Source organism: Mustela putorius, unplaced genomic scaffold, assembly GCF_011764305.1.
Source record: "Mustela putorius furo isolate JIRA1106 unplaced genomic scaffold, ASM1176430v1.1 tig00000585_pilon_pilon_pilon, whole genome shotgun sequence".
NCBI classification, from domain to species: Eukaryota; Metazoa; Chordata; class Mammalia; order Carnivora; family Mustelidae; genus Mustela; species Mustela putorius.
Genome location: NW_025421424.1, coordinates 138,037 through 203,395, shown reverse-complemented (window position 1 = coordinate 203,395; position 65,359 = coordinate 138,037). Strand labels below are relative to the sequence as shown.

At 55.0% G+C, this 65,359-nt stretch overlaps 7 protein-coding genes and 1 long non-coding RNA gene across 14 annotated transcripts; all 8 read right to left on the bottom strand.

The window, feature by feature from the left end:
• Positions 1–421: 421 nt before the first annotated feature.
• LOC123392543 (ral guanine nucleotide dissociation stimulator-like) lies at positions 422–7,078 on the bottom strand. The gene is made up of 9 exons (XM_045081983.1): positions 6,717–7,078; positions 5,734–5,842; positions 5,179–5,286; positions 3,543–3,727; positions 2,009–2,202; positions 1,597–1,836; positions 947–1,059; positions 505–720; positions 422–427 (listed from the first exon to the last, which is right to left on the bottom strand). The coding sequence occupies exons 1-9, from the start codon at positions 6,875–6,877 to the stop codon at positions 422–424; spliced, it is 1,332 nt and encodes a 443-aa protein (XP_044937918.1). The 5' UTR covers positions 6,878–7,078.
• An 8,285-nt stretch (positions 7,079–15,363) lies between these two features.
• On the bottom strand, positions 15,364–16,028 carry LOC123392523. Its single transcript, XR_006607243.1, has 2 exons — positions 15,811–16,028; positions 15,364–15,632 (listed from the first exon to the last, which is right to left on the bottom strand). It is a non-coding gene; the product is annotated as an uncharacterized LOC123392523 (long non-coding RNA).
• An 11-nt stretch (positions 16,029–16,039) lies between these two features.
• Positions 16,040–19,743, bottom strand: LOC123392542 (ral guanine nucleotide dissociation stimulator-like). Its single transcript, XM_045081982.1, is given in 8 exon segments — positions 16,040–16,345; positions 16,985–17,059; positions 17,516–17,587; positions 18,201–18,270; positions 18,781–18,824; positions 18,826–18,885; positions 19,248–19,463; positions 19,690–19,743. Coding segments are annotated over 8 exon segments (819 nt in total). The 3' UTR covers positions 16,040–16,117.
• Positions 19,744–19,751: 8 nt separating this feature from the next.
• LOC123392514 (ral-GDS-related protein-like) lies at positions 19,752–22,446 on the bottom strand. Of its 2 annotated transcripts, none has more exons than XM_045081793.1 (3): positions 22,281–22,446; positions 20,749–20,942; positions 19,752–20,575 (listed from the first exon to the last, which is right to left on the bottom strand). In XM_045081793.1, the coding sequence occupies exons 1-3, from the start codon at positions 22,430–22,432 to the stop codon at positions 20,136–20,138; spliced, it is 786 nt and encodes a 261-aa protein (XP_044937728.1). In that variant the 5' UTR covers positions 22,433–22,446; the 3' UTR covers positions 19,752–20,135. The 2 variants fall into 2 exon arrangements, with proteins under 2 accessions (XP_044937728.1, XP_044937729.1); XM_045081794.1 differs by having other exon boundaries at positions 19,752–20,572.
• Positions 22,447–34,122: 11,676 nt separating this feature from the next.
• Positions 34,123–38,913, bottom strand: LOC123392516 (ral guanine nucleotide dissociation stimulator-like). Of its 3 annotated transcripts, none has more exons than XR_006607235.1 (8): positions 38,019–38,907; positions 37,550–37,653; positions 36,969–37,038; positions 36,282–36,353; positions 35,753–35,827; positions 35,074–35,129; positions 34,571–34,692; positions 34,123–34,391 (listed from the first exon to the last, which is right to left on the bottom strand). XR_006607235.1 is itself a non-coding variant. In XM_045081803.1 (8 exons), the coding sequence occupies exons 1-8, from the start codon at positions 38,070–38,072 to the stop codon at positions 34,355–34,357; spliced, it is 567 nt and encodes a 188-aa protein (XP_044937738.1). In that variant the 5' UTR covers positions 38,073–38,898; the 3' UTR covers positions 34,123–34,354. The 3 variants fall into 3 exon arrangements, 2 of the variants coding, with proteins under 2 accessions (XP_044937738.1, XP_044937737.1); XM_045081803.1 differs by having other exon boundaries at positions 35,074–35,106; positions 38,019–38,898; XM_045081802.1 differs by lacking the exon at positions 34,123–34,391 and having other exon boundaries at positions 34,583–35,106; positions 38,019–38,913.
• Positions 38,914–38,924: 11 nt separating this feature from the next.
• On the bottom strand, positions 38,925–44,305 carry LOC123392541. The gene is made up of 5 exons (XM_045081980.1): positions 43,300–44,305; positions 42,702–42,809; positions 41,056–41,240; positions 39,520–39,713; positions 38,925–39,346 (listed from the first exon to the last, which is right to left on the bottom strand). The coding sequence occupies exons 1-5, from the start codon at positions 43,435–43,437 to the stop codon at positions 38,925–38,927; spliced, it is 1,047 nt and encodes a 348-aa protein (XP_044937915.1). The 5' UTR covers positions 43,438–44,305.
• Positions 44,306–52,951: 8,646 nt separating this feature from the next.
• Positions 52,952–55,807, bottom strand: LOC123392517 (ral guanine nucleotide dissociation stimulator-like). Of its 4 annotated transcripts, XR_006607236.1 has the most exons (6): positions 55,769–55,807; positions 55,085–55,156; positions 54,556–54,630; positions 53,883–53,915; positions 53,380–53,501; positions 52,952–53,201 (listed from the first exon to the last, which is right to left on the bottom strand). XR_006607236.1 is itself a non-coding variant. In XM_045081804.1 (4 exons), the coding sequence occupies exons 1-4, from the start codon at positions 54,803–54,805 to the stop codon at positions 53,165–53,167; spliced, it is 465 nt and encodes a 154-aa protein (XP_044937739.1). In that variant the 5' UTR covers positions 54,806–55,318; the 3' UTR covers positions 52,952–53,164. The 4 variants fall into 4 exon arrangements, 2 of the variants coding, with proteins under 2 accessions (XP_044937739.1, XP_044937740.1); XR_006607237.1 differs by having other exon boundaries at positions 53,380–53,938; XM_045081804.1 differs by lacking the exon at positions 55,769–55,807 and having other exon boundaries at positions 53,883–53,938; positions 54,556–55,318.
• LOC123392540 (ral guanine nucleotide dissociation stimulator-like) lies at positions 53,165–63,768 on the bottom strand. The gene is made up of 14 exons (XM_045081979.1): positions 63,080–63,768; positions 62,093–62,201; positions 61,502–61,609; positions 59,858–60,042; positions 58,319–58,512; positions 57,795–58,144; positions 56,816–57,032; positions 56,350–56,453; positions 55,769–55,840; positions 55,085–55,156; positions 54,556–54,630; positions 53,883–53,915; positions 53,380–53,501; positions 53,165–53,201 (listed from the first exon to the last, which is right to left on the bottom strand). The coding sequence occupies exons 1-14, from the start codon at positions 63,238–63,240 to the stop codon at positions 53,165–53,167; spliced, it is 1,839 nt and encodes a 612-aa protein (XP_044937914.1). The 5' UTR covers positions 63,241–63,768.
• Between the last annotated feature and the right edge of the window lie 1,591 nt (positions 63,769–65,359).

The following is a 65,359-nucleotide window of genomic DNA, read 5'->3' as shown; positions in this document are numbered from 1 at the left end:
CCTGGTCCCTCCTGCCTGCAGAGAAGCCTCCTCACCTGGAAACGTTGTCCCATGTCCTCTGCAGGCGGTGGATGGAGGCACTCTGCAGAGCCGCCAGGATGGCACGCAGGGAGGAGTAGTAGTCCCTAGGATCTGACAGGCCTGGGGGAGGGAAGAGAAGGAGCTGTCAGTGGGAGAGCAGGAGCCCCAGATGCTCGAGAGCTTTAGTGCCCCCCTCTCGTTTAGGGCTCCCCCACGGGTGAAGCTGATGTCCAGGGAGCTGCAGAAGGGCACAGGTCAGCCCTAAAGAGGAACACTGCTGGCGAGAGGGAGGATTTTCCCTCACTGCAAAGGAGGAGTCACGTGGGAACTGAGCGTCCCAACGTTGGGCCATGCCCCCGGGAGGAAGAGCCTAGGGACCACAGGCCTTAGAGCAGGGCCTTCAGCCCTGAGAAGGGAGCAAGACAGAAGAGCAGTTCCCGAGGCTCAGGAGAGCCTCAGGGAGCTGGGCCTCCCACAGCATACCTTGGCCACCCGGATCCAGTGGCCCACCACCACGGCCCTGTCCCGGGCTGTCATGCTTGGGTCGCCAAGGCACGTGGTGACGATGCAGCTGGCCACAGCATTGAACTGGGCGATGGTGGCCCGGACTGTGGGTGCCAGGTGCTCGTTGCCAGGCCTGTTCCTCCGGGACCAGACGGAGCCCAGGCACTGATGGGGCACCACCTTCTTGAACAGCTCCTAGGGGACAGGGGGAGGTGTGTTGAGCCCCCACATGTTCGCCCATGCAAGGCTCATGTCCTCGGGAGGGGGTCCCAGGTCAGAGCTGGAGCTCAGGAGGCTGCGAATGTGGCCGGAGCCTGCTTAGAGAGCCTGGACTTCATGCCCCTCTTCTTCTCCGAGGGAAGCCAGTGCGGGATGCCCCAGGAGCCAAGAGAGGCAAGGGAAGGGAGGAAGGCGTGTGCACCCTGATCACTCCATGTCCAGGGGGCCGCTCCAGGTGGTGCTCCCAAGGGGGCATCTCCTCCTCCAAATGCTCCTCCCTGCGGTCCCTGTCTCCTTTCAGGTGCCCATTGTCACCTGGTGGCTGAAAGCATGGCTTTCCGTGTCTAGCCTGTCCTTCAGGACGCATCAGATGCCTAAGCCCGGTTGATGGTGCTCAGGCTCCCAGGCAGATGGGTGGGCGACCCGTGGACGGGATTGCACCCAGGGAGCTGCCCTCCTCCCCGCGGGGGACCAGAGCCTTCCCATTTACGGGCTCTCGCTTCTGACTCATTGCATCTGCGTGTGGTACTCTCTGCTCAGTCCTTCTCCGTGCCTGTCTCCACAGTCCGCAGCTGGACAGTGAAAGCTCAGGTCTAAAAACCCTGATGGGTTTCCCCGGTCGGTTAGGGCTGCAGCTGAGATCTGGCCCTATATCCTAGGAGTCCACATCAGGGAAAAAAGCCGGTATAGGGCAGCGGAGAGCAGAAGAAAAAGCCGGCCCTGCCCTCCTGCCCTGGGGGCCCAGCTGCTCACCGCATCCATGTAGGTGAGCTGCTCTGCCACCAGCTTGGGAGGGAAGTCCAGGAGGTCAGGCTCCTTCTCTTTGAGCCGCTTCTTGGGTTGGCAGGATGCCTCTGCGGCTGGAGTGGGGCTCAGTGGCAGCTGAGACAGCTGGCGTGCAAACTCCCAGGCAAGCCGATGGCCCAGCCGTCTGTGCCTCAGGACCCGGCGACCATCCGTAACCTAGGAGCCCCTGTTCCAGTTCTGGAGCAGCCGGTGGAGGGGAGGCTGGCTCGGACCCTGAAGGTGATGGCTGATGCAGAGCCAGGGTTGCCTCTCGCTCCATGGGAGGCTCTTTGGCCGGCTCAGCTGCTGGAACGCGTCGCATAGCGGACACGGGGGGGGAGTAAGGGGAACGATTCAGCCACATCACTGACACTCCATGTGCCTTTCCCTGAACAGGACGGACCCCGTGGCCTTTCAAGGAATACCCAGCCCATGAGCCCCATCCCAGATGGCCTTCCCAGCTTGCAATGCCCCTTACCCTCCGCCTCAGCCTCTGTGAGCTGCAGAAGTTGCCGCTGCCTCAGCGGAACGGGGGCATGGGTGTTCAGGTCCCGGTCATGCCACGTGACGTGCACATAGGCCCCCTTGACCTCCACATGGGCAGTGTGCAGGGACTGCCCGATATCCTGCCGTGTCTGCTCGGGCCAGGTTCCCAAGATGGGACACAGAGTGCTGGGGAAAGTCAAATGTGGGGCAGAGTCAGAGACCTGGCCTGCCCTTCCTTTTCCACGCTACTCCCACAGCACCATTCTTTCGGTGTGGGCCCCACAGAATGGCGCCAGCCCACGTGCAACCCCTCTGGAGCTGTCCTTGCTGACTGCTGACCACGTGGGATGAGGGAGGGACCTCCCATAGGTCTGTCCTTTGGCCCCTCAGTCATGCATCCTCCCTGCGGACCAGTGTCTGGGCTTTGGTTGGAGGCCGACGGCTGAGTGGTCCGGTCCCCACCCTTTTTCTGTCCTTGGCCCCACTGGCGGTGGTCGGCGGAGGTGGGTATGGATAGGGCAGGCGGAGCAAGAATGGACCATCCAAGGGATGGCTGTTGTAGGCACCAACTCAGCCCACAATGGGCTCTGCTTCCCAGAGTGCTTGGCATCCCGTCCACACCTCTCTCGGACTCTTTGGCTTCTTCAGAGGAAGCCGCCCCACTGAGCTCTCCCGTGGAAATCGAGAGTCCTGGGAGATCCATGGTTCTGAACATCCCTCGCCAGCAACATCCCCTGTCGCCTCCCACCCTGCTCTGTGGAGGCAGCAGGACCTCCTCTGGCACCCAAAGACCTATCCTGTTCTTCCTTGATCGTAGAGGTGCATCCTCGTGGTCCCAAGAGAGGTGGATCCATTCTTCCCTAGAGTAGGTCACAGAGATGCCCCATCTGATGAACGCTAGACATGCGTGCTTAGGATGTGGAGAGTGCCTATGTGACCCTGGGACGAGAATGGAGACCCAGACATTGTCTCTACGTTACCCATTCACTGCTCTTGGTGACTAGAGAGTGCCTGCATTCCTAGGTGCTTAAGAGCCATGATTGAATGAAATCATCCCAAACAAGACTTTGCAAATCCTGAGTGGCCCTTGGGCTGCTCTGCCTGCTCCCAGTGTCCCCTCGACCTGGGCACATAAAGGACCACAGTCAGGAGCAGCTAGATGGCATCTCAGAGGTCCTTTGCCAATAGGCAAGCTGCCAGCTTTCCGTTTCCTTTCTACAGACCCAGAAGGACCACAGGCCTGTGAGGGTTGAGCCTGAACGCGTCTTCCCTGGAGAGGGAAATGTTCAGCGCGAAGATGCCCAGCATGTCCAGCAGCCCTTTCTGCAGAGCCGGGCCCCAGAGAGGCGCGTGCCATGTTTCCTCCCCCATGACTCCCTGCAGTCGCCCTACGAGGTTCATCCTCTTAGCACCTCCACTTTTCCGGACAGGAGAGGGAAAGTCAGAGAGGTGCAGTGACATTCCCAAGACCTACAACTAGTAGACGGAAGGCTCCCCCTTGTGCTGGCTATGGGGTGGGCACTCACCTCGGGAACTGCTGATCCAGGACCTGCTGGGCTGACGTGAACATCTGATAGATGGAGCACATGGTGGTGACGTTTGAGAGGCTTCTATCCGGGAAGGATAGCAGCAGGGAATGTCCCCATCTCTGCACTGCGCCTTCTCTGAGCGCCAGCATCGTGCAGGCCTCGTCCGGGGACAGGGATGATGCCTTTTCCAGCAGGCAGACAAGGGGGCGGGGTGGGGCAACAACATAGTCAGCTTCAACGCCGTGAAGCCCCAGGAAGAGCAGGGTCTGGAGCTCAGACTGCATCCTCCCATCCCTTTGGGAACTTGGGCAAGACGACGAGGGACTTGTGTGCCCACCCAGAAAAAAGGTTCTTGGCTGAAAACCTAAAAGCAACCTCCAAAGGACCCATCTAGGCTTAAATGTACTGGTGCCTTCAACATGTGTGGTTAGCTGGACAGCAATAGCCTGTCTGTCTCTTCCCAGCCTGTATGAAGATCTGTATGTGTATGCCATGGAGTCCTGAGGAAGGAGCCCTGCTGTCGAGAGGACAAAAGAGAGGTTGAGAATCTCCAAGCCTGCTCAAGATCATCCGCGTTGGGTCTGAGATCTGTCCAAAGCATGGGCTGCATGGCATTTCGCCTATGCTGATGCGGTTTGGCCTGTTGCTGTCAGGGGCAGAAAGGTTCAGGGGGAAACCACCTTCCTTGGCAGGCCCCAGGGCAGCCAGTTGTGTCTAGTCTGGGTTGTGGCCTGGCCCCGGTCATCTCTGGGTCCTGAGACTGGCCATGAACCTGGGCCCGTTCTCACCCCAGACCAGGACTGGATGTTGTTGGTGGCCTGAGGTCCCTGCTGCTTGTCAAGGGAGGTGGAGTAGCTGAAGCCTTGCAGCAGCTCATGCCAGAGCCAGCTACCTGGGCCAGGAGGCATCGGAGGCCTTCCACCCAATCTTTGGGTCTACGGTCTGGCAGATGGAGTGACCCAAATCATCTGTGAGGACCCTTGAGGTGCCCGTTCCTTGCAGCATTGCTGCAATGGGCAAGCAATTTGAGTCACGTCAAGTTCCAGCAGCAATGCTAGACCGAGTCACTGTGGCAGACCACGTCCTTTAGGGGGGACTGTGAGGACCTAGAGGGAAAGAGCCTGTGAGCTGGTGGACCTCCTAGGATTCGATGTGTTCTGAGAGATGATACATTCCAGAAAGACCTGTAGAATGGCTTGATCCCACCGGCCCTTTGGTTGGTTCAATCACCCTATCTGGTATGAGGATTTAGAAGGGCGTGGGCCAGTTCTCCAGAACCCAGCTGGGTTCTCCACAGCTTAGCTGGCATGAGTAGGGAAAATCGTAAAACCCGTGGGAAAAGGCCCAGATACTCATGGCTTCGTGAAAAGCAACACAAGGCCAAAGGAAAGAAAACAAACAACTTCCCCACATGCCACGGAAAGCATTCACTCTATTGTCTACCAGTCCCACGTAGGTGAAGAGTGTCTTCCTCCCTTACTTACTCATAGGTGTGGCATATGTGCGGAGGTGTGGGTTACTCTGGGGTGGGGCCGGTGGAATAGTCAAGTGGAAACACTCTGGGAAGGCCCCAGGTTTGTCCCCATCGTTGCATGGGGGCCCTGGGTGTGGAGGAGCTTCTTCCTATTCTCACCTCAGAGCAGCACTGATCCTGGGTGGCCTGGGACACCTGACCCTTGTCCAGCGAGTTGGAGTCGTTGAAGTCCCCAGCCAGCTCATTCACAGTCTCTGGGGTGCAGCTCTGAAAATGCAGTGCCCCATAGACACAGGGCCAAGAGCCATTAGCAGCCTCCCGGAACATTGCCACCAGGGGACACCCCCACTAGACATCGTGTTCTCCAGTTCAGGCTAAGAGGGATGGCTGAAAAGACATCGAGCAAGGAGGTAGCCAGAGGACACTCTAAGGCTCATGACTACCATGAGCCTTATCATTGTGTCAGCCCTCCCCTTTTCATCCAGCCTCCAACACCAGGCAGCTTGCTTCTGCCCAGGAAGGGCATATCCCTCATCCCCTGTCCCCACTTCTACAAACACACACACACACACACACACACACACACACACACACAGAGAGAGAGAGAGAGAGACGCGCTCCCACACAGTAAGGGACAGTGGTGTGTGCCCGCTGAGGTGGGACCACAGTTGTTGCCCGCTCTCCAGTGGGCTGCCCCGAGCTGCCTTGTGTTACCTGTTGGTGTCTCCGGCCCCATGACCAGAAGCTTCGGAAAAGAGGGCTGAAGCACTGTCTGCAACTGCAGTAATGTCTCTGGCTCTGGGCTCCCGTGGGCCCAGCACCCCTGGAAGAAGGAAGACAACAACTGAACATGGTGTTCTGTCGAAGGTCTCCACTCAAGTGTGCTGGAGAGCAGGTTGCCCTTTGAAAGTGGGTGCCTGGTTACCAGAGTTCTAAGTTCGGTTGGGGCCTATCATGAAGAATATGAGGTCACGCTTTCAGGATTCTAATACCTGGGGCCCTTCTTAAAGTCACCCCCTCTCTGCAGCCCCTTCACTTGACTCTTGACCTCTCTTCCCCGGGACTGTACACTATGAGCCAAAAGTGCCAGAGGCACCATGCTCTGGAATTGGCACTCAGGTCCTCCCTTTCAGGAGACAGAGCTGAAGTCAGACGTTTGTTCTCTGTCCTTTCCCACTCCTGTGTCCTCAGTCATTGTGTGTCTCCCCCCTAGTGCCCACATTCCCAACCTGCATAGTGGGGACCAGGGAGAATCTAGTTCCTTGGGACATCTTAGGGTGTATGTAGACCGTATTTGTGGTATGTGTGCGACGGTGTCACGGGAATCAGAGGCACACATAGAAGGCCAGATGAATTTCAGGAAGGGGTGGGACGTGGCCTGGAGGAACACTCCGAGGAGGCCTGGGTCCCGGCTTTGTGTCGTTTTGGAACCGTCCCTTTTTCTCTCTTGGCGTCATTATAATGGGGCACCATGATGGGGTGGAAATGCACGCAGATGCAGACTTGGTCATCCTCGGTAGTGAAACGGTTCAGTTGTTTCCCACATAGCTTTAGAATGAGACCTCTTTCCCTCGTTCTGGTATATGAGGGGAGCAGCCTTCACAGTGGCTCCCAGGGATCCTGACCTGTGGTGGAGGCATCACTCTCCAAGCTCTGGGTGGTTAGCGAGTGGCTTCTGAGCCACACGATGTACTTACTCAACGTGATGAAATAACATGCCTCGTGTTTCTCTAGATGTCAGGCAAGGAGTTTCGCACTTCCTAGTTTCTTTGCTCATGGTCCACTTCTCCCTTGTTCCCCTTTTCTTCTCGGACTCTGAAGCGAAAAGCATGCCCAGATGGTTGGGGCTGCCATCCATCGAGGCTCACAGTGCCAGGAACGGAGGCAGTGGCAAGGCCAACATGCGCCCAGAAACTCAGATTCTGAGTTGAATGGCTCCCCGAATGATGGGTGCTAAGTTGGGGAAAATCCTCTGCTAGTCCAGCCTCAGTCACAACCACGGGCTCACAAGTATGGTGATGTGGAGGAAGCATGCGAAATGGTGCCTCCATTCCTCTTCTGCAACAAACCGTGGGGGCATTCAGTCCGTGCATTTGAAGATGCAGGGTATTGGGGCAATGCCGTTGCAGAGGGACAAGAGATCGCTACCTGTCTCCCAGGCCTGAGGCCCTGTCCCTGCCTTCCTCACTACCCTCTGCTCTGCTCCCAGTTGCTCTCCAGCCACACTGGATGCCTCTTTCATGTCCTCTGGCCAACCCAGCTTCTGGTAGTGAGGCTCTAAGGCAGAGGTGCCTTCCCTCTTCATGACACAGGGCAGCCAGACTTGTGCGGGACTAGCTCCCTTGTTTTCATTCTGTCCTCAGCGCTGTCCCCCTCAGTGAGGCCTTTCGGGCCTTTTCTCTCCAATGACTCTGCAGCCTTCTTTCAGAGTATTCTTCGTTTGTCTCACGGAACGCTTGCTCTTTTTCTTTCGCATGGCACTGTTTGGTGCGTTGGTCCATCTCTAGACTGTGGGACCCTCCATACTGTGTTGCACAGTGACTTGTCCCAGTGTGCATTCCCACGGATGGTGTCCAAGGGTTCCCTGTTCTCCGTGTCCTCACCGGCATTTGTTAGCTCCTATGCTCCCAACCAACAAATCTACCGTACCGTAGGATCCCAGAGTTCCACGCCTGGGAACATACTCCTAGACAGCCAAGGAATATGTCCAAGAACTCCCTGCGCCCACCCCCATGGTCAAGAATCCTTGTGAACACCACTTATTCTGGTCATCCTTTTAGGGCCTAGGAAAATGAAGTCATTGTGTTGTGTAGCTGAGACGTGCACAGTGCTCGATGTCAGTTCTTTCAATCCAACTGGGGCCGAAAATATTTTACTATTCATAATGAGCCTCAGGAAAGTTGACTTGGTAAAGGAATGACACGTAAGCAAAACTGGAAACAGCAGAAGCTAAAGTCAGTAGATGACGACAGCATAGGAACACCCAAGCCCTTGCATCAACAATGGGTTCTGAGTGGGGGGGGGAAAAAATCAGGGAAGGAAAAATCAAGCAGACGAAGGAGAATGTTCAGTTTGGGTTCTGTTTCCAAACATGATCAAGGAATAACAGGCCTCAAGAAATTAACTCTGAAAAATACCTTCTCACATAAAGTTGTCCCGGGTGGGGCAATTCTGGTTTTCAACCTCGAAGTAGGCACAGAAGGACATTTTGTTGGCTCCATGTTGTCTCAAGGAAAATGGCAGAAGTCGAATGGCTGAGAGAGGACCTACCTGGAAAGGGTATAAAGGGCCAGATGAAGTGGTCCTGTGTTCATTTCTCCATCTTTGCAGCTTTTCAGTGCAATTTATTTTTAGGTCGTGAAGTCCATGAAGTTCACGGAGTACATTCTAAATGTCTTAAAAAGCATTAATGTCTTTGTCCAAGCTCCCTGGAACCCACCTTCCCATCTCCTTGGCATCTTGTCCATTGTCCATCTAAAGCTCTTTAGCGTGCGTCAGACTCTTCCCGCGAGCGCCTCCTTCCAGCCCTTGGCAAACACCATTCTACTTTCTGTCCTTCGGAATCCACTCTAGGTAGGTCCTCAGAGTGGAGTCAAAGTTGGTTATCTTCATGCATACTCCTCTCACTTAGCATACCCTCCTCAACGTTCGCCCACGGGGTGGCGCATGTCAATGTTTTTGTTTTTGTCCTCTTTAGCGAATGAATACTATCCCAACGTCTGTATATACAACATCTGTTCCTCCCTGGACAGATACTTGGATTGCGTTCATGGGTTAGCTTTTAGGAACCATGCTGCCATGAGAAGGTGTGCTCAGATAAGTCTCCAGGACCACACTATCCTGTTCATGAATGTGGGTACCTAGCACAGAAGGGCAAGTACTAAAACACACGGTAGTGCGAAAGTTGATTTTTTAAAAACAGTTTATTCATTCATTTGTCAGCATGAGAAAGAGGCATGCAGAAGCAGGAGAAGTGGCAGGCAGAGCAGGCAGGGGAGAAGCAGGCTCCCGGCTGAGCAAGAAGCCCGATGCGGGACTCCATCCCCGGATCCTGAGACCGTGACCTGAGCCGAAGGCAGGCACTCAACAGACTGAGCCACCCAGGTGTCCCACTAAAGTCGATTTTTGGGAAGAGCTGTCATACTGATTTCACAACCCTACCCTTAAACATTCCTACCACACCCAATCAGCAAGGTTCCTAATTCTCTCTATCTTTGCCATGGCTTGGTCTTTTCCTTTCTCCCGAGTGTTTTGTTTTGTTTTGCTTTGCTTTGTTGTGTTTTGTTTTGTTTTTTTTTTCTTTTTCCATGGGGAGCCAACCTCATGGATGCATAAAGGTATCTCATCGCTTGCAATTTCGTTCCTTGCGTATAGCTTTGAGGTTAGGTCTCTTGCCCATGTGTACATTCACACATCACATTTGACTTGTTTTTCTCTTGTTGTTGATGTTGTTGTTGAGTTCCTGGGATCTCTCGCTATTGTGGATATTGAGAACCTGCCAGATCCATGGTTTGCAAACATGCTCTCCCGACTTCTGGACTGTGCTTTCCCTTGGTTGATAACGTCATTCAAGTCACAAAGATTTTAAGTGTCCTGAATGTCCCGTGTGTGAGTTTCCTTTTCTTTTCCATCCTGTGCCTTGCAGGCCGTATCCATGAAATCATTGCGCAATCCTGTTTTGTGAAGGTGAGGAAGATGGATGCCGCGGCGCTCGGAATTCAGAGATGAAACAGGATCGCTGGTGGAGGCAGGCAGCAGCAGGAACTGGAGACGCACAGGCCTGATGCTGGGGTCCTGACCAGATGCGATGGCGCGATGATAGGAATAGGTACGGTGGGCGAGCAGGAGCCGTGTACTGGAAATGGTACCCTGCCCATTTGGGGCAGCACTGTGTGTGGTGATGGCAGCAGTGAGACATAGGACTGGACATGTCCCCAAGCTCAGCCCTTCTTCAAAGGGAGCCTTTTATTGCACCCTGCTCCAGTCCTGTTTGAAGGGTTTCTTAATCCGACGAGGGACATAGACTTCTTCCACGACAAAGGGTGATGATAGTGGTGTGGTGACACCTGTCTCCGAGGAACTTCTCATCCCTCTATCGTGAGCCACTGTGACAGGTGAGCCACTGTCTGGAGTCAGCCGCCAAGAAGGGGTTCGAATGCCTCAAGGACACTGGGAACAACCTCCAAGAGGGACCAGTCTGTCATTGCCATGCTGAGCTGAATTCAGGTAAGACCTTTGTACCGTTGTTGTGTGTTCCCAGTTCATGGTCACGTAGTTCTGCAGGTTCTTCTATGGGAGAGAGGGCAGGGCCGTGTCTGAAGGGGAGCTGGAGAGCTCTGGCACGTCCACGACTGAGATGGAGACCCTGCCCCTAGTCATCCCTCAAGTGAACAAAGGGATGGATGTCATGCAGCATCCACCTTCCAGCCACTACTATTCATGCCACCTTTCTGGAAAACTTGTAGTGAGGCCCTCGGAAAGGATGGAGGGGGCGCACCTGTAGTCGCTCCTGTGGCACGTAGGGATATTACCTGCTTGGGGTGAGTCACCTTGAAGAAAAAAAGGGTTTGCCCCCTGTCAAGAGTGCTCCGAAATGACTAGAAGGGCATGAGGACTGCAACTGGTGAAAGCCTGTTTGAAAACCTCTCTAGGGCTGAAAGGGGTAGAATGTCCTGAGCATTGCCTCCTCGTGAATAGGCTATGTCATTTCCTTGCTTGAGGGAAGAAAAGAAATCATCCCGTATTTTCCACATTGAAAATCAAGGGAACACAGAACCTTGGATTGTATTTTGTTGTTGTTGTGGAAAGTCAGTAAGCCACCGTACAGTACCTCCTCAGCTTCCGAGGTAGTGCCCAGCTGTTCCTCAGTTGCGTTTCGCCCCCAGTGCTCATCCCATCGCATGCCCTCCTTTATGCTCCTGCCCGAATCGTCCCATACCCGCACCCACCTCCCCTCCAGCAACCCTCTGCTTGTTTCTTTGCTTTTTTTTTAATTTAATTTTTCTTTATTTTCAGCATAACAGTATTCATTATTTTTGCACCACCCCCAGTGCTCCGTGCAATCCGTGCCCTCTATAATACCCACCACCTGGTACCCCGACCTCCCACGCCCCCGCCCCTTCAAAACCCTCAGATTGTTTTCCAGAGTCTATAGTCTCTCAAGGTTCACCTCCCCTTCCAGTTTTCCCCAACTCCCTTCTCCTCTCTAACTCCCCATGTGCTCCCTGCTATTTGTTAGGCTCCTCTGCTTGTTTCTTAGGGAAGAGCCTCGCATCGTTTTTCTCCCTCTCTGGTGGCTTCCCATTCAGTTTTCCCTCCCTTCCCCTGTGATTATCAAATGGCTTCATGCATAGGTGGAACTTAAGACCCAGGGCAGGGGATCCCAGTGGGCTTTCTTTCAGTGAGGTTATTGTGTACCTTTCCATGTTTGGCCGCATTTCGCTTTTCCTGGGAACTGACCCATTCCAGTGATATGTGTCCATTGTGTGTGGGGGGACGGGGGTTCTTCATTCTTGCTCAGGGAGTTGGGATCCTGAAGCTGGTGTCAGGAGAACCTCCTCTGTGTTCCTGTTCCCCTGGTGCCCTTGTGGGGCCTCCCTTTCCTTCTCTGGAAGACGATGAGAGATCCAGTTGTGCAGTGTTTTCCAGAAGGCCCTCTAGCTCCAGTCTTCCAGGGGCTAGAAATAGCCAGCTTTGCTTTAGTCCACCAAACACGGGGTAGCAATATTTCCTTCAACTACTTCATGAGGACACACAACCAAGTAGAATGGAAATACCAGAGGAGCGTAGCTCCAAGGGGACGTGGGTGAAATGCTTTTACGACAGCCAATATCATAGGAAGGTGTGTTTTTTCTGTGATCACAGAGGTGGGCACTGGCCTTTCCATATCAACAGATGTCACTTTTGTCTTTGGGCTCTTTCACTGATCTTTAATGTGCATTCACGTACAGCCTGAGGAGACCTGATTGGGAAACTCTCAGAGCGTAATCTCATCTTCCATCTCCTAATACCCACCTTTCAAAGACAATTTTGAAAATACAGTCTAATGGACGTAGAGTATTTTCGTCGTTTCAGTTGAAGAGTAGGGATTCAGGAGTTCTGTATGTGACTCCGTGCTCAGCACAGTAAGTGTCTTCTTAATCCCCACCCCCACTTCCACCCCTCCGCCCACCTGGTTCCCACCAGTATGTTCCCTATATTTGAGCCGGTGTTTTTGATCGCCTCTCTTTCCTGATTCCCTTTATTCTTTTCTGTTTCTGAAAAGTCACACATGAATCAAAGCCCATGTTAACAAAACACCCACGGATGTTAAGTCTTCCGTCTGTATCTTGGTCTGTGTGAATTGTGGAGAAGAGACCACCAGGTTCGGTCCACAGTGGCTCCCAGGGTTCCCCATCCCTGCTCTGTACCTGCCTGTCTCTCCTCTGAGCGGTTGCTGAAAGGTTTCTGACCAAGGGAACATAGGGCAAGAGATGGTCTTTGACAGCTTCAAGCTTTCATGACCAAACCCGTTGTCACTTCCCTGGGACTCTCTTGTGTTCCATCGCTTTCTGCCCAGTATCCCGGAACTTGGCAAGCCAGCACTGGTGTTTCGAATGGCCTTGCACAGAGGCCACAGTGGAAGCAGCGTAGGAGTGCCCAGGCTACTAGGGAGAAAGGGACTCAAGCTCAGGATTTCGCTTCCACTGAACAAACTGTCTTTCCTGCCATCCTGCCTCCCTATACTCTGGAGGAGAAGAGGAGGAGAGGCCTGTGGGGGGTGGACCAAGCCCTGCCTGGCTGTTGATCTTCCTGACAATCAAACACCTGTTTGTGGCTGCCAGACGGTTGCCATCGATCTCTTCCTGGTGGTGAAAGAGAGGACGTTTTTTGTCCAGTGGTCCGCTGGCAAGTTGTCTCTCCGTGTGCTCCGGGGACAGGTGGCCGGGGCATTAGCTGCGAGCATGCTGGAAGTGCAGAGTGTCAGGTCCCTCCCAGGGGTACTCAGTCGGAATCTGCCCTTTGCCGAGAAACCCTGGGCATCAGAGCCTGAGAGGGTCGTCCCCCCAAAAGCACTGTGGAATGTTCCACAGAGGGAACGCGAATGGGCCACCTTGATCCACCAGCGGGGAAGGGGTGGTTGTTTCCTGGGCCCTTTGGGCCATTTCTCTCTGCCGAGAACCCCCTGAAGGGTTGATTCCCCAGTGGCCCTGGTGGGGATGGTTCTGGGAGAAAGGAAAGAACACCCCCCAGGCTGGGACTTAGAGTCGAGATGGAAGCTAAGCCTGCACCCAACAGCAGGAGCTCCAACTCGCCCAGGCTGAGCGACTGCTCAGGAGCTCTGTGTTGTGCTTTGGCTAGGTCCTTATGTGTCAGCTGATGGTATTGGGGATTTTTCTTGTGGTGCTGGATCCTGTCTTCTTAGATTCCCTGGCGCTGTATCTGCAAGGTTGGGGACCCTTGGCGTGTGTCCTTTTTGCTTCCATGTAATTTTGGACATCCTCTTTGGATTCCGGGTTGACCCAGTGCTGGTTGGGTAGCATGTAATTGAACTTCCATGGATTCGTGGTCTCTCCAGGGTTGCTCTTAGGGTTCATTTGGCGTTCCGTAGCATCGTGCTGAGAAAAGATGCGTGGGATGATATCCATCTCTTGGAGTTTGTTGAGACTTGGGTTGTGCCCTAACGTGTGATCTACTCTGGAGAATGTTCCATGTGCACTGGAAAGCACTGCGGATGCTGCTGTTTCAGGGTGGAAGGTTCTGCATCTACGTGTTGAAACGGGTGCATCCCTCAAAGCCATAGATTCCTTGTTGATTGTCAGTTTGGATCCTGTGTCCATTAGCAGATGTGGGGTGTTAGAGTCCCCCACTGCATGGTACTGCTGTCAAAGGTGACTTAATTTGTTATGCACTGTTGGATGCCTTTGGGTGCTCCCCTGGTGCGTGTCTACATATTTCGAGATGTTCTCTCTATTACATGGCCTCCCTTGCGAGGAAGTAGTGTCCTTCTCTGTGGCTTCGTACCTCCCCCCTTCGGTTCAGAGTCTGTTGTGTCTGGAGAGAAGGATTCCTACCCTTGCTTCGTTTCGCATCATCCATTTGCATGATAGATGCTTCTCCCCCCCTGCTCACATTCCCTGTGTGTGTTGGTCTACCGTGTCAGGCGAGTTCCCCATTTCAGACAAGTGAGTGGAACATGGGTGTGTCACCTGGTGGATGATGGAGACCAGGGACTTCAGAACCACCTGGACCTGACAGTGCCCTTGGCCAGCCAGGAGAGTGTGGGGTTTCTCTGGTCAAGGATCCGAACCTTTATCCTGGCAAGGGAGAACCAATCTCTGCTCCATCAGGCCCCAGCCAGGGAGCAGTGGCTACCATGGACCTGACCAAGAGGGTCAGGGGCCTGAAGGGCCCCACGGCCTTGCCAAGAACTGCGTAAGGAAATGCAGGATGGCTGGACATCCTAGCTAATCGGTCAGCATAGATGTGAATAGAGCCAGGGACACCTCCCAGTTTCTTTAGTTTTTCTCCAGCCTCACCCAAAAGAAGCAGGGAAAAGGAATCCAGAGATCCTGGATAAGGATCCCAGGGGGATTCCAGTCTTGGTAAAGGGTGAACCTGGAGAGCCTATAGGGAAACTGAGGACGGGATGTCCTGCCTGCCCTTCTTCCATTTACAAAATATCTTCCTCAGGTTTTGGAGCTTCCACAGGCAGGGTTGGATCTCTTTGCATGTGTTTTCCCTACATCGTGCTGATGCAATTCAGGAGACTGAACTCGACAACCGTCAGTCCCAAATACTGGGTCCAAACCCACACAAGCACACGCACACATAGCATATCCCCAAGGAAGCAAGACATCGTCCTCCTTGCTTTAGAGGGGAGAGAAGCAGCCCCCCTCTCCTGGGCAGCACATAGTTCTGGGGAGGGGAAGGAACTCTCCAGGACTCTCCTGGTCAGGGTATGTTGCCTTCCTGGGGAAGGACCTGCAACGTCTCCATCTCAGGGGTCCTGAGGGCTGTCTCTGCTGTTTGCCCAGATGCCTGACACAGAAATGAACCTGTCCTCTGAGGAAACGGCATTTGGAGGTGCCACCAGTATTGAGTAGTGCCACCAGAAGTGAGGAGGGCTGGCTCCTCTCCTTTCTGCCCCCCCATTGAATAGCTGCTGACTCTGTAAGATTTCTGGGTTCAGGAATGAAGAAGAGAGTCTGTACACGTTGTACATTACCGTAGGAAATAAAAGAACCAAACGCACACGTGGGCAGGTAGAGGAGAAAATAAAAACCTTTATTATTATTATTATTATTATTATTATTACTATTTTGGTAAGAAAACTTGAATCCCAAGGGTTCTCATTCCTTTTTGTTGTTGTTGTTGTTGTGGTTAAATAACAACCCTTTATTTATATTCAATATTGCCCCCTCCAGAACAAGTAATTCTGTAGGGGAGAGGAAGGGGTGTTGAGCAGCGGATGGGGCTCGTGCACCACAAGTAGCCCAGGGGCCGAGGGGCAATCCTTGGCTCAGCCAGTGTGCACGGGTTCAGGTCTGATGGTGGCTGTAGCCAGTGGTCCTGGTGCTTGTGTTCTGCTGGCCAGCTAGGACCGCGGCTCCAGCTGGCATGACAGGGTGTAGCTAAGGACAGAGGGACACCTGTGAGTTGAGCAGCAGCTGGCATTCAGGAGTCCCTCCCAGGGTTTTCCCACAGCTGGTGTCTGGCTGCCCAGGGAGCCCTAGAAGGAGGATCCCAGGCGGGGCCAGCAGAAAGAGTCCACCCCGCCGTCACCTGACCCAGCTCCTGAGTGGGCCTCACCTGTCATCCTCGCTGAGCCGCTCCACAGCCCAGAACCAGGCCGTGAATGGATGCTGGGGCTCTAGGCAGTAATTCTCTGCCGCCGCCTGGAGCAGCATGATGTCCGTGAGGACTCGGTATTCCTGGGCCGGGAGAGAGGCACAGGATGCACCCCGAGCCTGGGTGGGGAAGCTACAGGGCCAGGTGAGGGCCGAGCAGCGGGACAGGGGACGGGTCCTGGGTCTGGCACACATGACCACCCTCCTGCATGCAACTTCATCTGGTCCCAAACTGTTCTCAGAGGCTAGTAGAATTAGCCCCTCCTCCATCAAGGGAAGTTCTCCTTGATGCCCTTCTGGATCCCTACTGACTGACTCGATGGGTCCTGCACTTCATTCTTAGCAACCTGTCCCAGGAAATGGGAGATGGAGGGGAGTGGATGGAGCCAAGCAATGTTCTTCCCAGGGGCGTCTCTGATAGGGGTTGCCTGCCCTTCCCTACAGCCAGGGCTACGTATGCTCACCTTATTCTTTTTGCGGTGGTTGATCTCATTGCCCTGGAAAGCAGACAACCGTTGTCCTTCAGAAAGAGGCCCCCGGTCAGTCCTAGCACCTTACACCCGCCCGTTCTGAGGCTGCGCGTAGGCCAGGACCCAGGAGGGGGCCGCCAAGCCACACACACAATGAGACTGGGGTTAGGGCAAGCCCTGGGGTCCAGAGGAAGGAAGACTGGGGGCTGGTGAAAGGGCTCCAGGTCAGCCCCCTGCAGCACAACAGTCTGTGGTGACTGAAGGGAGCGGCAGACGCCTCAGGCAGGCAGGGCCTGCTGGGCTCCTGAAGTGTGGCTGATGTGCAGGGTCCTGACTTCACTGTCCCCGACAGGCAAGGTCTGAGGGAGAGGCTGCAGCCCATGCACACAGAGCGCATGCAGCTTCACCTTCAGGATGCGCTGGTGCTTGCCCAGTCTTGGGCCACCCGTCTGGGTGCAGACTCCCTTCCCTCAGCACGGAGATGGGCGCAGAGTCCCTTCCCTCAGCACTGAGATGGGCAAGAGATGCCAGTTCTTAGGGGCGGCTGTGAGGCTGTGGGGAAGGGAGGTCTCCGAAGGACTCAGAGCTCAGGGCTCAGTCCGGGGACTCTCTGCTCCCTGTCCTCAGGACTCTGGTCCCTCCTCCACAATCCTCAGGCTCACCCACCTCCAGGTAGTCCTCCATTGCTGTATCCAGCACCACCAGGTCGCAGAGGAAAGTGCCAAGGTATGGGACGACACCCTGTGTCATGAGGGGTAGGTTTGGGATGGATGAGTCCCTGCTGTCTGGTGCCCACAGGGGCCCTCCCCGAAAAGACTTCAGCGTCCTGGCCCACCCCACTTTCCCACATGGAAAAGGGCCTAGGACCCTTAGTTGCTTCCCCTGGATTCGCTTTCCCCTCACCCTCCCAGAACATCAGACTCCTCCTAATCCCCTCCAGGGCCTGCTTTTTGAAATTCAAAAAAAACCCCTGGCTATGGAGCCCTGGGCCCCTCCCCAGCCCCAAATCCATTCTCTACCCAGCCTGCTAGACTACTTCCTCCTGGTCACTGGGGGAAGAAGACATTGAGCAACTGTGGTGGCAGGAGGTGGAGCTGGAGTGGCAGGTCCCACCTGTCCTGATCTGGATGCTTCTAGCCCTCAGGGAGGAGCCCCTCTCCCCTGGCCTTGGAGGCCCTGTCCCTCAGGCACACTCACCTTCTTGGGCAGCCCCTTCCGCGCTCTCTGCAGCTGCCTCACCAGGCTGGCCAGTTTATTCGAGGGCCGCGTCTAGAGGGGCCAAGGACAAGATCCTTGAGAGCAGAATAGCCTCAGTCCCCTTGCGCCCACCGTCTTTGACTGCAGACCCTAGCCGTCCGACCTACGTCTGCTGATACTGACGCTCCATTCCCCTGAAGCATGCCACGAGTCCTTGTAGAACAATCTCAGCTCCCCCATTCAGTCCATGGGGGACCTGGAGCTTGGAGCCTGGCCTCCCTGAGCCTGTTTTCCCATGGGCAGAAGGGGGAACTCCACCTACCTCCTGTGGTCTCCTGAGCACTCAGGATCCTCTTAGGATCATCATTTTTGTGGCCCACAACCCATCCCCACCCCATCTGTGAGCAGGGGCCTGTCCTCTGGGCTGTCCGCGTTCATGTGGGCCCCCAGGTGGACCTTCTCGGTGGACACAGAGAGACCTGAAATCTAGCCTAGGGAGTGTGGATGGGCAGCACCCGCTTGTCCCAGCCCCAGGGGGAATCTTCAGCCCAGGCTGTCAGCACATTCCTGCCAAAGGCTTCTGCTCCCCGAGGAATGCTTCAGGCCATTCCCTACTTCATCCACACAGGATCATGCCTCCTCACACCCCTCTCCTGTCCTTGGAGCCCTGCACCTCCCGTGCTACCTTGATGAGTAGTTCCCTGCCCTGGGGGTTGTCTTCTCTGCAGAGCTTTTGGAATGTTCGGAAGCTCTTCCTGGAAGAGAGGGAAAGAAGTTAGGCTCAGGGGAGTCCTAAGGTGGCAGGGTAGAGTGCGAGTCCCTTTTCTTGGAGAAGCCCCGCATGTCCACGGGGCTGGCTGAGGGTTTGCTCTGGGCTGCTCTGAGCACTGGGATCTTCGTAGGACATGGGAGGGAGTTCTCCTGGGCGTCCCCCTGGGCGTCCCTTCCCAGCTTAATTGAACAGCTCGGTTTGGGTGGGGTTCTGGCTGAACCATGGGCAGAGACTTCAGTGGCTGCCAAGTCACCACGTGGAAATATGGGATTCAGCTGAGGCCAGGGTGGGGCATGGAGGACATTGGATTTCTCAAGCAAGAGGCCTGGTGGCCTGTTCCCCAGGAAGGCTGAGAGGAGCAGCCCCGGGCCCAGGTCCTTTGGTCGGGGTTTGCTGCCTCCCAGGAGGTCCAAGCTGACTGAGGGGGGCAAAGGACAGGCCTGTGGGAGATCCCGCCTCCATCCTGGTCCCTCCTGCAGAGAAGCCTCCTCACCTGGAAACGTTGTCCCATGTCCTCTGCAGGCGGTGGATGGGAGGCACTCTGCAGAGCCGCCAGGATGGCACGCAGGGAGGAGTAGTTCCCTAGGATCTGACAGGCCTGGGGGAGGGAAGAGAAGGAGCTGTCAGTGGGAGAGCAGGAGCCCCAGATGCTCGAGAGCTTTAGTGCCCCCCTCGGTTTAGGGCTCCCCCACGGGTGAAGCTGATGTCCAGGGAGCTGCAGAAGGGCACAGGTCAGCCCTAAAGAGGAACACTGCTGGCGAGAGGGAGGATTTTCCCTCACTGCAAAGGAGGAGTCACGTGGGAACTGAGCGTCCCAACGTTGGGCCATGCCCCCGGGAGGAAGAGCCTAGGGACCACAGGCCTTAGAGCAGGGCCTTCAGCCCTGAGAAGGGAGCAAGACAGAAGAGCAGTTCCCGAGGCTCAGGAGAGCCTCAGGGAGCTGGGCCTCCCACAGCATACCTTGGCCACCCGGATCCAGTGGCCCACCACCACGGCCCTGTCCCGGGCTGTCATGCTTGGGTCGCCAAGGCACGTGGTGACGATGCAGCTGGCCACAGCATTGAACTGGGCGATGGTGGCCCGGACTGTGGGTGCCAGGTGCTCGTTGCCAGGCCTGTTCCTCCGGGACCAGACGGAGCCCAGGCACTGATGGGGCACCACCTTCTTGAACAGCTCCTAGGGGACAGGGGGAGGTGTGTTGAGCCCCACACATGTTCGCCCATGCAAGGCTCATGTCCTCGGGAGGGGTCCCAGGTCAGAGCTGGAGCTCAGGAGGCTGCGAATGTGGCCGGAGCCTGCTTAGAGAGCCTGGACTTCATGCCCCTCTTCTTCTCCGAGGGAAGCCAGTGCGGGATGCCCCAGGAGCCAAGAGAGGCAAGGGAAGGGAGGAAGGCGTGTGCACCCTGATCACTCCATGTCCAGGGGGCCGCTCCAGGTGGTGCTCCCAAGGGGGCATCTCTCCTCCTCCAAATGCTCCTCCCTGCGGTCCCTGTCTCCTTTCAGGTGCCCATTGTCACCTGGTGGCTGAAAGCATGGCTTTCCGTGTCTAGCCTGTCCTTCAGGACGCATCAGATGCCTAAGCCCGGTTGATGGTGCTCAGGCTCCCAGGCAGATGGGTGGGCGACCCGTGGACGGGATTGCACCCAGGGAGCTGCCCTCCTCCCCGCGGGGGACCAGAGCCTTCCCATTTACGGGCTCTCGCTTCTGACTCATTGCATCTGCGTGGTACCTCTGCCTCAGTCCTTCTCCGTGCCTGTCTCCACAGTCCGCAGCTGGACAGTGAAAGCTCAGGTCTAAAAACCCTGATGGGTTTCCCCGGTCGGTTAGGGCTGCAGCTGAGATCTGGCCCTATATCCTAGGAGTCCACATCAGGGAAAAGCCGGTATAGGGCAGCGGAGAGCAGAAGAAAAGCCGGCCCTGCCCTCCTGCCCTGGGGGCCCAGCTGCTCACCGCATCCATGTAGGTGAGCTGCTCTGCCACCAGCTTGGGAGGGAAGTCCAGGAGGTCAGGCTCCTTCTCTTTGAGCCGCTTCTTGGGTTGGCAGGATGCCTCTGCGGCTGGAGTGGGCTCAGTGGCAGCTGAGACAGCTGGCGTGCAAACTCCCAGGCAAGCCGATGGCCCAGCCGTCTGTGCCTCAGGACCCGGCGACCATCCGTAACCTAGGAGCCCCTGTTCCAGTTCTGGAGCAGCCGGTGGAGGGGAGGCTGGCTCGGACCCTGAAGGTGATGGCTGATGCAGAGCCAGGGTTGCCTCTCGCTCCATGGGAGGCTCTTTGGCCGGCTCAGCTGCTGGAACGCGTCGCATAGCGGACACGGGGGTGGGAGTAAGGGGAACGATTCAGCCACATCACTGACACTCCATGTGCCTTTCCCTGAACAGGACGGACCCCGTGGCCTTTCAAGGAATACCCAGCCCATGAGCCCCATCCCAGATGGCCTTCCCAGCTTGCAATGCCCCTTACCCTCCGCCTCAGCCTCTGTGAGCTGCAGAAGTTGCCGCTGCCTCAGCGGAACGGGGGCATGGGTGTTCAGGTCCCGGTCATGCCACGTGACGTGCACATAGGCCCCCTTGACCTCCACATGGGCAGTGTGCAGGGACTGCCCGATATCCTGCCGTGTCTGCTCGGGCCAGGTTCCCAAGATGGGACACAGAGTGCTGGGGAAAGTCAAATGTGGGGCAGAGTCAGAGACCTGGCCTGCCCTTCCTTTTCCACGCTACTCCCACAGCACCATTCTTTCGGTGTGGGCCCCACAGAATGGCGCCAGCCCACGTGCAACCCCTCTGGAGCTGTCCTTGCTGACTGCTGACCACGTGGGATGAGGGAGGGACCTCCCATAGGTCTGTCCTTTGGCCCCTCAGTCATGCATCCTCCCTGCGGACCAGTGTCTGGGCTTTGGTTGGAGGCCGACGGCTGAGTGGTCCGGTCCCCACCCTTTCTGTCCTTGGCCCCACTGGCGGTGGTCGGCGGAGGTGGGTATGGATAGGGGCAGGCGGAGCAAGAATGGACCATCCAAGGGATGGCTGTTGTAGGCACCAACTCAGCCCACAATGGGCTCTGCTTCCCAGAGTGCTTGGCATCCCGTCCACACCTCTCTCGGACTCTTTGGCTTCTTCAGAGGAAGCCGCCCCACTGAGCTCTCCCGTGGAAATCGAGAGTCCTGGGAGATCCATGGTTCTGAACATCCCTCGCCAGCAACATCCCCTGTCGCCTCCCACCCTGCTCTGTGGAGGCAGCAGGACCTCCTCTGGCACCCAAAGACCTATCCTGTTCTTCCTTGATCGTAGAGGTGCATCCTCGTGGTCCCAAGAGAGGTGGATCCATTCTTCCCTAGAGTAGGTCACAGAGATGCCCCATCTGATGAACGCTAGACATGCGTGCTTAGGATGTGGAGAGTGCCTATGTGACCCTGGGACGAGAATGGAGACCCAGACATTGTCTCTACGTTACCCATTCACTGCTCTTGGTGACTAGAGAGTGCCTGCATTCCTAGGTGCTTAAGAGCCATGATTGAATGAAATCATCCCAAACAAGACTTTGCAAATCCTGAGTGGCCCTTGGGCTGCTCTGCCTGCTCCCAGTGTCCCCTCGACCTGGGCACATAAAGGACCACAGTCAGGAGCAGCTAGATGGCATCTCAGAGGTCCTTTGCCAATAGGCAAGCTGCCAGCTTTCCGTTTCCTTTCTACAGACCCAGAAGGACCACAGGCCTGTGAGGGTTGAGCCTGAACGCGTCTTCCCTGGAGAGGGAAATGTTCAGCGCGAAGATGCCCAGCATGTCCAGCAGCCCTTTCTGCAGAGCCGGGCCCCAGAGAGGCGCGTGCCATGTTTCCTCCCATGACTCCCTGCAGTCGCCCTACGAGGTTCATCCTCTTAGCACCTCCACTTTTCCGGGACAGGAGAGGGAAAGTCAGAGAGGTGCAGTGACATTCCCAAGACCTACAACTAGTAGACGGAAGGCTCCCCCTTGTGCTGGCTATGGGGTGGGCACTCACCTCGGGAACTGCTGATCCAGGACCTGCTGGGCTGACGTGAACATCTGATAGATGGAGCACATGGTGGTGACGTTTGAGAGGCTTCTATCCGGGAAGGATAGCAGCAGGGAATGTCCCCATCTCTGCACTGCGCCTTCTCTGAGCGCCAGCATCGTGCAGGCCTCGTCCGGGGAACAGGGATGATGCCTTTTCCAGCAGGCAGACAAGGGGGCGGGGGGGGGGGAGCAACATAGTCAGCTTCAACGCCGTGAAGCCCCAGGAAGAGCAGGGTCTGGAGCTCAGACTGCATCCTCCCATCCCTTTGGGAACTTGGGCAAGACGACGAGGGACTTGTGTGCCCACCCAGAAAAAAAGGTTCTTGGCTGAAAACCTAAAAGCAACCTCCAAAGGACCCATCTAGGCTTAAATGTACTGGTGCCTTCAACATGTGTGGTTAGCTGGACAGCAATAGCCTGTCTGTCTCTTCCCAGCCTGTATGAAGATCTGTATGTGTATGCCATGGAGTCCTGAGGAAGGAGCCCTGCTGTCGAGAGGACAAAAGAGAGGTTGAGAATCTCCAAGCCTGCTCAAGATCATCCGCGTTGGGTCTGAGATCTGTCCAAAGCATGGGCTGCATGGCATTTCGCCTATGCTGATGCGGTTTGGCCTGTTGCTGTCAGGGGCAGAAAGGTTCAGGGGGAAACCACCTTCCTTGGCAGGCCCCAGGGCAGCCAGTTGTGTCTAGTCTGGGTTGTGGCCTGGCCCCGGTCATCTCTGGGTCCTGAGACTGGCCATGAACCTGGGCCCGTTCTCACCCCAGACCAGGACTGGATGTTGTTGGTGGCCTGAGGTCCCTGCTGCTTGTCAAGGGAGGTGGAGTAGCTGAAGCCTTGCAGCAGCTCATGCCAGAGCCAGCTACCTGGGCCAGGAGGCATCGGAGGCCTTCCACCCAATCTTTGGGTCTACGGTCTGGCAGATGGAGTGACCCAAATCATCTGTGAGGACCCTTGAGGTGCCCGTTCCTTGCAGCATTGCTGCAATGGGCAAGCAATTTGAGTCACGTCAAGTTCCAGCAGCAATGCTAGACCGAGTCACTGTGGCAGACCACGTCCTTTAGGGGGGACTGTGAGGACCTAGAGGGAAAGAGCCTGTGAGCTGGTGGACCTCCTAGGATTCGATGTGTTCTGAGAGATGATACATTCCAGAAAGACCTGTAGAATGGCTTGATCCCACCGGCCCTTTGGTAGGTTCAATCACCCTATCTGGCATGAGGATTTAGAAGGGCGTGGGCCAGTTCTCCAGAACCCAGCTGGGTTCTCCACAGCTTAGCTGGCATGAGTAGGGAAAATCGTAAAACCCGTGGGAAAAGGCCCAGATACTCATGGCTTCGTGAAAAGCAACACAAGGCCAGAGGAAAGAAAACAAAACAACTTCCCCCCCATGCCACGGAAAGCATTCACTCTATTGTCTACCAGTCCCACGTAGGTGAAGAGTGTCTTCCTCCCTTACTTACTCATAGGTGTGGCATATGTGCGGAGGTGTGGGTTACTCTGGGGTGGGGCCGGTGGAATAGTCAAGTGGAAACACTCTGGGAAGGCCCCAGGTTTGTCCCCATCGTTGCATGGGGGCCCTGGGTGTGGAGGAGCTTCTTCCTATTCTCACCTCAGAGCAGCACTGATCCTGGGTGGCCTGGGACACCTGACCCTTGTCCAGCGAGTTGGAGTCGTTGAAGTCCCCAGCCAGCTCATTCACAGTCTCTGGGGTGCAGCTCTGAAAATGCAGTGCCCCATAGACACAGGGCCAAGAGCCATTAGCAGCCTCCCGGAACATTGCCACCAGGGGACACCCCCACTAGACATCGTGTTCTCCAGTTCAGGCTAAGAGGGATGGCTGAAAAGACATCGAGCAAGGAGGTAGCCAGAGGACACTCTAAGGCTCATGACTACCATGAGCCTTATCATTGTGTCAGCCCTCCCCTTTTCATCCAGCCTGCTATGACCTGGGGTATGAACATGACAGATGGGTCCAGCCTCCAACACCAGGCAGCTTGCTTCTGCCCAGGAAGGGCATATCCCTCATCCCCTGTCCCCACTTCTACAAACACACACACACACACACACACACACACACACACACACAGAGAGAGAGAGAGAGAGACGCGCTCCCACACAGTAAGGGACAGTGGTGTGTGCCCGCTGAGGTGGGACCACAGTTGTTGCCCGCTCTCCAGTGGGCTGCCCCGAGCTGCCTTGTGTTACCTGTTGGTGTCTCCGGCCCCATGACCAGAAGCTTCGGAAAAGAGGGCTGAAGCACTGTCTGCAACTGCAGTAATGTCTCTGGCTCTGGGCTCCCGTGGGCCCAGCACCCCTGGAAGTAGGAAGACAACAACTGAACATGGTGTTCTGTCGAAGGTCTCCACTCAAGTGTGCTGGAGAGCAGGTTGCCCTTTGAAAGTGGGTGCCTGGTTACCAGAGTTCTAAGTTCGGTTGGGGCCTATCATGAAGAATATGAGGTCACGCTTTCAGGATTCTAATACCTGGGGCCCTTCTTAAAGTCACCCCCTCTCTGCAGCCCCCTTCACTTGACTCTTGACCTCTCTTCCCCGGGACTGTACACTATGAGCCAAAAGTGCCAGAGGCACCATGCTCTGGAATTGGCACTCAGGTCCTCCCTTTCAGGAGACAGAGCTGAAGTCAGACGTTTGTTCTCTGTCCTTTCCCACTCCTGTGTCCTCAGTCATTGTGTGTCTCCCCTAGTGCCCACATTCCCAACCTGCATAGTGGGGACCAGGGAGAATCTAGTTCCTTGGGACATCTTAGGGTGTATGTAGACCGTATTTGTGGTATGTGTGCGACGGTGTCACGGGAATCAGAGGCACACATAGAAGGCCAGATGAATTTCAGGAAGGGGTGGGACGTGGCCTGGAGGAACACTCCGAGGAGGCCTGGGTCCCGGCTTTGTGTCGTTTTGGAACCGTCCCTTTTTCTCTCTTGGCGTCATTATAATGGGGCACCATGATGGGGTGGAAATGCACGCAGATGCAGACTTGGTCATCCTCGGTAGTGAAACGGTTCAGTTGTTTCCCACATAGCTTTAGAATGAGACCTCTTTCCCTCGTTCTGGTATATGAGGGGAGCAGCCTTCACAGTGGCTCCCAGGGATCCTGACCTGTGGTGGAGGCATCACTCTCCAAGCTCTGGGTGGTTAGCGAGTGGCTTCTGAGCCACACGATGTACTTACTCAACGTGATGAAATAACATGCCTCGTGTTTCTCTAGATGTCAGGCAAGGAGTTTCGCACTTCCTAGTTTCTTTGCTCATGGTCCACTTCTCCCTTGTTCCCCTTTTCTTCTCGGACTCTGAAGCGAAAAGCATGCCCAGATGGTTGGGGCTGCCATCCATCGAGGCTCACAGTGCCAGGAACGGAGGCAGTGGCAAGGCCAACATGCGCCCAGAAACTCAGATTCTGAGTTGAATGGCTCCCCGAATGATGGGTGCTAAGTTGGGGAAAATCCTCTGCTAGTCCAGCCTCAGTCACAACCACGGGCTCACAAGTATGGTGATGTGGAGGAAGCATGCGAAATGGTGCCTCCATTCCTCTTCTGCAACAACCGTGGGGGCATTCAGTCCGTGCATTTGAAGATGCAGGGTATTGGGGCAATGCCGTTGCAGAGGGACAAGAGATCGGCTACCTGTCTCCCAGGCCTGAGGCCCTGTCCCTGCCTTCCTCACTACCCTCTGCTCTGCTCCCAGTTGCTCTCCAGCCACACTGGATGCCTCTTTCATGTCCTCTGGCCAACCCAGCTTCTGGTAGTGAGGCTCTAAGGCAGAGGTGCCTTCCCTCTTCATGACACAGGGCAGCCAGACTTGTGCGGGACTAGCTCCCTTGTTTTCATTCTGTCCTCAGCGCTGTCCCCCTCAGTGAGGCCTTTCGGGCCTTTTCTCTCCAATGACTCTGCAGCCTTCTTTCAGAGTATTCTTCGTTTGTCTCACGGAACGCTTGCTCTTTTCTTTCGCATGGCACTGTTTGGTGCGTTGGTCCATCTCTAGACTGTGGGACCCTCCATACTGTGTTGCACAGTGACTTGTCCCAGTGTGCATTCCCACGGATGGTGTCCAAGGGTTCCCTGTTCTCCGTGTCCTCACCGGCATTTGTTAGCTCCTATGCTCCCAACCAACAATCTACCGTAGGATCCCAGAGTTCCACGCCTGGGAACATACTCCTAGACAGCCAAGGAATATGTCCAAGAACTCCCTGCGCCCACCCCCATGGTCAAGAATCCTTGTGAACACCACTTATTCTGGTCATCCTTTTAGGGCCTAGGAAAATGAAGTCATTGTGTTGTGTAGCTGAGACGTGCACAGTGCTCGATGTCAGTTCTTTCAATCCAACTGGGGCCGAAAATATTTTACTATTCATAATGAGCCTCAGGAAAGTTGACTTGGTAAAGGAATGACACGTAAGCAAAACTGGAAACAGCAGAAGCTAAAGTCAGTAGATGACGACAGGCATAGGAACACCCAAGGCCCTTGCATCAACAATGGGTTCTGAGTGGGGGGAAAAAATCAGGGAAGGAAAAATCAAGCAGACGAAGGAGAATGTTCAGTTTGGGTTCTGTTTCCAAACATGATCAAGGAATAACAGGCCTCAAGAAATTAACTCTGAAAAATACCTTCTCACATAAAGTTGTCCCGGGTGGGGCAATTCTGGTTTTCAACCTCGAAGTAGGCACAGAAGGACATTTTGTTGGCTCCATGTTGTCTCAAGGAAAATGGCAGAAGTCGAATGGCTGAGAGAGGACCTACCTGGAAAGGGTATAAAGGGCCAGATGAAGTGGTCCTGTGTTCATTTCTCCATCTTTGCAGCTTTTCAGTGCAATTTATTTTTAGGTCGTGAAGTCCATGAAGTTCACGGAGTACATTCTAAATGTCTTAAAAAGCATTAATGTCTTTGTCCAAGCTCCCTGGAACCCACCTTCCCATCTCCTTGGCATCTTGTCCATCTAAAGCTCTTTAGCGTGCGTCAGACTCTTCCCGCGAGCGCCTCCTTCCAGCCCTTGGCAAACACCATTCTACTTTCTGTCCTTCGGAATCCACTCTAGGTAGGTCCTCAGAGTGGAGTCAAAGTTGGTTATCTTCATGCATACTCCTCTCACTTAGCATACCCTCCTCAACGTTCGCCCACGGGGTGGCGCATGCATGTCAATGTTTTTGTCCTCTTTAGCGAATGAATACTATCCCAACGTCTGTATATACAACATCTGTTCCTCCCTGGACAGATACTTGGATTGCGTTCATGGGTTAGCTTTTAGGAACCATGCTGCCATGAGAAGGTGTGCTCAGATAAGTCTCCAGGACCACACTATCCTGTTCATGAATGTGGGTACCTAGCACAGAAGGGCAAGTACTAAAACACACGGTAGTGCGAAAGTTGATTTTTTAAAAACAGTTTATTCATTCATTTGTCAGCATGAGAAAGAGGCATGCAGAAGCAGGAGAAGTGGCAGGCAGAGCAGGCAGGGGAGAAGCAGGCTCCCGGCTGAGCAAGAAGCCCGATGCGGGACTCCATCCCCGGATCCTGAGACCGTGACCTGAGCCGAAGGCAGGCACTCAACAGACTGAGCCACCCAGGTGTCCCACTAAAGTCGATTTTTGGGAAGAGCTGTCATACTGATTTCACAACCATACCCTTAAACATTCCTACCACACCCAATCAGCAAGGTTCCTAATTCTCTCTATCTTTGCCATGGCTTGGTCTTTTCCTTTCTCCCGAGTGTTTTGTTTTGTTTTGCTTTGCTTTGTTGTGTTTTGTTTTGTTTTTCTTTTTCCATGGGGAGCCAACCTCATGGATGCATAAAGGTATCTCATCGCTTGCAATTTCGTTCCTTGCGTATAGCTTTGAGGTTAGGTCTCTTGCCCATGTGTACATTCACACATCACATTTGACTTGTTTTTCTCTTGTTGTTGATGTTGTTGAGTTCCTGGGATCTCTCGCTATTGTGGATATTGAGAACCTGCCAGATCCATGGTTTGCAAACATGCTCTCCCGACTTCTGGACTGTGCTTTCCCTTGGTTGATAACGTCATTCAAGTCACAAAGATTTTAAGTGTCCTGAATGTCCCGTGTGTGAGTTTCCTTTTCTTTTCCATCCTGTGCCTTGCAGGCCGTATCCATGAAATCATTGCGCAATCCTGTTTTGTGAAGGTGAGGAAGATGGATGCCGCGGCGCTCGGAATTCAGAGATGAAACAGGATCGCTGGTGGAGGCAGGCAGCAGCAGGAACTGGAGACGCACAGGCCTGATGCTGGGGTCCTGACCAGATGCGATGGCGCGATGATAGGAATAGGTACGGTGGGCGAGCAGGAGCCGTGTACTGGAAATGGTACCCTGCCCATTTGGGGCAGCACTGTGTGTGGTGATGGCAGCAGTGAGACATAGGACTGGACATGTCCCCAAGCTCAGCCCTTCTTCAAAGGGAGCCTTTTATTGCACCCTGCTCCAGTCCTGTTTGAAGGGTTTCTTAATCCGACGAGGGACATAGACTTCTTCCACGACAAAGGGTGATGATAGTGGTGTGGTGACACCTGTCTCCGAGGAACTTCTCATCCCTCTATCGTGAGCCACTGTGACAGGTGAGCCACTGTCTGGAGTCAGCCGCCAAGAAGGGGTTCGAATGCCTCAAGGACACTGGGAACAACCTCCAAGAGGGACCAGTCTGTCATTGCCATGCTGAGCTGAATTCAGGTAAGACCTTTGTACCGTTGTTGTGTGTTCCCAGTTCATGGTCACGTAGTTCTGCAGGTTCTTCTATGGGAGAGAGGGCAGGGCCGTGTCTGAAGGGGAGCTGGAGAGCTCTGGCACGTCCACGACTGAGATGGAGACCCTGCCCCTAGTCATCCCTCAAGTGAACAAAGGGATGGATGTCATGCAGCATCCACCTTCCAGCCACTACTATTCATGCCACCTTTCTGGAAAACTTGTAGTGAGGCCCTCGGAAAGGATGGAGGGGGCGCACCTGTAGTCGCTCCTGTGGCACGTAGGGATATTACCTGCTTGGGGTGAGTCACCTTGAAGAAAAAAAGGGTTTGCCCCCTGTCAAGAGTGCTCCGAAATGACTAGAAGGGCATGAGGACTGCAACTGGTGAAAGCCTGTTTGAAAACCTCTCTAGGGCTGAAAGGGGTAGAATGTCCTGAGCATTGCCTCCTCGTGAATAGGCTATGTCATTTCCTTGCTTGAGGGAAGAAAAGAAATCATCCCATATTTTCCACATTGAAAATCAAGGGAACACAGAACCTTGGATTGTATTTTGTTGTTGTTGTGGAAAGTCAGTAAGCCACCGTACAGTACCTCCTCAGCTTCCGAGGTAGTGCCCAGCTGTTCCTCAGTTGCGTTTCGCCCCCAGTGCTCATCCCATCGCATGCCATCCTTTATGCTCCTGCCCGAATCGTCCCATACCCGCACCCACCTCCCCTCCAGCAACCCTCTGCTTATTTCTTTGCTTTTTTTTTTAATTTAATTTTTCTTTATTTTCAGCATAACAATATTCATTATTTTTGCACCACCCCCAGTGCTCCGTGCAATCCGTGCCCTCTATAATACCCACCACCTGGTACCCCGACCTCGCACGCCCCCGCCCCTTCAAAACCCTCAGATTGTTTTCCAGAGTCTATAGTCTCTCAAGGTTCACCTCCCCTTCCAGTTTTCCAACTCCCTTCTCCTCTCTAACTCCCCATGTGCTCCCTGCTATTTGTTAGGCTCCTCTGCTTGTTTCTTAGGGAAGAGCCTCGCATCGTTTTTCTCCCTCTCTGGTGGCTTCCCATTCAGTTTTCCCTCCCTTCCCCTGTGATTATCAAATGGCTTCATGCATAGGTGGAACTTAAGACCCAGGGCAGGGGATCCCAGTGGGCTTTCTTTCAGTGAGGTTATTGTGTACCTTTCCATGTTTGGCCGCATTTCGCTTTTCCTGGGAACTGACCCATTCCAGTGATATGTGTCCATTGTGTGTGGGGGGACGGGGGTTCTTCATTCTTGCTCAGGGAGTTGGGATCCTGAAGCTGGTGTCAGGAGAACCTCCTCTGTGTTCCTGTTCCCCTGGTGCCCTTGTGGGGCCTCCCTTTCCTTCTCTGGAAGACGATGAGAGATCCAGTTGTGCAGTGTTTTCCCAGAAGGCCCTCTAGCTCCAGTCTTCCAGGGGCTAGAAATAGCCAGCTTTGCTTTAGTCCACCAAACACGGGGTAGCAATATTTCCTTCAACTACTTCATGAGGACACACAACCAAGTAGAATGGAAATACCAGAGGAGCGTAGCTCCAAGGGGACGTGGGTGAAATGCTTTTACGACAGCCAATATCATAGGAAGGTGTGTTTTTTCTGTGATCACAGAGGTGGGCACTGGCCTTTCCATATCAACAGATGTCACTTTTGTCTTTGGGCTCTTTCACTGATCTTTAATGTGCATTCACGTACAGCCTGAGGAGACCTGATTGGGAAACTCTCAGAGCGTAATCTCATCTTCCATCTCCTAATACCCACCTTTCAAAGACAATTTTGAAAATACAGTCTAATGGACGTAGAGTATTTTCGTCGTTTCAGTTGAAGAGTAGGGATTCAGGAGTTCTGTATGTGACTCCGTGCTCAGCACAGTAAGTGTCTTCTTAATCCCCACCCCTACTTCCACCCGTCCGCCCACCTGGTTCCCACCAGTATGTTCCCTATATTTGAGCCGGTGTTTTTGATCGCCTCTCTTTCCTGATTCCCTTTATTCTTTTCTGTTTCTGAAAAGTCACACATGAATCAAAGCCCATGTTAACAAAACACCCACGGATGTTAAGTCTTCCGTCTGTATCTTGGTCTGTGTGAATTGTGGAGAAGAGACCACCAGGTTCGGTCCACAGTGGCTCCCAGGGTTCCCCATCCCTGCTCTGTACCTGCCTGTCTCTCCTCTGAGCGGTTGCCGAAAGGTTTCTGACCAAGGGAACATAGGGCAAGAGATGGTCTTTGACAGCTTCAAGCTTTCATGACCAAACCCGTTGTCACTTCCCTGGGACTCTCTTGTGTTCCATCGCTTTCTGCCCAGTATCCCGGAACTTGGCAAGCCAGCACTGGTGTTTCGAATGGCCTTGCACAGAGGCCACAGTGGAAGCAGCGTAGGAGTGCCCAGGCTACTAGGGAGAAAGGGACTCAAGCTCAGGATTTCGCTTCCACTGAACAAACTGTCTTTCCTGCCATCCTGCCTCCCTATACTCTGGAGGAGAAGAGGAGGAGAGGCCTGTGGGGGGTGGACCAAGCCCTGCCTGGCTGTTGATCTTCCTGACAATCAAACACCTGTTTGTGGCTGCCAGACGGTTGCCCATCGATCTCTTCCTGGTGGTGAAAGAGAGGACGTTTTGTCCAGTGGTCCGCTGGCAAGTTGTCTCTCCGTGTGCTCCGGGGACAGGTGGCCGGGGCATTAGCTGCGAGCATGCTGGAAGTGCAGAGTGTCAGGTCCCTCCCAGGGGTACTCAGTCGGAATCTGCCCTTTGCCGAGAAACCCTGGGCATCAGAGCCTGAGAGGGTCGTCCCCCCCCCCAAAGCACTGTGGAATGTTCCACAGAGGGAACGCGAATGGGCCACCTTGATCCACCAGCGGGGAAGGGGTGGTGGTTTTTCCTGGGCCCTTTGGGCCATTTCTCTCTGCCGAGAACCCCCTGAAGGGTTGATTCCCCAGTGGCCCTGGTGGGGATGGTTCTGGGAGAAAGGAAAGAACACCCCCCAGGCTGGGACTTAGAGTCGAGATGGAAGCTAAGCCTGCACCCAACAGCAGGAGCTCCAACTCGCCCAGGCTGAGCGACTGCTCAGGAGCTCTGTGTTGTGCTTTGGCTAGGTCCTTATGTGTCAGCTGATGGTATTGGGGATTTTTTTCTTGTGGTGCTGGATCCTGTCTTCTTAGATTCCCTGGCGCTGTATCTGCAAGGTTGGGGACCCTTGGCGTGTCCTTTTGCTTCCATGTAATTTTGGACATCCTCTTTGGATTCCGGGTTGACCCAGTGCTGGTTGGGTAGCATGTAATTGAACTTCCATGGATTCGTGGTCTCTCCAGGGTTGCTCTTAGGGTTCATTTGGCGTTCCGTAGCATCGTGCTGAGAAAAGATGCGTGGGATGATATCCATCTCTTGGAGTTTGTTGAGACTTGGGTTGTGCCCTAACGTGTGATCTACTCTGGAGAATGTTCCATGTGCACTGGAAAGCACTGCGGATGCTGCTGTTTCAGGGTGGAAGGTTCTGCATCTACGTGTTGAAACGGGTGCATCCCTCAAAGCCATAGATTCCTTGTTGATTGTCAGTTTGGATCCTGTGTCCATTAGCAGATGTGGGGTGTTAGAGTCCCCCACTGCATGGTACTGCTGTCAAAGGTGACTTAATTTGTTATGCACTGTTGGATGCCTTTGGGTGCTCCCCTGGTGCGTGTCTACATATTTCGAGATGTTCTCTCCTATTACATGGCCTCCCTTGCGAGGAAGTAGTGTCCTTCTCTGTGGCTTCGTACCTCCCCCCTTCGGTTCAGAGTCTGTTGTGTCTGGAGAGAAGGATTCCTACCCTTGCTTCGTTTCACATCCATTTGCATGATAGATGCTTCTCCCCTGCTCACATTCCCTGTGTGTGTTGGTCTACCGTGTCAGGCGAGTTCCCCATTTCAGACAAGTGAGTGGAACATGGGTGTGTCACCTGGTGGATGATGGAGACCAGGGACTTCAGAACCACCTGGACCTGACAGTGCCCTTGGCCAGCCAGGAGAGTGTGGGGTTTCTCTGGTCAAGGATCCGAACCTTTATCCTGGCAAGGGAGAACCCATCTCTGCTCCATCAGGCCCCAGCCAGGGAGCAGTGGCTACCATGGACCTGACCAAGAGGGTCAGGGGCCTGAAGGGCCCCACGGCCTTGCCAAGAACTGCGTAAGGAAATGCAGGATGGCTGGACATCCTAGCTAATCGGTCAGCATAGATGTGAATAGAGCCAGGGACACCTCCCAGTTTCTTTAGTTTTTCTCTCCAGCCTCACCCAAAAGAAGCAGGGAAAAGGAATCCAGAGATCCTGGATAAGGATCCCAGGGGGATTCCAGTCTTGGTAAAGGGTGAACCTGGAGAGCCTATAGGGAAACTGAGGACGGGATGTCCTGCCTGCCCTTCTTCCATTTACAAAATATCTTCCTCAGGTTTTGGAGCTTCCACAGGCAGGGTTGGATCTCTTTGCATGTGTTTTCCCTACATCGTGCTGATGCAATTCAGGAGACTGAACTCGACAACCGTCAGTCCCAAATACTGGGTCCAAACCCACACAAGCACACGCACACATAGCATATCCCCAAGGAAGCAAGACATCGTCCTCCTTGCTTTAGAGGGGAGAGAAGCAGCCCCTCTCCTGGGCAGCACATAGTTCTGGGGAGGGGAAGGAACTCTCCAGGACTCTCCTGGTCAGGGTATGTTGCCTTCCTGGGGAAGGACCTGCAACGTCTCCATCTCAGGGGTCCTGAGGGCTGTCTCTGCTGTTTGCCCAGATGCCTGACACAGAAATGAACCTGTCCTCTGAGGAAACGGCATTTGGAGGTGCCACCAGTATTGAGTAGTGCCACCAGAAGTGAGGAGGGCTGGCTCCTCTCCTTTCTGCCCCATTGAATAGCTGCTGACTCTGTAAGATTTCTGGGTTCAGGAATGAAGAAGAGAGTCTGTACACGTTGTACATTACCGTAGGAAATAAAAGAACCAAACGCACACGTGGGCAGGTAGAGGAGAAAATAAAAACCTTTATTATTATTATTATTATTATTATTATTACTATTACTATTTTGGTAAGAAAACTTGAATCCCAAGGGTTCTCATTCCTTTTTGTTGTTGTTGTTGTTGTGGTTAAATAACAACCCTTTATTTATATTCAATATTGCCCCCTCCAGAACAAGTAATTCTGTAGGGGAGAGGAAGGGGTGTTGAGCAGCGGATGGGGCTCGTGCACCACAAGTAGCCCAGGGGCCGAGGGGCAATCCTTGGCTCAGCCAGTGTGCACGGGTTCAGGTCTGATGGTGGCTGTAGCCAGTGGTCCTGGTGCTTGTGTTCTGCTGGCCAGCTAGGACCGCGGCTCCAGCTGGCATGACAGGGTGTAGCTAAGGACAGAGGGACACCTGTGAGTTGAGCAGCAGCTGGCATTCAGGAGTCCCTCCCAGGGTTTTCCCACAGCTGGTGTCTGGCTGCCCAGGGAGCCCTAGAAGGAGGATCCCAGGCGGGGCCAGCAGAAAGAGTCCACCCCCGCCGTCACCTGACCCAGCTCCTGAGTGGGCCTCACCTGTCATCCTCGCTGAGCCGCTCCACAGCCCAGAACCAGGCCGTGAATGGATGCTGGGGCTCTAGGCAGTAATTCTCTGCCGCCGCCTGGAGCAGCATGATGTCCGTGAGGACTCGGTATTCCTGGGCCGGGAGAGAGGCACAGGATGCACCCCGAGCCTGGGTGGGGAAGCTACAGGGCCAGGTGAGGGCCGAGCAGCGGGACAGGGGACGGGTCCTGGGTCTTGGCACACATGACCACCCTCCTGCATGCAACTTCATCTGGTCCCAAACTGTTCTCAGAGGCTAGTAGAATTAGCCCCTCCTCCATCAAGGGAAGTTCTCCTTGATGCCCTTCTGGATCCCTACTGACTGACTCGATGGGTCCTGCACTTCATTCTTAGCAACCTGTCCCAGGAAATGGGAGATGGAGGGGAGTGGATGGAGCCAAGCAATGTTCTTCCCAGGGGCGTCTCTGATAGGGGTTGCCTGCCCTTCCCTACAGCCAGGGCTACGTATGCTCACCTTATTCTTTTTGCGGTGGTTGATCTCATTGCCCTGGAAAGCAGACAACCGTTGTCCTTCAGAAAGAGGCCCCCGGTCAGTCCTAGCACCTTACACCCCCCCCCGTTCTGTTCTGAGGCTGCGCGTAGGCCAGGACCCAGGAGGGGGCCGCCAAGCCACACACACAATGAGACTGGGGTTAGGGCAAGCCCTGGGGTCCAGAGGAAGGAAGACTGGGGGCTGGTGAAAGGGCTCCAGGTCAGCCCCCTGCAGCACAACAGTCTGTGGTGACTGAAGGGAGCGGCAGACGCCTCAGGCAGGCAGGGCCTGCTGGGCTCCTGAAGTGTGGCTGATGTGCAGGGTCCTGACTTCACTGTCCCCGACAGGCAAGGTCTGAGGGAGAGGCTGCAGCCCATGCACACAGAGCGCATGCAGCTTCACCTTCAGGATGCGCTGGTGCTTGCCCAGTCTTGGGCCACCCGTCTGGGTGCAGACTCCCTTCCCTCAGCACGGAGATGGGCGCAGAGTCCCTTCCCTCAGCACTGAGATGGGCAAGAGATGCCAGTTCTTAGGGGCGGCTGTGAGGCTGTGGGGAAGGGAGGTCTCCGAAGGACTCAGAGCTCAGGGCTCAGTCCGGGGACTCTCTGCTCCCTGTCCTCAGGACTCTGGTCCCTCCTCCACAATCCTCAGGCTCACCCACCTCCAGGTAGTCCTCCATTGCTGTATCCAGCACCACCAGGTCGCAGAGGAAAGTGCCAAGGTATGGGACGACACCCTGTGTCATGAGGGGTAGGTTTGGGATGGATGAGTCCCTGCTGTCTGGTGCCCACAGGGGCCCTCCCCGAAAAGACTTCAGCGTCCTGGCCCACCCCACTTTCCCACATGGAAAAGGGCCTAGGACCCTTAGTTGCTTCCCCTGGATTCGCTTTCCCCTCACCCTCCCAGAACATCAGACTCCTCCTAATCCCCTCCAGGGCCTGCTTTTTGAAATTCAAAAAACCCCTGGCTATGGAGCCCTGGGCCCCTCCCCAGCCCCAAATCCATTCTCTACCCAGCCTGCTAGACTACTTCCTCCTGGTCACTGGGGGAAGAAGACATTGAGCAACTGTGGTGGCAGGAGGTGGAGCTGGAGTGGCAGGTCCCACCTGTCCTGATCTGGATGCTTCTAGCCCTCAGGGAGGAGCCCCTCTCCCCTGGCCTTGGAGGCCCTGTCCCTCAGGCACACTCACCTTCTTGGGCAGCCCCTTCCGCGCTCTCTGCAGCTGCCTCACCAGGCTGGCCAGTTTATTCGAGGGCCGCGTCTAGAGGGGCCAAGGACAAGATCCTTGAGAGCAGAATAGCCTCAGTCCCCTTGCGCCCACCGTCTTTGACTGCAGACCCTAGCCGTCCGACCTACGTCTGCTGATACTGACGCTCCATTCCCCTGAAGCATGCCACGAGTCCTTGTAGAACAATCTCAGCTCCCCCATTCAGTCCATGGGGGACCTGGAGCTTGGAGCCTGGCCTCCCTGAGCCTGTTTTCCCATGGGCAGAAGGGGGAACTCCACCTACCTCCTGTGGTCTCCTGAGCACTCAGGATCCTCTTAGGATCATCATTTTTGTGGCCCACAACCCATCCCCACCCCATCTGTGAGCAGGGGCCTGTCCTCTGGGCTGTCCGCGTTCATGTGGGGGCCCCAGGTGGACCTTCTCGGTGGACACAGAGAGACCTGAAATCTAGCCTAGGGAGTGTGGATGGGCAGCACCCGCTTGTCCCAGCCCCAGGGGGAATCTTCAGCCCAGGCTGTCAGCACATTCCTGCCAAAGGCTTCTGCTCCCCGAGGAATGCTTCAGGCCATTCCCTACTTCATCCACACAGGATCATGCCCTCCTCACACCCCTCTCCTGTCCTTGGAGCCCTGCACCTCCCGTGCTACCTTGATGAGTAGTTCCCTGCCCTGGGGGTTGTCTTCTCTGCAGAGCTTTTGGAATGTTCGGAAGCTCTTCCTGGAAGAGAGGGAAAGAAGTTAGGCTCAGGGGAGTCCTAAGGTGGCAGGGTAGAGTGCGAGTCCCTTTTCTTGGAGAAGCCCCGCATGTCCACGGGGCTGGCTGAGGGTTTGCTCTGGGCTGCTCTGAGCACTGGGATCTTCGTAGGACATGGGAGGGAGTTCTCCTGGGCGTCCCCCTGGGCGTCCCTTCCCAGCTTAATTGAACAGCTCGGTTGGGTGGGGGGTTCTGGCTGAACCATGGGCAGAGACTTCAGTGGCTGCCAAGTCACCACGTGGAAATATGGGATTCAGCTGAGGCCAGGGTGGGGCATGGAGGACATTGGATTTCTCAAGCAAGAGGCCTGGTGGCCTGTTCCCCAGGAAGGCTGAGAGGAGCAGCCCCGGGCCCAGGTCCTTTGGTCGGGGTTTGCTGCCTCCCAGGAGGTCCAAGCTGACTGAGGGGGGCAAAGGACAGGCCTGTGGGAGATCCCGCCTCCATCCTGGTCCCTCCTGCAGAGAAGCCTCCTCACCTGGAAACGTTGTCCCATGTCCTCTGCAGGCGGTGGATGGAGGCACTCTGCAGAGCCGCCAGGATGGCACGCAGGGAGGAGTAGTTCCCTAGGATCTGACAGGCCTGGGGGAGGGAAGAGAAGGAGCTGTCAGTGGGAGAGCAGGAGCCCCAGATGCTCGAGAGCTTTAGTGCCCCCCTCGGTTTAGGGCTCCCCCACGGGTGAAGCTGATGTCCAGGGAGCTGCAGAAGGGCACAGGTCAGCCCTAAAGAGGAACACTGCTGGCGAGAGGGAGGATTTTCCCTCACTGCAAAGGAGGAGTCACGTGGGAACTGAGCGTCCCAACGTTGGGGGGCCATGCCCCCGGGAGGAAGAGCCTAGGGACCACAGGCCTTAGAGCAGGGCCTTCAGCCCTGAGAAGGGAGCAAGACAGAAGAGCAGTTCCCGAGGCTCAGGAGAGCCTCAGGGAGCTGGGCCTCCCACAGCATACCTTGGCCACCCGGATCCAGTGGCCCACCACCACGGCCCTGTCCCGGGCTGTCATGCTTGGGTCGCCAAGGCACGTGGTGACGATGCAGCTGGCCACAGCATTGAACTGGGCGATGGTGGCCCGGACTGTGGGTGCCAGGTGCTCGTTGCCAGGCCTGTTCCTCCGGGACCAGACGGAGCCCAGGCACTGATGGGGCACCACCTTCTTGAACAGCTCCTAGGGGACAGGGGGAGGTGTGTTGAGCCCCACACATGTTCGCCCATGCAAGGCTCATGTCCTCGGGAGGGGTCCCAGGTCAGAGCTGGAGCTCAGGAGGCTGCGAATGTGGCCGGAGCCTGCTTAGAGAGCCTGGACTTCATGCCCCTCTTCTTCTCCGAGGGAAGCCAGTGCGGGATGCCCCAGGAGCCAAGAGAGGCAAGGGAAGGGAGGAAGGCGTGTGCACCCTGATCATTCCATGTCCAGGGGGCCGCTCCAGGTGGTGCTCCCAAGGGGGCATCTCCTCCTCCAAATGCTCCTCCCTGCGGTCCCTGTCTCCTTTCAGGTGCCCATTGTCACCTGGTGGCTGAAAGCATGGCTTTCCGTGTCTAGCCTGTCCTTCAGGACGCATCAGATGCCTAAGCCCGGTTGATGGTGCTCAGGCTCCCAGGCAGATGGGTGGGCGACCCGTGGACGGGATTGCACCCAGGGAGCTGCCCTCCTCCCCGCGGGGGACCAGAGCCTTCCCATTTACGGGCTCTCGCTTCTGACTCATTGCATCTGCGTGGTACCTCTGCCTCAGTCCTTCTCCGTGCCTGTCTCCACAGTCCGCAGCTGGACAGTGAAAGCTCAGGTCTAAAAACCCTGATGGGTTTCCCCGGTCGGTTAGGGCTGCAGCTGAGATCTGGCCCTATATCCTAGGAGTCCACATCAGGGAAAAGCCGGTATAGGGCAGCGGAGAGCAGAAGAAAAAAGCCGGCCCTGCCCTCCTGCCCTGGGGGCCCAGCTGCTCACCGCATCCATGTAGGTGAGCTGCTCTGCCACCAGCTTGGGAGGGAAGTCCAGGAGGTCAGGCTCCTTCTCTTTGAGCCGCTTCTTGGGTTGGCAGGATGCCTCTGCGGCTGGAGTGGGCTCAGTGGCAGCTGAGACAGCTGGCGTGCAAACTCCCAGGCAAGCCGATGGCCCAGCCGTCTGTGCCTCAGGACCCGGCGACCATCCGTAACCTAGGAGCCCCTGTTCCAGTTCTGGAGCAGCCGGTGGAGGGGAGGCTGGCTCGGACCCTGAAGGTGATGGCTGATGCAGAGCCAGGGTTGCCTCTCGCTCCATGGGAGGCTCTTTGGCCGGCTCAGCTGCTGGAACGCGTCGCATAGCGGACACGGGGGTGGGAGTAAGGGGAACGATTCAGCCACATCACTGACACTCCATGTGCCTTTCCCTGAACAGGACGGACCCCGTGGCCTTTCAAGGAATACCCAGCCCATGAGCCCCATCCCAGATGGCCTTCCCAGCTTGCAATGCCCCTTACCCTCCGCCTCAGCCTCTGTGAGCTGCAGAAGTTGCCGCTGCCTCAGCGGAACGGGGGCATGGGTGTTCAGGTCCCGGTCATGCCACGTGACGTGCACATAGGCCCCCTTGACCTCCACATGGGCAGTGTGCAGGGACTGCCCGATATCCTGCCGTGTCTGCTCGGGCCAGGTTCCCAAGATGGGACACAGAGTGCTGGGGAAAGTCAAATGTGGGGCAGAGTCAGAGACCTGGCCTGCCCTTCCTTTTCCACGCTACTCCCACAGCACCATTCTTTCGGTGTGGGCCCCCACAGAATGGCGCCAGCCCACGTGCAACCCCTCTGGAGCTGTCCTTGCTGACTGCTGACCACGTGGGATGAGGGAGGGACCTCCCATAGGTCTGTCCTTTGGCCCCTCAGTCATGCATCCTCCCTGCGGACCAGTGTCTGGGCTTTGGTTGGAGGCCGACGGCTGAGTGGTCCGGTCCCCACCCTTTCTGTCCTTGGCCCCACTGGCGGTGGTCGGCGGAGGTGGGTATGGATAGGGGCAGGCGGAGCAAGAATGGACCATCCAAGGGATGGCTGTTGTAGGCACCACCTCAGCCCACAATGGGCTCTGCTTCCCAGAGTGCTTGGCATCCCGTCCACACCTCTCTCGGACTCTTTGGCTTCTTCAGAGGAAGCCGCCCCACTGAGCTCTCCCGTGGAAATCGAGAGTCCTGGGAGATCCATGGTTCTGAACATCCCTCGCCAGCAACATCCCCTGTCGCCTCCCACCCTGCTCTGTGGAGGCAGCAGGACCTCCTCTGGCACCCAAAGACCTCTCCTGTTCTTCCTTGATCGTAGAGGTGCATCCTCGTGGTCCCAAGAGAGGTGGATCCATTCTTCCCTAGAGTAGGTCACAGAGATGCCCCATCTGATGAACGCTAGACATGCGTGCTTAGGATGTGGAGAGTGCCTATGTGACCCTGGGACGAGAATGGAGACCCAGACATTGTCTCTACGTTACCCATTCACTGCTCTTGGTGACTAGAGAGTGCCTGCATTCCTAGGTGCTTAAGAGCCATGATTGAATGAAATCATCCCAAACAAGACTTTGCAAATCCTGAGTGGCCCTTGGGCTGCTCTGCCTGCTCCCAGTGTCCCCTCGACCTGGGCACATAAAGGACCACAGTCAGGAGCAGCTAGATGGCATCTCAGAGGTCCTTTGCCAATAGGCAAGCTGCCAGCTTTCCGTTTCCTTTCTACAGACCCAGAAGGACCACAGGCCTGTGAGGGTTGAGCCTGAACGCGTCTTCCCTGGAGAGGGAAATGTTCAGCGCGAAGATGCCCAGCATGTCCAGCAGCCCTTTCTGCAGAGCCGGGCCCCAGAGAGGCGCGTGCCATGTTTCCTCCCCCATGACTCCCTGCAGTCGCCCTACGAGGTTCATCCTCTTAGCACCTCCACTTTTCCGGACAGGAGAGGGAAAGTCAGAGAGGTGCAGTGACATTCCCAAGACCTACACTACTAGTAGACGGAAGGCTCCCCCTTGTGCTGGCTATGGGGTGGGCACTCACCTCGGGAACTGCTGATCCAGGACCTGCTGGGCTGACGTGAACATCTGATAGATGGAGCACATGGTGGTGACGTTTGAGAGGCTTCTATCCGGGAAGGATAGCAGCAGGGAATGTCCCCATCTCTGCACTGCGCCTTCTCTGAGCGCCAGCATCGTGCAGGCCTCGTCCGGGGACAGGGATGATGCCTTTTCCAGCAGGCAGACAAGGGGGCGGGGGGGGGGGAGCAACATAGTCAGCTTCAACGCCGTGAAGCCCCAGGAAGAGCAGGGTCTGGAGCTCAGACTGCATCCTCCCATCCCTTTGGGAACTTGGGCAAGACGACGAGGGACTTGTGTGCCCACCCAGAAAAAAGGTTCTTGGCTGGCTGAAAAACCTAAAAGCAACCTCCAAAGGACCCATCTAGGCTTAAATGTACTGGTGCCTTCAACATGTGTGGTTAGCTGGACAGCAATAGCCTGTCTGTCTCTTCCCAGCCTGTATGAAGATCTGTATGTGTATGCCATGGAGTCCTGAGGAAGGAGCCCTGCTGTCGAGAGGACAAAAGAGAGGTTGAGAATCTCCAAGCCTGCTCAAGATCATCCGCGTTGGGTCTGAGATCTGTCCAAAGCATGGGCTGCATGGCATTTCGCCTATGCTGATGCGGTTTGGCCTGTTGCTGTCAGGGGCAGAAAGGTTCAGGGGGAAACCACCTTCCTTGGCAGGCCCCAGGGCAGCCAGTTGTGTCTAGTCTGGGTTGTGGCCTGGCCCCGGTCATCTCTGGGTCCTGAGACTGGCCATGAACCTGGGCCCGTTCTCACCCCAGACCAGGACTGGATGTTGTTGGTGGCCTGAGGTCCCTGCTGCTTGTCAAGGGAGGTGGAGTAGCTGAAGCCTTGCAGCAGCTCATGCCAGAGCCAGCTACCTGGGCCAGGAGGCATCGGAGGCCTTCCACCCAATCTTTGGGTCTACGGTCTGGCAGATGGAGTGACCCAAATCATCTGTGAGGACCCTTGAGGTGCCCGTTCCTTGCAGCATTGCTGCAATGGGCAAGCAATTTGAGTCACGTCAAGTTCCAGCAGCAATGCTAGACCGAGTCACTGTGGCAGACCACGTCCTTTAGGGGGGACTGTGTGAGGACCTAGAGGGAAAGAGCCTGTGAGCTGGTGGACCTCCTAGGATTCGATGTGTTCTGAGAGATGATACATTCCAGAAAGACCTGTAGAATGGCTTGATCCCACCGGCCCTTTGGTAGGTTCAATCACCCTATCTGGCATGAGGATTTAGAAGGGCGTGGGCCAGTTCTCCAGAACCCAGCTGGGTTCTCCACAGCTTAGCTGGCATGAGTAGGGAAAATCGTAAAACCCGTGGGAAAAGGCCCAGATACTCATGGCTTCGTGAAAAGCAACACAAGGCCAGAGGAAAGAAAACAAAACAACTTCCCCCCCATGCCACGGAAAGCATTCACTCTATTGTCTACCAGTCCCACGTAGGTGAAGAGTGTCTTCCTCCCTTACTTACTCATAGGTGTGGCATATGTGCGGAGGTGTGGGTTACTCTGGGGTGGGGCCGGTGGAATAGTCAAGTGGAAACACTCTGGGAAGGCCCCAGGTTTGTCCCCATCGTTGCATGGGGGCCCTGGGTGTGGAGGAGCTTCTTCCTATTCTCACCTCAGAGCAGCACTGATCCTGGGTGGCCTGGGACACCTGACCCTTGTCCAGCGAGTTGGAGTCGTTGAAGTCCCCAGCCAGCTCATTCACAGTCTCTGGGGTGCAGCTCTGAAAATGCAGTGCCCCATAGACACAGGGCCAAGAGCCATTAGCAGCCTCCCGGAACATTGCCACCAGGGGACACCCCCACTAGACATCGTGTTCTCCAGTTCAGGCTAAGAGGGATGGCTGAAAAGACATCGAGCAAGGAGGTAGCCAGAGGACACTCTAAGGCTCATGACTACCATGAGCCTTATCATTGTGTCAGCCCTCCCCTTTTCATCCAGCCTGCTATGACCTGGGGTATGAACATGACAGATGGGTCCAGCCTCCAACACCAGGCAGCTTGCTTCTGCCCAGGAAGGGCATATCCCTCATCCCCTGTCCCCACTTCTACAAACACACACACACACACACACACACACACACACACACACAGAGAGAGAGAGAGAGAGAGACGCGCTCCCACACAGTAAGGGACAGTGGTGTGTGCCCGCTGAGGTGGGACCACAGTTGTTGCCCGCTCTCCAGTGGGCTGCCCCGAGCTGCCTTGTGTTACCTGTTGGTGTCTCCGGCCCCATGACCAGAAGCTTCGGAAAAGAGGGCTGAAGCACTGTCTGCAACTGCAGTAATGTCTCTGGCTCTGGGCTCCCGTGGGCCCAGCACCCCTGGAAGTAGGAAGACAACAACTGAACATGGTGTTCTGTCGAAGGTCTCCACTCAAGTGTGCTGGAGAGCAGGTTGCCCTTTGAAAGTGGGTGCCTGGTTACCAGAGTTCTAAGTTCGGTTGGGGCCTATCATGAAGAATATGAGGTCACGCTTTCAGGATTCTAATACCTGGGGCCCTTCTTAAAGTCACCCCCTCTCTGCAGCCCCTTCACTTGACTCTTGACCTCTCTTCCCCGGGACTGTACACTATGAGCCAAAAGTGCCAGAGGCACCATGCTCTGGAATTGGCACTCAGGTCCTCCCTTTCAGGAGACAGAGCTGAAGTCAGACGTTTGTTCTCTGTCCTTTCCCACTCCTGTGTCCTCAGTCATTGTGTGTCTCCCCTAGTGCCCACATTCCCAACCTGCATAGTGGGGACCAGGGAGAATCTAGTTCCTTGGGACATCTTAGGGTGTATGTAGACCGTATTTGTGGTATGTGTGCGACGGTGTCACGGGAATCAGAGGCACACATAGAAGGCCAGATGAATTTCAGGAAGGGGTGGGACGTGGCCTGGAGGAACACTCCGAGGAGGCCTGGGTCCCGGCTTTGTGTCGTTTTGGAACCGTCCCTTTTTCTCTCTTGGCGTCATTATAATGGGGCACCATGATGGGGTGGAAATGCACGCAGATGCAGACTTGGTCATCCTCGGTAGTGAAACGGTTCAGTTGTTTCCCACATAGCTTTAGAATGAGACCTCTTTCCCTCGTTCTGGTATATGAGGGGAGCAGCCTTCACAGTGGCTCCCAGGGATCCTGACCTGTGGTGGAGGCATCACTCTCCAAGCTCTGGGTGGTTAGCGAGTGGCTTCTGAGCCACACGATGTACTTACTCAACGTGATGAAATAACATGCCTCGTGTTTTCTCTAGATGTCAGGCAAGGAGTTTCGCACTTCCTAGTTTCTTTGCTCATGGTCCACTTCTCCCTTGTTCCCCTTTTCTTCTCGGACTCTGAAGCGAAAAGCATGCCCAGATGGTTTGGGGCTGCCATCCATCGAGGCTCACAGTGCCAGGAACGGAGGCAGTGGCAAGGCCAACATGCGCCCAGAAACTCAGATTCTGAGTTGAATGGCTCCCCGAATGATGGGTGCTAAGTTGGGGAAAATCCTCTGCTAGTCCAGCCTCAGTCACAACCACGGGCTCACAAGTATGGTGATGTGGAGGAAGCATGCGAAATGGTGCCTCCATTCCTCTTCTGCAACAACCGTGGGGGCATTCAGTCCGTGCATTTGAAGATGCAGGGTATTGGGGCAATGCCGTTGCAGAGGGACAAGAGATCGCTACCTGTCTCCCAGGCCTGAGGCCCTGTCCCTGCCTTCCTCACTACCCTCTGCTCTGCTCCCAGTTGCTCTCCAGCCACACTGGATGCCTCTTTCATGTCCTCTGGCCAACCCAGCTTCTGGTAGTGAGGCTCTAAGGCAGAGGTGCCTTCCCTCTTCATGACACAGGGCAGCCAGACTTGTGCGGGACTAGCTCCCTTGTTTTCATTCTGTCCTCAGCGCTGTCCCCCTCAGTGAGGCCTTTCGGGCCTTTTCTCTCCAATGACTCTGCAGCCTTCTTTCAGAGTATTCTTCGTTTGTCTCACGGAACGCTTGCTCTTTTCTTTCGCATGGCACTGTTTGGTGCGTTGGTCCATCTCTAGACTGTGGGACCCTCCATACTGTGTTGCACAGTGACTTGTCCCAGTGTGCATTCCCACGGATGGTGTCCAAGGGTTCCCTGTTCTCCGTGTCCTCACCGGCATTTGTTAGCTCCTATGCTCCCAACCAACAATCTACCGTAGGATCCCAGAGTTCCACGCCTGGGAACATACTCCTAGACAGCCAAGGAATATGTCCAAGAACTCCCTGCGCCCACCCCCATGGTCAAGAATCCTTGTGAACACCACTTATTCTGGTCATCCTTTTAGGGCCTAGGAAAATGAAGTCATTGTGTTGTGTAGCTGAGACGTGCACAGTGCTCGATGTCAGTTCTTTCAATCCAACTGGGGCCGAAAATATTTTACTATTCATAATGAGCCTCAGGAAAGTTGACTTGGTAAAGGAATGACACGTAAGCAAAACTGGAAACAGCAGAAGCTAAAGTCAGTAGATGACGACAGGCATAGGAACACCCAAGCCCCTTGCATCAACAATGGTTCCGGAGTGGGGGGAAAAAATCAGGGAAGGAAAAATCAAGCAGACGAAGGAGAATGTTCAGTTTGGGTTCTGTTTCCAAACATGATCAAGGAATAACAGGCCTCAAGAAATTAACTCTGAAAAATACCTTCTCACATAAAGTTGTCCCGGGTGGGGCAATTCTGGTTTTCAACCTCGAAGTAGGCACAGAAGGACATTTTGTTGGCTCCATGTTGTCTCAAGGAAAATGGCAGAAGTCGAATGGCTGAGAGAGGACCTACCTGGAAAGGGTATAAAGGGCCAGATGAAGTGGTCCTGTGTTCATTTCTCCATCTTTGCAGCTTTTCAGTGCAATTTATTTTTAGGTCGTGAAGTCCATGAAGTTCACGGAGTACATTCTAAATGTCTTAAAAAGCATTAATGTCTTTGTCCAAGCTCCCTGGAACCCACCTTCCCATCTCCTTGGCATCTTGTCCATCTAAAGCTCTTTAGCGTGCGTCAGACTCTTCCCGCGAGCGCCCTCCTTCCAGCCCTTGGCAAACACCATTCTACTTTCTGTCCTTCGGAATCCACTCTAGGTAGGTCCTCAGAGTGGAGTCAAAGTTGGTTATCTTCATGCATACTCCTCTCACTTAGCATACCCTCCTCAACGTTCGCCCACGGGGTGGCGCATGTCAATGTTTTTGTCCTCTTTAGCGAATGAATACTATCCCAACGTCTGTATATACAACATCTGTTCCTCCCTGGACAGATACTTGGATTGCGTTCATGGGTTAGCTTTTTTTAGGAACCATGCTGCCATGAGAAGGTGTGCTCAGATAAGTCTCCAGGACCACACTATCCTGTTCATGAATGTGGGGGTACCTAGCACAGAAGGGCAAGTACTAAAACACACGGTAGTGCGAAAGTTGATTTTTTTTAAAACAGTTTATTCATTCATTTGTCAGCATGAGAAAGAGGCATGCAGAAGCAGGAGAAGTGGCAGGCAGAGCAGGCAGGGGAGAAGCAGGCTCCCGGCTGAGCAAGAAGCCCGATGCGGGACTCCATCCCCGGATCCTGAGACCGTGACCTGAGCCGAAGGCAGGCACTCAACAGACTGAGCCACCCAGGTGTCCCACTAAAGTCGATTTTTGGGAAGAGCTGTCATACTGATTTCACAACCCTACCCTTAAACATTCCTACCACACCCAATCAGCAAGGTTCCTAATTCTCTCTATCTTTGCCATGGCTTGGTCTTTTCCTTTCTCCCGAGTGTTTTGTTTTGTTTTTTGCTTTGCTTTGTTTTGTGTTTTTTTTTTTTTTTTTCTTTTTCCATGGGGAGCCAACCTCATGGATGCATAAAGGTATCTCATCGCTTGCAATTTCGTTCCTTGCGTATAGCTTTGAGGTTAGGTCTCTTGCCCATGTGTACATTCACACATCACATTTGACTTGTTTTTCTCTTGTTGTTGATGTTGTTGAGTTCCTGGGATCTCTCGCTATTGTGGATATTGAGAACCTGCCAGATCCATGGTTTGCAAACATGCTCTCCCGACTTCTGGACTGTGCTTTCCCTTGGTTGATAACGTCATTCAAGTCACAAAGATTTTAAGTGTCCTGAATGTCCCGTGTGTGAGTTTCCTTTTCTTTTCCATCCTGTGCCTTGCAGGCCGTATCCATGAAATCATTGCGCAATCCTGTTTTGTGAAGGTGAGGAAGATGGATGCCGCGGCGCTCGGAATTCAGAGATGAAACAGGATCGCTGGTGGAGGCAGGCAGCAGCAGGAACTGGAGACGCACAGGCCTGATGCTGGGGTCCTGACCAGATGCGATGGCGCGATGATAGGAATAGGTACGGTGGGCGAGCAGGAGCCGTGTACTGGAAATGGGTACCCTGCCCATTTGGGGCAGCACTGTGTGTGGTGATGGCAGCAGTGAGACATAGGACTGGACATGTCCCCAAGCTCAGCCCTTCTTCAAAGGGAGCCTTTTATTGCACCCTGCTCCAGTCCTGTTTGAAGGGTTTCTTAATCCGACGAGGGACATAGACTTCTTCCACGACAAAGGGTGATGATAGTGGTGTGGTGACACCTGTCTCCGAGGAACTTCTCATCCCTCTATCGTGAGCCACTGTGACAGGTGAGCCACTGTCTGGAGTCAGCCGCCAAGAAGGGGTTCGAATGCCTCAAGGACACTGGGAACAACCTCCAAGAGGGACCAGTCTGTCATTGCCATGCTGAGCTGAATTCAGGTAAGACCTTTGTACCGTTGTTGTGTGTTCCCAGTTCATGGTCACGTAGTTCTGCAGGTTCTTCTATGGGAGAGAGGGCAGGGCCGTGTCTGAAGGGGAGCTGGAGAGCTCTGGCACGTCCACGACTGAGATGGAGAGACCCTGCCCCTAGTCATCCCTCAAGTGAACAAAGGGATGGATGTCATGCAGCATCCACCTTCCAGCCACTACTATTCATGCCACCTTTCTGGAAAACTTGTAGTGAGGCCCTCGGAAAGGATGGAGGGGGCGCACCTGTAGTCGCTCCTGTGGCACGTAGGGATATTACCTGCTTGGGGTGAGTCACCTTGAAGAAAAAAAGGGTTTGCCCCCTGTCAAGAGTGCTCCGAAATGACTAGAAGGGCATGAGGACTGCAACTGGTGAAAGCCTGTTTGAAAACCTCTCTAGGGCTGAAAGGGGTAGAATGTCCTGAGCATTGCCTCCTCGTGAATAGGCTATGTCATTTCCTTGCTTGAGGGAAGAAAAGAAATCATCCCGTATTTTCCACATTGAAAATCAAGGGAACACAGAACCTTGGATTGTATTTTGTTGTTGTTGTGGAAAGTCAGTAAGCCACCGTACAGTACCTCCTCAGCTTCCGAGGTAGTGCCCAGCTGTTCCTCAGTTGCGTTTCGCCCCCAGTGCTCATCCCATCGCATGCCCTCCTTTATGCTCCTGCCCGAATCGTCCCATACCCGCACCCACCTCCCCTCCAGCAACCCTCTGCTTGTTTCTTTGCTTTTTTTTTTTTATTTAATTTTTCTTTATTTTCAGCATAACAGTATTCATTATTTTTGCACCACCCCCCCAGTGCTCCGTGCAATCCGTGCCCTCTATAATACCCCCACCACCTGGTACCCCCCCCCCTCCCACGCCCCCCCCCCCCTTCAAAACCCTCAGATTGTTTTCCAGAGTCTATAGTCTCTCAAGGTTCACCTCCCCTTCCAGTTTTCCCCAACTCCCTTCTCCTCTCTAACTCCCCATGTGCTCCCTGCTATTTGTTAGGCTCCTCTGCTTGTTTCTTAGGGAAGAGCCTCGCATCGTTTTTCTCCCTCTCTGGTGGCTTCCCATTCAGTTTTCCCTCCCTTCCCCTGTGATTATCAAATGGCTTCATGCATAGGTGGAACTTAAGACCCAGGGCAGGGGATCCCAGTGGGCTTTCTTTCAGTGAGGTTATTGTGTACCTTTCCATGTTTGGCCGCATTTCGCTTTTCCTGGGAACTGACCCATTCCAGTGATATGTGTCCATTGTGTGTGGGGGGACGGGGGTTCTTCATTCTTGCTCAGGGAGTTGGGATCCTGAAGCTGGTGTCAGGAGAACCTCCTCTGTGTTCCTGTTCCCCTGGTGCCCTTGTGGGGCCTCCCTTTCCTTCTCTGGAAGACGATGAGAGATCCAGTTGTGCAGTGTTTTCCAGAAGGCCCTCTAGCTCCAGTCTTCCAGGGGCTAGAAATAGCCAGCTTTGCTTTAGTCCACCAAACACGGGGTAGCAATATTTTTCCTTCAACTACTTCATGAGGACACACAACCAAGTAGAATGGAAATACCAGAGGAGCGTAGCTCCAAGGGGACGTGGGTGAAATGCTTTTACGACAGCCAATATCATAGGAAGGTGTGTTTTTTTTTCTGTGATCACAGAGGTGGGCACTGGCCTTTCCATATCAACAGATGTCACTTTTGTCTTTGGGCTCTTTCACTGATCTTTAATGTGCATTCACGTACAGCCTGAGGAGACCTGATTGGGAAACTCTCAGAGCGTAATCTCATCTTCCATCTCCTAATACCCACCTTTCAAAGACAATTTTGAAAATACAGTCTAATGGACGTAGAGTATTTTCGTCGTTTCAGTTGAAGAGTAGGGATTCAGGAGTTCTGTGTATGTGACTCCGTGCTCAGCACAGTAAGTGTCTTCTTAATCCCCACCCCCACTTCCACCCGTCCGCCCACCTGGTTCCCACCAGTATGTTCCCTATATTTGAGCCGGTGTTTTTTTGATCGCCTCTCTTTCCTGATTCCCTTTATTCTTTTCTGTTTCTGAAAAGTCACACATGAATCAAAGCCCATGTTAACAAAACACCCACGGATGTTAAGTCTTCCGTCTGTATCTTGGTCTGTGTGAATTGTGGAGAAGAGACCACCAGGTTCGGTCCACAGTGGCTCCCAGGGTTCCCCATCCCTGCTCTGTACCTGCCTGTCTCTCCTCTGAGCGGTTGCTGAAAGGTTTCTGACCAAGGGAACATAGGGCAAGAGATGGTCTTTGACAGCTTCAAGCTTTCATGACCAAACCCGTTGTCACTTCCCTGGGACTCTCTTGTGTTCCATCGCTTTCTGCCCAGTATCCCGGAACTTGGCAAGCCAGCACTGGTGTTTCGAATGGCCTTGCACAGAGGCCACAGTGGAAGCAGCGTAGGAGTGCCCAGGCTACTAGGGAGAAAGGGACTCAAGCTCAGGATTTCGCTTCCACTGAACAAACTGTCTTTCCTGCCATCCTGCCTCCCTATACTCTGGAGGAGAAGAGGAGGAGAGGAGGCCTGTGGGGGGTGGACCAAGCCCTGCCTGGCTGTTGATCTTCCTGACAATCAAACACCTGTTTGTGGCTGCCAGACGGTTGCCCATCGATCTCTTCCTGGTGGTGAAAGAGAGGACGTTTTGTCCAGTGGTCCGCTGGCAAGTTGTCTCTCCGTGTGCTCCGGGGACAGGTGGCCGGGGCATTAGCTGCGAGCATGCTGGAAGTGCAGAGTGTCAGGTCCCTCCCAGGGGTACTCAGTCGGAATCTGCCCTTTGCCGAGAAACCCTGGGCATCAGAGCCTGAGAGGGTCGTCCCCCCCCCAAAGCACTGTGGAATGTTCCACAGAGGGAACGCGAATGGGCCACCTTGATCCACCAGCGGGGAAGGGGTGGTTGTTTCCTGGGCCCTTTGGGCCATTTCTCTCTGCCGAGAACCCCCTGAAGGGTTGATTCCCCAGTGGCCCTGGTGGGGATGGTTCTGGGAGAAAGGAAAGAACACCCCCCAGGCTGGGACTTAGAGTCGAGATGGAAGCTAAGCCTGCACCCAACAGCAGGAGCTCCAACTCGCCCAGGCTGAGCGACTGCTCAGGAGCTCTGTGTTGTGCTTTGGCTAGGTCCTTATGTGTCAGCTGATGGTATTGGGGATTTTTCTTGTGGTGCTGGATCCTGTCTTCTTAGATTCCCTGGCGCTGTATCTGCAAGGTTGGGGACCCTTGGCGTGTCCTTTTGCTTCCATGTAATTTTGGACATCCTCTTTGGATTCCGGGTTGACCCAGTGCTGGTTGGGTAGCATGTAATTGAACTTCCATGGATTCGTGGTCTCTCCAGGGTTGCTCTTAGGGTTCATTTGGCGTTCCGTAGCATCGTGCTGAGAAAAGATGCGTGGGATGATATCCATCTCTTGGAGTTTGTTGAGACTTGGGTTGTGCCCTAACGTGTGATCTACTCTGGAGAATGTTCCATGTGCACTGGAAAGCACTGCGGATGCTGCTGTTTCAGGGTGGAAGGTTCTGCATCTACGTGTTGAAACGGGTGCATCCCTCAAAGCCATAGATTCCTTGTTGATTGTCAGTTTGGATCCTGTGTCCATTAGCAGATGTGGGGTGTTAGAGTCCCCCACTGCATGGTACTGCTGTCAAAGGTGACTTAATTTGTTATGCACTGTTGGATGCCTTTGGGTGCTCCCCTGGTGCGTGTCTACATATTTCGAGATGTTCTCTCCTATTACATGGCCTCCCTTGCGAGGAAGTAGTGTCCTTCTCTGTGGCTTCGTACCTCCCCCCCCGGGTTCAGAGTCTGTTGTGTCTGGAGAGAAGGATTCCTACCCTTGCTTCGTTTCACATCCATTTGCATGATAGATGCTTCTCCCCTGCTCACATTCCCTGTGTGTGTTGGTCTACCGTGTCAGGCGAGTTCCCCATTTCAGACAAGTGAGTGGAACATGGGTGTGTCACCTGGTGGATGATGGAGACCAGGGACTTCAGAACCACCTGGACCTGACAGTGCCCTTGGCCAGCCAGGAGAGTGTGGGGTTTTCTCTGGTCAAGGATCCGAACCTTTATCCTGGCAAGGGAGAACCCAATCTCTGCTCCATCAGGCCCCAGCCAGCAGGGAGCAGTGGCTACCATGGACCTGACCAAGAGGGTCAGGGGCCTGAAGGGCCCCACGGCCTTGCCAAGAACTGCGTAAGGAAATGCAGGATGGCTGGACATCCTAGCTAATCGGTCAGCATAGATGTGAATAGAGCCAGGGACACCTCCCAGTTTCTTTAGTTTTTCTCCAGCCTCACCCAAAAGAAGCAGGGAAAAGGAATCCAGAGATCCTGGATAAGGATCCCAGGGGGATTCCAGTCTTGGTAAAGGGTGAACCTGGAGAGCCTATAGGGAAACTGAGGACGGGATGTCCTGCCTGCCCTTCTTCCATTTACAAAATATCTTCCTCAGGTTTTGGAGCTTCCACAGGCAGGGTTGGATCTCTTTGCATGTGTTTTCCCTACATCGTGCTGATGCAATTCAGGAGACTGAACTCGACAACCGTCAGTCCCAAATACTGGGTCCAAACCCACACAAGCACACGCACACATAGCATATCCCCAAGGAAGCAAGACATCGTCCTCCTTGCTTTAGAGGGGAGAGAAGCAGCCCCTCTCCTGGGCAGCACATAGTTCTGGGGAGGGGAAGGAACTCTCCAGGACTCTCCTGGTCAGGGTATGTTGCCTTCCTGGGGAAGGACCTGCAACGTCTCCATCTCAGGGGTCCTGAGGGCTGTCTCTGCTGTTTGCCCAGATGCCTGACACAGAAATGAACCTGTCCTCTGAGGAAACGGCATTTGGAGGTGCCACCAGTATTGAGTAGTGCCACCAGAAGTGAGGAGGGCTGGCTCCTCTCCTTTCTGCCCCATTGAATAGCTGCTGACTCTGTAAGATTTCTGGGTTCAGGAATGAAGAAGAGAGTCTGTACACGTTGTACATTACCGTAGGAAATAAAAGAACCAAACGCACACGTGGGCAGGTAGAGGAGAAAATAAAAACCTTTATTATTATTATTATTATTATTACTATTACTATTTTGTAAGAGAAAACTTGAATCCCAAGGGTTCTCATTCCTTTTTGTTGTTGTTGTTGTGTGTGGTTAAATAACAACCCTTTATTTATATTCAATATTGCCCCCTCCAGAACAAGTAATTCTGTAGGGGAGAGGAAGGGGTGTTGAGCAGCGGATGGGGCTCGTGCACCACAAGTAGCCCAGGGGCCGAGGGGCAATCCTTGGCTCAGCCAGTGTGCACGGGTTCAGGTCTGATGGTGGCTGTAGCCAGTGGTCCTGGTGCTTGTGTTCTGCTGGCCAGCTAGGACCGCGGCTCCAGCTGGCATGACAGGGTGTAGCTAAGGACAGAGGGACACCTGTGAGTTGAGCAGCAGCTGGCATTCAGGAGTCCCTCCCAGGGTTTTCCCACAGCTGGTGTCTGGCTGCCCAGGGAGCCCTAGAAGGAGGATCCCAGGCGGGGCCAGCAGAAAGAGTCCACCCCGCCGTCACCTGACCCAGCTCCTGAGTGGGCCTCACCTGTCATCCTCGCTGAGCCGCTCCACAGCCCAGAACCAGGCCGTGAATGGATGCTGGGGCTCTAGGCAGTAATTCTCTGCCGCCGCCTGGAGCAGCATGATGTCCGTGAGGACTCGGTATTCCTGGGCCGGGAGAGAGGCACAGGATGCACCCCGAGCCTGGGTGGGGAAGCTACAGGGCCAGGTGAGGGCCGAGCAGCGGGACAGGGGACGGGTCCTGGGTCTTGGCACACATGACCACCCTCCTGCATGCAACTTCATCTGGTCCCAAACTGTTCTCAGAGGCTAGTAGAATTAGCCCCTCCTCCATCAAGGGAAGTTCTCCTTGATGCCCTTCTGGATCCCTACTGACTGACTCGATGGGTCCTGCACTTCATTCTTAGCAACCTGTCCCAGGAAATGGGAGATGGAGGGGAGTGGATGGAGCCAAGCAATGTTCTTCCCAGGGGCGTCTCTGATAGGGGTTGCCTGCCCTTCCCTACAGCCAGGGCTACGTATGCTCACCTTATTCTTTTTGCGGTGGTTGATCTCATTGCCCTGGAAAGCAGACAACCGTTGTCCTTCAGAAAGAGGCCCCCGGTCAGTCCTAGCACCTTACACCCGCCCGTTCTGAGGCTGCGCGTAGGCCAGGACCCAGGAGGGGGCCGCCAAGCCACACACACAATGAGACTGGGGTTAGGGCAAGCCCTGGGGTCCAGAGGAAGGAAGACTGGGGGCTGGTGAAAGGGCTCCAGGTCAGCCCCCTGCAGCACAACAGTCTGTGGTGACTGAAGGGAGCGGCAGACGCCTCAGGCAGGCAGGGCCTGCTGGGCTCCTGAAGTGTGGCTGATGTGCAGGGTCCTGACTTCACTGTCCCCGACAGGCAAGGTCTGAGGGAGAGGCTGCAGCCCATGCACACAGAGCGCATGCAGCTTCACCTTCAGGATGCGCTGGTGCTTGCCCAGTCTTGGGCCACCCGTCTGGGTGCAGACTCCCCTTCCCTCAGCACGGAGATGGGCGCAGAGTCCCTTCCCTCAGCACTGAGATGGGCAAGAGATGCCAGTTCTTAGGGGCGGCTGTGAGGCTGTGGGGAAGGGAGGTCTCCGAAGGACTCAGAGCTCAGGGCTCAGTCCGGGGACTCTCTGCTCCCTGTCCTCAGGACTCTGGTCCCTCCTCCACAATCCTCAGGCTCACCCACCTCCAGGTAGTCCTCCATTGCTGTATCCAGCACCACCAGGTCGCAGAGGAAAGTGCCAAGGTATGGGACGACACCCTGTGTCATGAGGGGTAGGTTTGGGATGGATGAGTCCCTGCTGTCTGGTGCCCACAGGGGCCCTCCCCGAAAAGACTTCAGCGTCCTGGCCCACCCCACTTTCCCACATGGAAAAGGGCCTAGGACCCTTAGTTGCTTCCCCTGGATTCGCTTTCCCCTCACCCTCCCAGAACATCAGACTCCTCCTAATCCCCTCCAGGGCCTGCTTTTTGAAATTCAAAAAACCCCTGGCTATGGAGCCCTGGGCCCCTCCCCAGCCCCAAATCCATTCTCTACCCAGCCTGCTAGACTACTTCCTCCTGGTCACTGGGGGAAGAAGACATTGAGCAACTGTGGTGGCAGGAGGTGGAGCTGGAGTGGCAGGTCCCACCTGTCCTGATCTGGATGCTTCTAGCCCTCAGGGAGGAGCCCCTCTCCCCTGGCCTTGGAGGCCCTGTCCCTCAGGCACACTCACCTTCTTGGGCAGCCCCTTCCGCGCTCTCTGCAGCTGCCTCACCAGGCTGGCCAGTTTATTCGAGGGCCGCGTCTAGAGGGGCCAAGGACAAGATCCTTGAGAGCAGAATAGCCTCAGTCCCCTTGCGCCCACCGTCTTTGACTGCAGACCCTAGCCGTCCGACCTACGTCTGCTGATACTGACGCTCCATTCCCCTGAAGCATGCCACGAGTCCTTGTAGAACAATCTCAGCTCCCCCATCAGTCCATGGGGGACCTGGAGCTTGGAGCCTGGCCTCCCTGAGCCTGTTTTCCCATGGGCAGAAGGGGGAACTCCACCTACCTCCTGTGGTCTCCTGAGCACTCAGGATCCTCTTAGGATCATCATTTTTGTGGCCCACAACCCATCCCCACCCCATCTGTGAGCAGGGGCCTGTCCTCTGGGCTGTCCGCGTTCATGTGGGCCCCCAGGTGGACCTTCTCGGTGGACACAGAGAGACCTGAAATCTAGCCTAGGGAGTGTGGATGGGCAGCACCCGCTTGTCCCAGCCCCAGGGGGAATCTTCAGCCCAGGCTGTCAGCACATTCCTGCCAAAGGCTTCTGCTCCCCGAGGAATGCTTCAGGCCATTCCCTACTTCATCCACACAGGATCATGCCTCCTCACACCCCTCTCCTGTCCTTGGAGCCCTGCACCTCCCGTGCTACCTTGATGAGTAGTTCCCTGCCCTGGGGGTTGTCTTCTCTCTGCAGAGCTTTTGGAATGTTCGGAAGCTCTTCCTGGAAGAGAGGGAAAGAAGTTAGGCTCAGGGGAGTCCTAAGGTGGCAGGGTAGAGTGCGAGTCCCTTTTCTTGGAGAACCCCGCATGTCCACGGGGCTGGCTGAGGGTTTGCTCTGGGCTGCTCTGAGCACTGGGATCTTCGTAGGACATGGGAGGGAGTTCTCCTGGGCGTCCCCCTGGGCGTCCCTTCCCAGCTTAATTGAACAGCTCGGTTTGGGTGGGGTTCTGGCTGAACCATGGGCAGAGACTTCAGTGGCTGCCAAGTCACCACGTGGAAATATGGGATTCAGCTGAGGCCAGGGTGGGGCATGGAGGACATTGGATTTCTCAAGCAAGAGGCCTGGTGGCCTGTTCCCCAGGAAGGCTGAGAGGAGCAGCCCCGGGCCCAGGTCCTTTGGTCGGGGTTTGCTGCCTCCCAGGAGGTCCAAGCTGACTGAGGGGGGCAAAGGACAGGCCTGTGGGAGATCCCGCCTCCATCCTGGTCCCTCCTGCAGAGAAGCCTCCTCACCTGGAAACGTTGTCCCATGTCCTCTGCAGGCGGTGGATGGAGGCACTCTGCAGAGCCGCCAGGATGGCACGCAGGGAGGAGTAGTTCCCTAGGATCTGACAGGCCTGGGGGAGGGAAGAGAAGGAGCTGTCAGTGGGAGAGCAGGAGCCCCAGATGCTCGAGAGCTTTAGTGCCCCCCTCGGTTTAGGGCTCCCCCACGGGTGAAGCTGATGTCCAGGGAGCTGCAGAAGGGCACAGGTCAGCCCTAAAGAGGAACACTGCTGGCGAGAGGGAGGATTTTCCCTCACTGCAAAGGAGGAGTCACGTGGGAACTGAGCGTCCCAACGTTGGGCCATGCCCCCGGGAGGAAGAGCCTAGGGACCACAGGCCTTAGAGCAGGGCCTTCAGCCCTGAGAAGGGAGCAAGACAGAAGAGCAGTTCCCGAGGCTCAGGAGAGCCTCAGGGAGCTGGGCCTCCCACAGCATACCTTGGCCACCCGGATCCAGTGGCCCACCACCACGGCCCTGTCCCGGGCTGTCATGCTTGGGTCGCCAAGGCACGTGGTGACGATGCAGCTGGCCACAGCATTGAACTGGGCGATGGTGGCCCGGACTGTGGGTGCCAGGTGCTCGTTGCCAGGCCTGTTCCTCCGGGGACCAGACGGAGCCCAGGCACTGATGGGGCACCACCTTCTTGAACAGCTCCTAGGGGACAGGGGGAGGTGTGTTGAGCCCCACACATGTTCGCCCATGCAAGGCTCATGTCCTCGGGAGGGGTCCCAGGTCAGAGCTGGAGCTCAGGAGGCTGCGAATGTGGCCGGAGCCTGCTTAGAGAGCCTGGACTTCATGCCCCTCTTCTTCTCCGAGGGAAGCCAGTGCGGGATGCCCCAGGAGCCAAGAGAGGCAAGGGAAGGGAGGAAGGCGTGTGCACCCTGATCATCCATGTCCAGGGGGCCGCTCCAGGTGGTGCTCCCAAGGGGGCATCTCCTCCTCCAAATGCTCCTCCCTGCGGTCCCTGTCTCCTTTCAGGTGCCCATTGTCACCTGGTGGCTGAAAGCATGGCTTTCCGTGTCTAGCCTGTCCTTCAGGACGCATCAGATGCCTAAGCCCGGTTGATGGTGCTCAGGCTCCCAGGCAGATGGGTGGGCGACCCGTGGACGGGATTGCACCCAGGGAGCTGCCCTCCTCCCCGCGGGGGACCAGAGCCTTCCCATTTACGGGCTCTCGCTTCTGACTCATTGCATCTGCGTGGTACCTCTGCCTCAGTCCTTCTCCGTGCCTGTCTCCACAGTCCGCAGCTGGACAGTGAAAGCTCAGGTCTAAAAACCCTGATGGGTTTCCCCGGTCGGTTAGGGCTGCAGCTGAGATCTGGCCCTATATCCTAGGAGTCCACATCAGGGAAAAGCCGGTATAGGGCAGCGGAGAGCAGAAGAAGAAAAGCCGGCCCTGCCCTCCTGCCCTGGGGGCCCAGCTGCTCACCGCATCCATGTAGGTGAGCTGCTCTGCCACCAGCTTGGGAGGGAAGTCCAGGAGGTCAGGCTCCTTCTCTTTGAGCCGCTTCTTGGGTTGGCAGGATGCCTCTGCGGCTGGAGTGGGCTCAGTGGCAGCTGAGACAGCTGGCGTGCAAACTCCCAGGCAAGCCGATGGCCCAGCCGTCTGTGCCTCAGGACCCGGCGACCATCCGTAACCTAGGAGCCCCTGTTCCAGTTCTGGAGCAGCCGGTGGAGGGGAGGCTGGCTCGGACCCTGAAGGTGATGGCTGATGCAGAGCCAGGGTTGCCTCTCGCTCCATGGGAGGCTCTTTGGCCGGCTCAGCTGCTGGAACGCGTCGCATAGCGGACACGGGGGTGGGAGTAAGGGGAAACGATTCAGCCACATCACTGACACTCCATGTGCCTTTCCCTGAACAGGACGGACCCCGTGGCCTTTCAAGGAATACCCAGCCCATGAGCCCCATCCCAGATGGCCTTCCCAGCTTGCAATGCCCCTTACCCTCCGCCTCAGCCTCTGTGAGCTGCAGAAGTTGCCGCTGCCTCAGCGGAACGGGGGCATGGGTGTTCAGGTCCCGGTCATGCCACGTGACGTGCACATAGGCCCCCTTGACCTCCACATGGGCAGTGTGCAGGGACTGCCCGATATCCTGCCGTGTCTGCTCGGGCCAGGTTCCCAAGATGGGACACAGAGTGCTGGGGAAAGTCAAATGTGGGGCAGAGTCAGAGACCTGGCCTGCCCTTCCTTTTCCACGCTACTCCCACAGCACCATTCTTTCGGTGTGGGCCCCACAGAAATGCGCCAGCCCACGTGCAACCCCTCTGGAGCTGTCCTTGCTGACTGCTGACCACGTGGGATGAGGGAGGGACCTCCCATAGGTCTGTCCTTTGGCCCCTCAGTCATGCATCCTCCCTGCGCGGACAGTGTCTGGGCTTTGGTTGGAGGCCGACGGCTGAGTGGTCCGGTCCCCCCACCTTTCTGTCCTTGGCCCCACTGGCGGTGGTCGGCGGCGGAGGTGGGTATGGATAGGGGCAGGCGGAGCAAGAATGGACCATCCAAGGGATGGCTGTTGTAGGCACCAACTCAGCCCACAATGGGCTCTGCTTCCCAGAGTGCTTGGCATCCCGTCCACACCTCTCTCGGACTCTTTGGCTTCTTCAGAGGAAGCCGCCCCACTGAGCTCTCCCGTGGAAATCGAGAGTCCTGGGAGATCCATGGTTCTGAACATCCCTCGCCAGCAACATCCCCTGTCGCCTCCCACCCTGCTCTGTGGAGGCAGCAGGACCTCCTCTGGCACCCAAAAAGACCTATCCTGTTCTTCCTTGATCGTAGAGGTGCATCCTCGTGGTCCCAAGAGAGGTGGATCCATTCTTCCCTAGAGTAGGTCACAGAGATGCCCCATCTGATGAACGCTAGACATGCGTGCTTAGGATGTGGAGAGTGCCTATGTGACCCTGGGACGAGAATGGAGACCCAGACATTGTCTCTACGTTACCCATTCACTGCTCTTGGTGACTAGAGAGTGCCTGCATTCCTAGGTGCTTAAGAGCCATGATTGAATGAAATCATCCCAAACAAGACTTTGCAAATCCTGAGTGGCCCTTTGGGCTGCTCTGCCTGCTCCCAGTGTCCCCTCGACCTGGGCACATAAAGGACCACAGTCAGGAGCAGCTAGATGGCATCTCAGAGGTCCTTTGCCAATAGGCAAGCTGCCAGCTTTCCGTTTCCTTTCTACAGACCCAGAAGGACCACAGGCCTGTGAGGGTTGAGCCTGAACGCGTCTTCCCTGGAGAGGGAAATGTTCAGCGCGAAGATGCCCAGCATGTCCAGCAGCCCTTTCTGCAGAGCCGGGCCCCAGAGAGGCGCGTGCCATGTTTCCTCCCATGACTCCCTGCAGTCGCCCTACGAGGTTCATCCTCTTAGCACCTCCACTTTTCCGGACAGGAGAGGGAAAGTCAGAGAGGTGCAGTGACATTCCCAAGACCTACAACTAGTAGACGGAAGGCTCCCCCTTGTGCTGGCTATGGGGTGGGCACTCACCTCGGGAACTGCTGATCCAGGACCTGCTGGGCTGACGTGAACATCTGATAGATGGAGCACATGGTGGTGACGTTTGAGAGGCTTCTATCCGGGAAGGATAGCAGCAGGGAATGTCCCCATCTCTGCACTGCGCCTTCTCTGAGCGCCAGCATCGTGCAGGCCTCGTCCGGGGACAGGGATGATGCCTTTTCCAGCAGGCAGACAAGGGGGCGGGGTGGGGAGCAACATAGTCAGCTTCAACGCCGTGAAGCCCCAGGAAGAGCAGGGTCTGGAGCTCAGACTGCATCCTCCCATCCCTTTGGGAACTTGGGCAAGACGACGAGGGACTTGTGTGCCCACCCAGAAAAAAGGTTCTTGGCTGAAAACCTAAAAGCAACCTCCAAAGGACCCATCTAGGCTTAAATGTACTGGTGCCTTCAACATGTGTGGTTAGCTGGACAGCAATAGCCTGTCTGTCTCTTCCCAGCCTGTATGAAGATCTGTATGTGTATGCCATGGAGTCCTGAGGAAGGAGCCCTGCTGTCGAGAGGACAAAAGAGAGGTTGAGAATCTCCAAGCCTGCTCAAGATCATCCGCGTTGGGTCTGAGATCTGTCCAAAGCATGGGCTGCATGGCATTTCGCCTATGCTGATGCGGTTTGGCCTGTTGCTGTCAGGGGCAGAAAGGTTCAGGGGGAAACCACCTTCCTTGGCAGGCCCCAGGGCAGCCAGTTGTGTCTAGTCTGGGTTGTGGCCTGGCCCCGGTCATCTCTGGGTCCTGAGACTGGCCATGAACCTGGGCCCGTTCTCACCCCAGACCAGGACTGGATGTTGTTGGTGGCCTGAGGTCCCTGCTGCTTGTCAAGGGAGGTGGAGTAGCTGAAGCCTTGCAGCAGCTCATGCCAGAGCCAGCTACCTGGGCCAGGAGGCATCGGAGGCCTTCCACCCAATCTTTGGGTCTACGGTCTGGCAGATGGAGTGACCCAAATCATCTGTGAGGACCCTTGAGGTGCCCGTTCCTTGCAGCATTGCTGCAATGGGCAAGCAATTTGAGTCACGTCAAGTTCCAGCAGCAATGCTAGACCGAGTCACTGTGGCAGACCACGTCCTTTAGGGGGGACTGTGAGGACCTAGAGGGAAAGAGCCTGTGAGCTGGTGGACCTCCTAGGATTCGATGTGTTCTGAGAGATGATACATTCCAGAAAGACCTGTAGAATGGCTTGATCCCACCGGCCCTTTGGTAGGTTCAATCACCCTATCTGGCATGAGGATTTAGAAGGGCGTGGGCCAGTTCTCCAGAACCCAGCTGGGTTCTCCACAGCTTAGCTGGCATGAGTAGGGAAAATCGTAAAACCCGTGGGAAAAGGCCCAGATACTCATGGCTTCGTGAAAAGCAACACAAGGCCAGAGGAAAGAAAACAAAACAACTTCCCCCCCATGCCACGGAAAGCATTCACTCTATTGTCTACCAGTCCCACGTAGGTGAAGAGTGTCTTCCTCCCTTACTTACTCATAGGTGTGGCATATGTGCGGAGGTGTGGGTTACTCTGGGGGGGGGGGGGGGTGGGATGGAATAGTCAAGTGGAAACACTCTGGGAAGGCCCCAGGTTTGTCCCCATCGTTGCATGGGGGCCCTGGGTGTGGAGGAGCTTCTTCCTATTCTCACCTCAGAGCAGCACTGATCCTGGGTGGCCTGGGACACCTGACCCTTGTCCAGCGAGTTGGAGTCGTTGAAGTCCCCAGCCAGCTCATTCACAGTCTCTGGGGTGCAGCTCTGAAAATGCAGTGCCCCATAGACACAGGGCCAAGAGCCATTAGCAGCCTCCCGGAACATTGCCACCAGGGGACACCCCCACTAGACATCGTGTTCTCCAGTTCAGGCTAAGAGGGATGGCTGAAAAGACATCGAGCAAGGAGGTAGCCAGAGGACACTCTAAGGCTCATGACTACCATGAGCCTTATCATTGTGTCAGCCCTCCCCTTTTCATCCAGCCTGCTATGACCTGGGGTATGAACATGACAGATGGGTCCAGCCTCCAACACCAGGCAGCTTGCTTCTGCCCAGGAAGGGCATATCCCTCATCCCCTGTCCCCACTTCTACAAACACACACACACACACACACACACACACACACACACACAGAGAGAGAGAGAGCGCGCTCCCACACAGTAAGGGACAGTGGTGTGTGCCCGCTGAGGTGGGACCACAGTTGTTGCCCGCTCTCCAGTGGGCTGCCCCGAGCTGCCTTGTGTTACCTGTTGGTGTCTCCGGCCCCATGACCAGAAGCTTCGGAAAAGAGGGCTGAAGCACTGTCTGCAACTGCAGTAATGTCTCTGGCTCTGGGCTCCCGTGGGCCCAGCACCCCTGGAAGTAGGAAGACAACAACTGAACATGGTGTTCTGTCGAAGGTCTCCACTCAAGTGTGCTGGAGAGCAGGTTGCCCTTTGAAAGTGGGTGCCTGGTTACCAGAGTTCTAAGTTCGGTTGGGGCCTATCATGAAGAATATGAGGTCACGCTTTCAGGATTCTAATACCTGGGGCCCTTCTTAAAGTCACCCCCTCTCTGCAGCCCCTTCACTTGACTCTTGACCTCTCTTCCCCGGGACTGTACACTATGAGCCAAAAGTGCCAGAGGCACCATGCTCTGGAATTGGCACTCAGGTCCTCCCTTTCAGGAGACAGAGCTGAAGTCAGACGTTTGTTCTCTGTCCTTTCCCACTCCTGTGTCCTCAGTCATTGTGTGTCTCCCCTAGTGCCCACATTCCCAACCTGCATAGTGGGGACCAGGGAGAATCTAGTTCCTTGGGACATCTTAGGGTGTATGTAGACCGTATTTGTGGTATGTGTGTGACGACGGTGTCACGGGAATCAGAGGCACACATAGAAGGCCAGATGAATTTCAGGAAGGGGTGGGACGTGGCCTGGAGGAACACTCCGAGGAGGCCTGGGTCCCGGCTTTGTGTCGTTTTGGAACCGTCCCTTTTTCTCTCTTGGCGTCATTATAATGGGGCACCATGATGGGGTGGAAATGCACGCAGATGCAGACTTGGTCATCCTCGGTAGTGAAAAACGGGTTCAGTTGTTTCCCACATAGCTTTAGAATGAGACCTCTTTCCCTCGTTCTGGTATATGAGGGGAGCAGCCTTCACAGTGGCTCCCAGGGATCCTGACCTGTGGTGGAGGCATCACTCTCCAAGCTCTGGGTGGTTAGCGAGTGGCTTCTGAGCCACACGATGTACTTACTCAACGTGATGAAATAACATGCCTCGTGTTTCTCTAGATGTCAGGCAAGGAGTTTCGCACTTCCTAGTTTCTTTGCTCATGGTCCACTTCTCCCTTGTTCCCCTTTTCTTCTCGGACTCTGAAGCGAAAAGCATGCCCAGATGGTTGGGGCTGCCATCCATCGAGGCTCACAGTGCCAGGAACGGAGGCAGTGGCAAGGCCAACATGCGCCCAGAAACTCAGATTCTGAGTTGAATGGCTCCCCGAATGATGGGTGCTAAGTTGGGGAAAATCCTCTGCTAGTCCAGCCTCAGTCACAACCACGGGCTCACAAGTATGGTGATGTGGAGGAAGCATGCGAAATGGTGCCTCCATTCCTCTTCTGCAACAACCGTGGGGGCATTCAGTCCGTGCATTTGAAGATGCAGGGTATTGGGGCAATGCCGTTGCAGAGGGACAAGAGATCGCTACCTGTCTCCCAGGCCTGAGGCCCTGTCCCTGCCTTCCTCACTACCCTCTGCTCTGCTCCCAGTTGCTCTCCAGCCACACTGGATGCCTCTTTCATGTCCTCTGGCCAACCCAGCTTCTGGTAGTGAGGCTCTAAGGCAGAGGTGCCTTCCCTCTTCATGACACAGGGCAGCCAGACTTGTGCGGGACTAGCTCCCTTGTTTTCATTCTGTCCTCAGCGCTGTCCCCCTCAGTGAGGCCTTTCGGGCCCTTTTCTCTCCAATGACTCTGCAGCCTTCTTTCAGAGTATTCTTCGTTTGTCTCACGGAACGCTTGCTCTTTTCTTTCGCATGGCACTGTTTGGTGCGTTGGTCCATCTCTAGACTGTGGGACCCTCCATACTGTGTGTTGCACAGTGACTTGTCCCAGTGTGCATTCCCACGGATGGTGTCCAAGGGTTCCCTGTTCTCCGTGTCCTCACCGGCATTTGTTAGCTCCTATGCTCCCAACCAACAATCTACCGTAGGATCCCAGAGTTCCACGCCTGGGAACATACTCCTAGACAGCCAAGGAATATGTCCAAGAACTCCCTGCGCCCACCCCCATGGTCAAGAATCCTTGTGAACACCACTTATTCTGGTCATCCTTTTAGGGCCTAGGAAAATGAAGTCATTGTGTTGTGTAGCTGAGACGTGCACAGTGCTCGATGTCAGTTCTTTCAATCCAACTGGGGCCGAAAATATTTTACTATTCATAATGAGCCTCAGGAAAGTTGACTTGGTAAAGGAATGACACGTAAGCAAAACTGGAAACAGCAGAAGCTAAAGTCAGTAGATGACGACAGGCATAGGAACACCCAAGGCCCTTGCATCAACAATGGGTTCTGAGTGGGGGGAAAAAAAATCAGGGGAAGGAAAAATCAAGCAGACGAAGGAGAATGTTCAGTTTGGGTTCTGTTTCCAAACATGATCAAGGAATAACAGGCCTCAAGAAATTAACTCTGAAAAATACCTTCTCACATAAAGTTGTCCCGGGTGGGGCAATTCTGGTTTTCAACCTCGAAGTAGGCACAGAAGGACATTTTGTTGGCTCCATGTTGTCTCAAGGAAAATGGCAGAAGTCGAATGGCTGAGAGAGGACCTACCTGGAAAGGGTATAAAGGGCCAGATGAAGTGGTCCTGTGTTCATTTCTCCATCTTTGCAGCTTTTCAGTGCAATTTATTTTTAGGTCGTGAAGTCCATGAAGTTCACGGAGTACATTCTAAATGTCTTAAAAAGCATTAATGTCTTTGTCCAAGCTCCCTGGAACCCACCTTCCCATCTCCTTGGCATCTTGTCCATCTAAAGCTCTTTAGCGTGCGTCAGACTCTTCCCGCGAGCGCCTCCTTCCAGCCCTTGGCAAACACCATTCTACTTTCTGTCCTTCGGAATCCACTCTAGGTAGGTCCTCAGAGTGGAGTCAAAGTTGGTTATCTTCATGCATACTCCTCTCACTTAGCATACCCTCCTCAACGTTCGCCCACGGGGTGGCGCATGTCAATGTTTTTGTCCTCTTTAGCGAATGAATACTATCCCAACGTCTGTATATACAACATCTGTTCCTCCCTGGACAGATACTTGGATTGCGTTCATGGGTTAGCTTTTAGGAACCATGCTGCCATGAGAAGGTGTGCTCAGATAAGTCTCCAGGACCACACTATCCTGTTCATGAATGTGGGTACCTAGCACAGAAGGGCAAGTACTAAAACACACGGTAGTGCGAAAGTTGATTTTTTAAAAACAGTTTATTCATTCATTTGTCAGCATGAGAAAGAGGCATGCAGAAGCAGGAGAAGTGGCAGGCAGAGCAGGCAG

Bases quoted from the DNA above. Each gene is read 5' to 3' on its own strand.
- LOC123392543 (XM_045081983.1), bottom strand. From the start codon at position 6,877: ATGGATGGCAGCCCCAACCATCTGGGCATGCTTTTCGCTTCAGAGTCC. The intron at 5,843-6,716 runs GTAAGTACATCG...TCCTTCTTCCAG, and splicing joins ATGTTATTTCATCACGTTGA to GGGTGCTGGGCCCACGGGAG. The intron at 5,287-5,733 runs GTAACACAAGGC...CTGCATTTTCAG, and splicing joins GGGGCCGGAGACACCAACAG to AGCTGCACCCCAGAGACTGT.
- LOC123392540 (XM_045081979.1), bottom strand. From the start codon at position 63,240: ATGGATGGCAGCCCCAACCATCTGGGCATGCTTTTCGCTTCAGAGTCC. The intron at 62,202-63,079 runs GTAAGTACATCG...TCCTACTTCCAG, and splicing joins ATGTTATTTCATCACGTTGA to GGGTGCTGGGCCCACGGGAG. The intron at 57,033-57,794 runs GCCCCCAGGGCA...CCTGTCCCCTAG, and splicing joins TGGATGCGGTGAGCAGCTGG to GAGCTGTTCAAGAAGGTGGT.
- LOC123392516 (XM_045081802.1), bottom strand. From the start codon at position 38,072: ATGACAGCCCGGGACAGGGCCGTGGTGGTGGGCCACTGGATCCGGGTG. The intron at 37,654-38,018 runs GTATGCTGTGGG...TCCCTCCCCCAG, and splicing joins ACTGGATCCGGGTGGCCAAG to GCCTGTCAGATCCTAGGGAA. The intron at 36,354-36,968 runs GTAGCACGGGAG...TGGCCCCTCTAG, and splicing joins GCAGGGAACTACTCATCAAG to ACGCGGCCCTCGAATAAACT.
- LOC123392541 (XM_045081980.1), bottom strand. From the start codon at position 43,437: ATGTTCAGTTGTTGTCTTCCTACTTCCAGGGGTGCTGGGCCCACGGGA. The intron at 42,810-43,299 runs GTAACACAAGGC...CTGCATTTTCAG, and splicing joins GGGGCCGGAGACACCAACAG to AGCTGCACCCCAGAGACTGT. The intron at 39,714-41,055 runs GTGAGTGCCCAC...GACTTTCCCCAG, and splicing joins CTGGATCAGCAGTTCCCGAG to CACTCTGTGTCCCATCTTGG.
- LOC123392514 (XM_045081793.1), bottom strand. From the start codon at position 22,432: ATGCTGGCGCTCAGAGAAGGCGCAGTGCAGAGATGGGGACATTCCCTG. The intron at 20,943-22,280 runs GTGAGTGCCCAC...GACTTTCCCCAG, and splicing joins CTGGATCAGCAGTTCCCGAG to CACTCTGTGTCCCATCTTGG. The intron at 20,576-20,748 runs GTAAGGGGCATT...GACGCGTTCCAG, and splicing joins CACAGAGGCTGAGGCGGAGG to CAGCTGAGCCGGCCAAAGAG.
- LOC123392517 (XM_045081804.1), bottom strand. From the start codon at position 54,805: ATGTTCTGGGAGGGTGAGGGGAAAGCGAATCCAGGGGAAGCAACTAAG. The intron at 53,939-54,555 runs GTGGGTGAGCCT...CTCTTTCTGAAG, and splicing joins CAATGGAGGACTACCTGGAG to GACAACGGTTGTCTGCTTTC. The intron at 53,502-53,882 runs GTGAGCATACGT...CTCCCGGCCCAG, and splicing joins ACCACCGCAAAAAGAATAAG to GAATACCGAGTCCTCACGGA.